General features: G+C 36.8%; 1 long non-coding RNA gene and 1 pseudogene across 1 annotated transcript; both read right to left on the minus strand.

Annotated features, from left to right (window-relative positions):
* Positions 1-44,110: 44,110 nt before the first annotated feature.
* Positions 44,111-45,912, minus strand: LOC125938627 (60S ribosomal protein L7a-like; annotated as a pseudogene).
* Positions 45,913-46,346: 434 nt separating this feature from the next.
* Positions 46,347-56,347, minus strand: LOC125938632 (uncharacterized). The gene is made up of 3 exons (XR_007462756.1): positions 56,254-56,347; positions 55,830-55,968; positions 46,347-46,466 (listed from the first exon to the last, which is right to left on the minus strand). It is a non-coding gene; the product is annotated as an uncharacterized LOC125938632 (long non-coding RNA).
* Positions 56,348-61,990: the final 5,643 nt, after the last annotated feature.

A 61,990-nucleotide genomic window follows, 5' to 3' on the forward strand; every position in this document is an offset into this window, starting at 1 on the left:
TATATATATATATATATATATATATATATATATGTGGTGTGTATATATATATATATATATATATATATATATGATCCTGGTAATTATTTCTCAATACATATATATATCAAATTATCACATTGTATGCTTTAAATATATATGATTCCATTTGTCAATTATTCCTCAATAAAATTCGAATAGAAACAAAATAAATACAATATATGTGCAAAAATGTTAAAGCAGCTTATGTTATTTGATGTTTGTAGTGGGATGGGTTTACATAATCAGAGAGGCAAACAAATATTTGTTTAAAGATTTTCATTATAGTATTCAAACTAGTGAGAAATAAGAAACTCTAAAGTCCCAAACATAGGGTATTAGTTTAATAAATAATGCAATATATGCATTATTTGTTAATTCTGCATAAAAATGTTCTGAAAAATATTTAGGAAACAGAAATGTTTACTCTAAAGGCTTAAAAGTGTTTAGAGCAGTACACAGAATTTTATGTGTTATGTATTATTCCAATCTTATATTTATAAAAATTATTGATCCTCAAAAAGTTTTGAAAAAGTAAAAGGAAATATAATAAAATTTTAACATCTGGAGTGAGTGGAATTAGGAGTGTTATTTCTTTACATGCTATTTAATTTTAATATTTTAAAAATCATATGCATTATTTGAATAATCAGGAACAAATAATAAATGTTACAAACACTATTCAGTTATAATAACAACACTCAGAAAAACCTGGTTGGCCTTATTAATACAGCATATCAGGAGCTATTACATTGCAGGTGTTTTTGGTTATGTCAATGTCAATACCTCACTATTATCATTCTTCCACTGTTTTTTTCTTTCTGCTGCTATCCTTCTACCCCCTATTTATTTGGTGGTCTTTTTTTTTTGGCATTTAAAAATATATATAACTCATTTCTTCAATTGTGTTATTTTGACAATACATAAATTGTCATTTTCTTCTTCTCTTGACTTTGTTGCCTTTGTTTTAAGCTTTTCATTTATTCACTTTAGAGCATGTGTCTTTTTTGTTTGTTTGTTTTGGGGGGGAGGATGTGGAAGAGCTCTGGCTTCATATAGTAATTCAGAAATCTAAGAATAGAGAATATAAGCCCAAGCTATTTACTGTATACTTTATGTTTAAGTAATTCTTTTAAGTTTTGTAACTAGGAGACATTTTGGATCTAACTAATTTATTCTTGTTTTTGTGTCTTGCATTCAAAAATGAATAAGTTTGGGTTTGGAGGGGCTAAGTAATTAATTAGCCTGGAGTCTGAGACTTTGTTAACTGCTAAGATGATTACTATTACAGTGTACTATATAACATGCTCCTGGTCTTCCTTCATCTGCAACTTCCCTTCTTAACCAATAAAAATGGTGTTAATTTTTAGTTCCCTAATAGAAAACACGTTATGATGCCATGAAGTCTCTTTGCAAGATGAGAGGATTATCATTCAACAGGCAAAATCTGAAAACAGACATATGTAATATCAGAACCAAATGCTAGAATGTAGGTTATATTTAGCATCAGCAACAAATTTATTGATGCTGATTATTTTAAAGCCAAACAAATTATATAAGGGTTTCTACTGTGATTGTGTCTATTTGAATATGACAAAAACTGAACCCCTCCTTTTCCTACCCACCTCTCAAAGCTGCCCCATCTAGCCTGTTGAACAAGCCAGAAATCGGATATTCTTCCCCTCCCTCTCCTTCACCCTTTTTATCCAGTCCACCACAAGGCACTAACAGTGTTGACTCCCAGTGATCTCTTGAATCCACTCACTTCTCTGCCTCCACCATCACTGCCCATCCTCCTACCAGTTCCAGCCGTGTCATCTCCTAGGGGCTCCTGCAGAACCTCCAGACATCCACCTTCACACCCAAGATGGTTTTTGGGAAATGCAGATCCCATCACTAGACTCTCCTGCCAACAAATTCAGTGGCTTCCTTTGCTCTAAGGGTAAGGGGAAAATATTTAACATGGTCCTCAAGGCCTGCTCTGTTCATTTTTGTCTCATTCTGTCCTTGCTCTTGCCAGCGTTCAGGTTTCCAGTCCCTGGTACTCACTGTGTCCCCCTCGCCTCCGGGGTTGGGCATATGTTGTTTTCTCTCCCCAGGGTACATTTTCTGCACCCTTTTCCTCTAAGGGACTCCTACTCAGTCTTCAGATCTTTGTGTAATCTTTGCTTCCATCCTGCCATGGGAAAAAATATCACTATTATATGCTGTTATAGTTCTTTGCCCCTTGCCTTCCCAGTGGGCTCACTATTGCCATTTTCCATGTATTTGTGAGCTAATTTGATTAATGTCTTGTTTCTATTCAACTGCAGGCCCTAGTTTTGCTCCTAGCATATGGAAGATGCTCAGTAACCTTTGGTGGAATGAATAAATCAATGAATGTGTATCTAGTATGCCACAAGAAGTACATTTATATTAGCCACATTTGCTTCTCCTGTTGCTTCATTTTTAGGAAGGGGTGACTTCCATATAAGCAGATATTTATCCTTTAACTTCAGGGAGAAAATCACACAACCATGTGGTCTCTTGAATCCCAAGATATGCACTATCCAAGCTCAGTTGGGTACTGAGTGACATTTAGCGATCCTTAGCACACGCTTGTGCAGCATCCTCTCCTGTTCCCCACAGCTGCTCATCCACCTTGTTCTCTTTAGCTTGACAACTATGCCCACATGGCTTTCATCATTCTCAGCTGCAGGTATCTCCCTGGAGAAAAGTGACTCTATCAAGTTTTAAATCCCTCCCTAGACACACATATGCACTTGTTCCTCTCTTTATGTCCTTCCTTCCTGTCCAATACTAGTCTGTGCACTTGTGTTCTAAAGCCCACACCCTCTCATTCCCTGAGGGCCTCCCTGGATCAATTTATTAGTCTTCTTCTATTATTTTCATCTCCTCTTCCACTGGCTTTAATCCTCCAATATACACATTTTATAAATGCAGATGTCACAAACAAAACGTAATACATAAATATATCATAACAAAACCAGAAACTCCTTTTTGTAAAATGTGAGAAAATTAGATGCACCTTATTTTAAAAGTCTGAATATTTGAATTTTGCTAAGAGCATCTACACCAGTAGTGCCAGTAATATTTTCTCTCTCCTTAACCCTCCAGCTTCTCTTCCCCACTCTGTATTCTTAGCCATTACCTTTATTTACTATTTCACAAAGAAAAATAGAAGCCAACAAAAGAAAACTTAAGAGAAATTCTGCACTGTTGACCTATCAGTCTATATACTCTGCCTACTTCCCAGTAAAGAACTTCCCTGCTCCTATTTAAGGCCAGTGCCCCTAACTTGTGCAAAAGATCCTATCTTTGCTTTCTTCAAGGACATAATTATTTTCTGAATAATCAATTTTTTTCATTTTTTGTTTATTCATATATTTGGCAGTATCTCCCATCTTAAAGAAAACAACAGTAAACTCTCTTAATTGCCTGGAACTAGCTCTTGCTGAGGGCATTGCTGACCTATGCATTGCTAAATTCAATGTTCACTTCTCAGCCATTCACATCATTGAATTATGAGTAGCATTTGACAGAGTTGATCACTTCCTCCTCCTTAAAAATATCTTCTTCACTTTCTTTCCAACACACTGCTTTTTGAGTTTCTCTCTTACCTCTATTCATAGACTCCAGTGTGGATTCCTTCTCATCCCCCCAAACTCTCAATACCGTGGTGCCCTGTGGCTCCATTCGTGTATTTCTTTTCTTTACCACCTACCCTTGCACTAGTTGGCCTCATCTAGCACTCTGGCTGAGGATAGCATCTGTATGCCAGTGACTTCTAATTTTACATCTCCCCTGAAGTTCAGGTTTGGGCATTCTATGACATACATAATTAGTAACTACACTTGGATGTCTAAGAGCAATCCCAAACTGTATATAGTAAAAGCCAAATCCTTGATTCCAGACCTCCCTTCTTAAACCTGTTTCTCCTCCAGTACTCATTTTTGCAAAAAGCAATTCCGTTCTTCTCGTTGTTCAGGCCTAAAGCCTTAGAGCTTTTCTTGACTATTTTTTTTTTTATCACATCTCACATATGTTCCATCAATAAATCTTTTTAGCTAAATCTTTAAAACATATTGACAATCTGACCACTCTGGCCACTTTCACTATTACTACCCATCATCTGAATTATTATAATAACTTCATAAGTGGTCTCCTGCTTTTGCGCTTTCTCTCCTCACCCCAACACACACACACACACACACACACACACACACACACACACACACCAGCTAATCTTCACAAAGCAACCAGACGTATTTTTGAAATACTTATAAATATTACTGATACAAAGATGTATGCAGCACAATTTGCAGGTAATAATAACATACACACAGAATTCTTTTGATTTTTTCCAAAACCTATAATGCTTAGTATTTCCACACTGGTAAAACAAGTTAGTTGTCAAAGTACAGGTAAGTTATAGTAGTGATAAAGGTGATAGAGTCATTTAGTGTGATGTCTTATGGTACTGGGAGTTCACAAATTACAGGCCACAGACCAATTTCATCAGAATCACTTTAGGGGCCTAAGAAAAAGGTAGGTTCCTGTGACCCACTCCAGACTACTGAGCCAGAATCTCTAGGGTTTAGGAACTAAGAATGTATTTATTTATTAAAGTATACAGAGTTTAAAAACCACAGCCCCATACCATGCCCCAATGACTGTTATCTCACCTTTATTTGAAATACTATAGTGATAAGCAACTTGATCAGAGAGATCTTTTTATTTTATTTTTATTTTTTTTTAATTTTTTGAATGTTTATTTATTTTTGAGAGAGAGACAGAATGTGAGTGGGTGAGGGGCAGAGAGAAAGGGAGACAAGAGAATTTGAAGAAGGCTCCAGGCTCCGAGCTGCCCACACAGAGCCCAATGTGGGGCTCGAACTCACAAACTATGAGATCATGACCTGAGCTGAAGTGGGACAATTAACCGACTGAGCCACCGAGGCGCCTCAACCAGAGAGATCTTCTTAAAACATAAGTTAGATACTGTCACTCCTATACTGCAACCCTCTCAAATGGGTTTCTGTAAAGTAAAAGCCTAAGTTCTGACTTTAGATGCTTTAGGTCCCTGCTACTTCTCTGGTCTCATTTCCTTACACTTTCCCCCTCCTCCATTCTGTTCCAGCCACACTAGTCTGTTTGCTGTATCTTGAACACCCAGAGCACAGCCTTGGCTAAGGGCCTTTGTACTTGCTGATTTCCTTTCCCTGGAACACTCTTCCTCCAGATAACTTCATGTCTTTACCTTTATTCTGCTATTTTTTTCAAATGTCAGTTCATCAGTGATGCCTTCATGACCAACAGATAGAAAACAGCCTCCCTCCCACTCTACCCTCAGGGTACCCTGATTTCTCTTTTGCTGCTTTGTTTTTCTTTGCAGTATAGTGTTTGTCCTCAGCTGTTCTCCTCTAGAAAGATTTAATTTTTTCTTTTTTTTAATGTTTATTTATTTCTTTTGAGGGAGAGAGAGAGCATGAGAAGGGAAGGGACAGAGAGAAAGAGGGAGACAGAGAATTGCAAGCAGGCTCCGTGCCATCAGCACAGAGTCCAATGTGGGGCTTGAACTCATGAACTGTGAGACCATGACCTGAGCTGAAATCAAGAGTCAGATGCTCAATGACTGAGCCACCCAGGCACCGCAGATTCACTTTTCTAAAAAAAAGAAAAAACAAGACTCACTTCTACTTGCTACTTGATGAGTACCTTCTTATCCTTAAACTACTCCAGGTCAAATCCTGAAATTTGGAAATTCCCTTGTGTACCCACACCCTTCCATCTGTTTGCTAATCATGCCTTTTCATAGTTCTTGTGGTGATGCCTCCTATTTCCACATTACGTTTTCTCTCTTGGTTGGACTTAGCTACTTGACTGACTCCCACATATAACCCCACTCTTGCGTGCACCGCTCCCTCACTATTTGTTTTCCCAGTGCAGGGCTCATGAACATTCCTATAAGAAGGCCCAGTGCTAATTGTGCCCAGTGGCTCTCTGCTTGCTAATCAGTGTTTGCCTTGAGGCCACCCTTCTCAGTGCTGGTCAGTTCATCTTCCTGTCTTTCTGTAGTATCCTTTTCTTACATCCTTTTCTTCTCAAGCCTTCCCACTCCCCTTAAGGATCTAGTTCTACTAGGGGTGCCTGTGTGGCTCATTCAGTTAAGTGTCCCACTATTGATTTCGGTTCAGGTCATGATCTCACCATTCATGAGATGGGAGCCTTGCGTCGGGCTCTGTGCTGACAGTACACAACCTGCTTGGGATTTTCTCTCTCCCTCTCTCTGACCCTCCCTCACTCTCTAGCTTTTTCCTCTCGAAATAAATAAACTTTTAAAAAAAGGATATAGTTCTACTCCACTGTTTATGAAAAGGTCCCTTCTGCTTTACCTCATGGGTGGATAAAGATCACCAATTCCTTGATTTATTTGTTCTACACAAAATAAGATAACAAACACTGAACAAAAACAACAACAGAAATCTCTGGATACTTGCTGCTCTCTGTTGACTCATACCTCAGCAGAAGTCGTTTGCTGTGGTGCCTGGGTGGCTCAGTCAGTTAAGCATCTGACTCTTGATGAAAGCTCAGGTCACGATCTCACAAAGCTCTGTGCTAACAACTTGGAGTTTGCTTGGGATTCTCTCTCCCTGTATCTCTGCCCCTTGCCTGCACACACACATGCACTCTTTATCTCAAAATAAATAAATAAACTTAAAAAAAAGAAGTCATTTCCTGTGATTTGTCTTTGATTATCTTGTCTTCTTTGTTTTATTCTACTCTCAATCACTTTCTTACCACACTGATTCCTCTTGACAACGTTTGGAAGGATGTTTTTCAAAATTAATAAATACACCAAACCAAAGACCAAAACCAAACAAAATTCCAATATGTTCTCTCTGGTATGGCCAAGAGGATTTTCCCAAACACAATGTGGCTGTGTATCAGCTTGCCCTTCCATGCACCTCATTTTACTTCTCAAGGCTTAGGATGCATGTGAAACTCTCACAGGATTGGTCTCCATGGCCTCTCTTTCCCCAGCTACCCTCCTTTGTTGATTCTACACCTTTGTCTTCCTCCTATGATAGTACAACTTCTTAAAAGAAAAAGTTCCGCTTCCTAACTAACCTCAATTCCCACCCCTTCCTTCCTCCTTCCTGCCTCCCTTTCTTCTTCAGCATTCCACAAAGCCTGCTCTCAGAAAGGTCACTAGCAATCCCAAAGAATGAGTCATTACCAAATCTAGCGGTCTGTGCTCTATTCTCACCATTCACCCTGGGGTTTGGTGACACTGTCCAACTTTCTTCTTAAAATTTTTCTTTTCTGTTGATTTTCAAAGAATGAAGTACTTTTTGTGATTTCTCCTATCTCTGAGTTTACTCTATTTATGTCTTCTTTCTGGGTCATCTTTCTTTTTCTATCCCCTAAATATAGATTTTTTCTCAGTTTTCTCCTATGTACAGTTGACCCTTGAACCATGTGGCAGTTAGGGACACCAACCCCCGTGTGGTCAAAAATCCACATATAACTTTTGACTCCCCAAAAACTTAACTACTAAGAGCCTACTCTTGACTGGAAGCCTTACTAATAACATGAACACTCAACACACATTTACATGTTGTATGTATTATATACTGTATTCTTACAATAAAGTAATCTAGAGAAAATAAAATTTTATTAAGAAAACAAGGGTTCTAAACCCATGTTGTTTAAGGGTCAACTGTATTTTACTCTCTATACACATACCTGGATCTTTATTGCCTTTTTGCACTTCCAAAGACCTTTGTTCTAAAAAAAAGATTGCATTTGATCAAGTCAAGTCTGCCTTTGGTAGTTCTAGACAGCTTATTCCCTTTATTTCACTCCAAGACTCTTTGCAGAAGGAGCTGAAAATTAATAACATTTATATCATCTTTCATGGCTACCAGTGTGCATACTTACGCTAGATGCTTAGCATTGTTCAAATTGAATTAATGGATCCTGAGAAAGACAAAGTAATGGACTACTGAGAACCATCCTGTTTTGTGATCATAGGCGAGATCAGAGCTGAATTCTGGAATGGTTAATTTATTCTGAATAAATTAACAAAACTTAATCGTAGACCTTGGACAAATAAATCAGAATCATGTATCCAAAGATAAATCAAATGTACAGCCTATAGTCATCAGTCAAATTTCATTAGCATTTTACTTGCAAAAACTGTATATCATTTTTCTAATACATAGAGTAGAGCTCCATTATCACTTGATCAATCAACCAGTAAAATCACAAGGTTATTTTTTGTGTGTGTTTGTTTTTGCTTTTAATATTATTTTATCTTTCTGACTCTCTTAGTGCTGCTCATTAATCAAGAGTTGGGAGATATAAAAGAATACTATTATATCCTAGCTACTACAACTCTATGCCAGGCATGGGCAGAGCAATTCCATTTAATCTTCATAATGCAGAATGTAAGATATTATAATTTCCATTTTACAAATGAATAAAATGAGGCTAAAAAGGTTAGAATAACTCGCTCAAGGTGAAACAGCTAGAAAAGGCAGATCTCCAACACCATTGGGAGCTACCTGACTGCAATGCTCATGATAGAGTATGGTAGGAGTCAGAAACTTAGGGGATGAATCTTCTTTGCAGAAGCATTCTGTTTGGTTGTCAGACTGTTTACAATGTATTTCCACTTAATTGGAATACGTTTGGCCTAGGACTCCAGGCCTCCTCCAGGACTCCTAGGACTCACTCACTGTTGTCAACTACTGATTCATACATTTGTGTTACTTGCCTGACACCTTTAATCATTGAACTCTCCCCTTCTATGATGAGGCATCCTCCCTGACCTTACTGAATTTATTTTATTTAAAAAAAAAATTTTTTTTTTATTTTTTTAAGTTTATTTATTTTTGAGGCAGAGAGAGACAGAGCATGAACGGGGGAGGGTCAGAGAGAGAGGAAGACACAGAATCGGAAGCAGGCTCCAGGCTCTGAGCCATCAGCCCAGAGCCCGACGCGGGGCTTGAACTCACAGACCACGAGATCGTGACCTGAGCCGAAGTCGGATGCTCAACCGACTGAGCCACCCAGGCGCCCCATTACTGAATTTATTTTAGTGTTGGGAAGGAAGGTTCAGAATAGAAACCAAGAAAAGATATGCAATATTACAATTGTAGTAGATGTTTAGAACTGTTTTAAGGTTCCCTGTAAGCGCAAGAAATATACAAATGAGCTGTGGCTCACATTTATCAAGCCATGTGCTGCAACCTGCACTGTTTTTCAATCATCATTTGATTTATGCTTCCCAATAACTCTCTGATGTGGGACTTTTATAACCCCCAATTTACCAGTGAGGCACCTGGGATCTGGAGAGATTGGGTCACTTCCCAAGGCCACACAGCGGGTAACTGATAGAGGTAGGGCTCCAATACAGGCCACTGAATTCCAAATCCAAAATGCTTAGCCGCTCTTCCATACTGCTTCTGGTTTAACTCATTATGGTGAAAATAGGCCTGTGGGGGACTTCTAGGAGGATTTTTTAAAATTACATTTTCTTGATGTGTAATATACATACAGAAAGATACCACCTATCAGAAGTATGTACCACAGTGAATTTTCACAAATGACCATACCCGGATAATCAGGACCCAGGTCAAGGAACCACCTGAATTCCCCACTTGTTCCCACTCTCAAGGCTAAACACTATCCTGATGTTTAATAGCATAAAGAAGTGGTGCCTGTTTTTTCTGATAAATGGACTCATACAATATGCCTTCTTTTATGTTTGACTTCTCTCATTTATTATGTTTGTGAAATTCATCCATATTGTGTGTCCTTGTAGATCATTTCTTTTATTGTGTTATAATTTAATGGAATTTTATTATTGGATTTGTTTTTGTATTAAATAAAGATACTGCTGATTTTTCTCCCTGACAAGAAACAAAATGATATTCAACCAGAGATTCCCAAAATACTATCATTTAAATAGATGCAAGAAAGTATTAAAAGGTGTAGGCAGACCATGCCAAGATAGTGCCCATATGTAAATTTATAGCAGTTTTGATGGGGGAATGCCATGTTCTATTTTGGAAAACTGGAAGTTAACATTTAATTTTCATAACCTGCTATGCATACTTATTGTACTTAAGAGGAATTGTTTATTCATGTATTTTTTGAAAGAGGCTTTGTATTCTGACTGAGTCATATATAATAGGATGCAAAATACCCAAAGCAAAATTAATTATAAATATTTAAATATTAAAGTAAATCTCACATCCATGTTTTAAAATAAATTCTTTAAAAATAGGAATGATAAATACGAGTGAGTGATATGTTTTTGTTTTAATTTTTTAGATTGTATAATCATTTAAATTATTTTGCATTTTCCTAATTCAAAAGTTTCCTTAAATAGTCCTTAAACTATCCAAATATGAATCTAGAGTAAATGAAAGCCATATTTCATCAACAATGAGATTTTTTTTTCTTTTGTTAATATGCTCTGTCCTCTAGATGTGTCTGTGACTGTAGCCTTCCACCCCTCCACACAGAGGTCTATTTTAAACCAAAACAATAGAAACGAATAGATCTTCGGGTTGTAGACATTTTTTAGCAACAAGTCATTGAGTCACAGAAAATGCATAGCACACATTAATTCTCATTTTCAAGTAGTATCTCCACCGATTGCCCTGTTTTTAATCTCTGGTGCACGCCCATGACCCCACATGAACCTCTCTCCTAGTTCTGACCCACAGCTCTGTTCTAGTTCCTGGTTTCCAGAGAGCACGTAGGCCAGGGTTGCTCCGACATTGCTTCGGTCTTGCTTTGCTTGTTCTGGGTCAGATCCTCCACCACAGCTCTGGCCTTCTCTGCCTGACCCTGGTACTTTGAACATGATGTTGAACCTCCTGGCTGTATCAGCCCTCTTCCTGTCCACAGTTCGAAGGCAGCTGATTGGTTGACAGCCTAGGAATTTGGTTTCCTTCAGAGATGACACAGGATGTTTGTTCTGCTTGCTTGTCACACTAGAGCAGTCATTCTCAACCCCAGCTTGTGATTATAATCACATAGGATGTTTTTTAAACGTTCTGAAGCCCAATCCCAGATATTCTGAATTAATTGATACAGGGTGTGGACTGGATATTGGGATGTTTTTCTTTTAGAGAGAGAGATAGCTCCTTGGTAACAGAGAGAGGGAGGGAGGGAAGGAGAGAGAGAGAGAGAGAGAGAGAGAGAGAGAAGGAGAATCCCAAGCAGGCTGCACACTGTCAGCTCTGAGCCCAATGCAGGACTCAATCCCATGACCCTGGGATCAACAGTCAGAGGCTCAACTGACTGAGCCACCTAGGTGCCCCCAGATATTGAGATTTTTAAAATGTATGTAGCTGTCAAAGTCAAACAAGTTGGACACTAAAGTAAGGTCAGATTTTATTCAGTAATATACTATTGCAATAGTATATTCCTGCTGTGACAAAGCCTTTGGGGCAGTATTACCCTGTCTTCTTTTTGCTTGGTTTCTTTTTCCTCTCCATGTCTATAATTTTTTTTGCCCAATTCTGATGAAGAATGCACTTGCCTTGTCACCTAAGTTTCTAATCCTGTTACCTATTGGATTTTCCTCCCACTACCTTGTTCCACTTTAGGATTGCACTTTATTCTTCATACTTGGACCCTCCCAAGGAGCAACCATTCCCTGCTGTCACCATAGACCAAACCCTGATCCCATACTTGTGGCTCTTTGTGAGCACTGGCCTCCAGCAATTTGCCTATATCTCTTCTATACTTTGTTTGACTCGCTTCACTTCTCCTAGGTTCTTCCCTCTTACACTGAACTTTCTTTCTATACTATGTTTTAATGACATGGGGAGGCCTTACAGTCCACTGTAGAACAGTGAAAGTAGAGCTTCTCATTGAGGCTTCTATAGGACTATTGGGGTTACCTTCTGGTCACCTTTCCTCCTAATGTTTCACTCTACATTGCCAGAGTTCTTAAAAACATCAATTAATTCATTCATTAATAAACATTCATTGAATGTCTGATGAGTATATTCTTAGTTTTATAAAGTAATCAAAAGTTGATAGTTATTACAAGATTTTCACCTAGAAGCGAAGAAGTCCATCATGGATAAACATCTTTTCTGAACCAATTGGCCTACTACCAATTAAAAAATACAACAGAAGTGGTCCTCAATATCCTTGGTACTATCAAAACATATTCTAGAATCTGGACTGCTTAGGCAGGGCAAAGGTTAATAGTAGTACAAAAAGAATATAACCTTTTTGTTATTGAGCGTAGATCATTTGGCAGGTGTTGTTTCTGCCCTTAAAAACATAGTTGATTGGGACACCTGGGTGACTCAGTTAAACATCCAACTCTTGATTTTGGCTCAGGTCATGATCTGATGGTCATGAGATTAAACCCCACGTTGGGTTCCAAGCTGTGAGTCTGCTTAAAATTCTCTCCCTCCCACTCCCTCTGCCCCTCCCTCACTTGTGTGTATGCTCTCTCTCTCTCTCCTTCCCTCTCTCTCTCTGTATCTCTCTCTCTCAAAAAAAACCACATTATATGTATACTGTTGAGTGTGATATGCCTGCACATAAAAAAATAATAAGAATATATGACACATGCACACATATATGAGAGAGGGAGATAACAGGTAATGTAGAAACACAGAATCCCACAAAAAGTAACTTAGGTGAGGAGTGAGGTATTTAGAAAGTCTTATTGGGGCACCTGGGTGGCTCACTTGGTTAAGCGTCCACCTTTGGCTCAGGTCATGATCTCATGGTTTGTGGGTTAGAGCCCTGCATCGGGCTCTGTTCTGACAGCTCAGAGCCTGGAACCTGCTTTGGATTCTGTGTCTCCCTCTCTGTCTGCTCCTTCCCCACTCATGCTCTGTCTCTCTCTCAAAAATAAATAAACATTAAAAAAAATAAAAGTATTATTGAGGAGGCACCATTTAAACTGTGCCATGAAGAGTGTGTAGAATTTTAGCAGGTGTGAAAGTGTGGCATAGACATTCTAGACATGGAACACCAAGTTTAAGGTCAAAGGACAATAGAAAGGCTGATGGAGGAATTTCAATGAACTAAAATATTGACATGAGTGGCTTGAGAGAAATGTGTACTCAGTACATAACATAGAGTAGGTGTCCCATAAAAGGCTGTCAAATGAATTGAATTGACTGGGAGGAAGGATTCCTTAAGGAATTCACTAGGTGGCACTCTTTCTTCTTTGGCAGCATCTTTATGGTAAGTGGCAGAATATTTGGCATTATTGCTGACTTTTTGTGTTTGCTCCAGGTATATTATGTAAATAGATATAACCTGAGGCAAGGTAGCATTTTTGTCTCTGTGGATGACTCACAGAATGCTAGGAATGAGGATTTTCAAGTAACATGGAAAACACTAACAGAATAATTGAGATTCTTAATGTGTGTGTGTTATGGTCTGGAATTCTTTCTGCCTTGATAAATTTTTGTCTCTATGCAAAAAACTCCATTTCAGTTCTTTACTCAAAGACTTCTACTCCTGGGGAATTATTGTAAAAATTTTTTTGTGTACTTTTCATTTGTTTGAAACTCAGCTACTGAATCTGTTAGAATTAAAATGTATATCAACTTCCATTTTGGAAACAGGAATATTAAAATATAAGTTACTATAATCACAAAGCCATACAGTAAAAAATATAATAGAAAAGGATTTTGAAAATACTTGGCTAATAACTTATAGTCACAATCAATTTGATGTGTTCTAGAAAGAGCTGAAATATATAAAATCCATAAATAAAATTACACATATACTGGGTTACATGTTAATTTTGAAATATACAACTTCTCAAATCAATTCATCAGGCATTAGTTTTGCCATTGATTTTGACATCCTTGGGGAAAGATTGGCAGGTATTTTAATAACATATGCAGTGAAGTGACAACTTAAATCCAAATTCTCTGAAATAATTACACTTCTAATTATCTCTATTAGTACTACTGAGCACATTTTGTTGTTGCTTCTTAACGAAACAAGAAACATTGTCCTTATGTGCCCTTTTCGGGTCCTTCACTTACTTAAATTTTAACATAATATTCAGGAAAAATATTTTTAATTATGTATAATAGAAGTTTTCATTTCAGTAAGGTCATATTTTTATGGAATTCTGATAAGAAAGTGGCAACAAATCTTCATAAGATTCACAGATGAATTTTCAAAGATTCTCCTTATTGAGGATTAAAAAACAAACTTGTGGGGGTAGGAAGGACAAAGATAAAAAACAAAATAAGCAAGTAAACAAAACATAAAGAATAAGTCTATGAGTAGTATTTCTATGTATTAGGTGCAGGGTTATGCATATGGTTATGGTAAATTCATTACATGGAGTGTAGTAAGCATTGGTGAAAGAACAAAATAAAGTATGTAAAATTTCCCCCCTATCTCTTTATTGTTTACATCTAGAACAGATGTTAAAGATTGATTGCTAACTTGTCTGGAAATACCCTTAAGATGATGTACTGATAACTATTCTGAAAAGTAGTTTTTCTTCATATTTGGGCTAACTTCCTCACTTCTGACATACAGCCTCTCAATGCATCTCCCTCATGATCCCCAATAGATGTATGCTAAGACGTATTCTCTTCTTGATGCCTGGAATGTTGTCCATGATTTCCTAGTGAATTCTTCTTCAAGGCTCAAGTTGAATATTGACTTCTTTTAAAACGTCCTAAAAATCAGCTCCAGCTTCCCCTTTCTGCTCCCATACCACCAAAGTGGATACCTTGTAGTGCCAGCAGATGCTAATGCTCATCAAGCTTCTCTCCTTCTACCTCAGTGCCCACTAAAGTATTTCCTAGCTTCTTGCAGTTGAGGGAGACTATTTCGATTTGCTGGCCAATAGTATATGGATGGAGGAGTAAATGATACTTCCATGTTTGCTGCATGAAATGCTCTCACCCACAATGCTTCACTCTCTTGCCCTTCTGACCCTGGAGATCATTTATTGAAGATCATGGTGTCACAACATGGGAGAGGCCTGTCCTCATGTCCACTTGACCTCATTTGAGCTGGAAAACTCACGTTCTCTCCTATGTCTTTCATCTAATCAATTTTGAGTACTATTCATTCTATCTCCTAAATCTCTCTCTGTACATTGATTTTCTCCCATCTTGATAGCTATCACCCAGTCTACACTACCAGCCTCTCTCCCTGGACCAGTGAAGTCACCACTGTACCAGTGCCTCAGCATTCAAAGTAGTCTTGGCCCATCCTGATTCAAAATGATGAAATTCCAAAATTGAAAATCTGATCTATTTAAAACTCTTCAGTAATTTCCCTCTCCCCTTAGGGGAAAGCTCAACATTTTGCTGGCCTCCCGTGGCCTGTGCCTGCATACGTCTCCAGTCTGCCCCTCTTCCTGCTCTCAGTGTAGGCTGGGATGATAAACTTTTCTTAGCTCTTGCTACCTGCCAACTCTATTTAGCCTCTAGGCCTCTGCACTTGCCAATTTCTTTACTCCAGATCTGGCAAAAGCCTAGTAATTCTTCAGATAAAACCTTAAAGATAATTTCTTCAGGGATGGCTGCCTCCCTGGTCTCCTAGACTATGTCTCTCCCCAACATGTTTCTTGTGTTAAGTTTATATCTTTTTTTTTAACATTTATTTATTTTTGAGAAACAGAGTGAGACAAAGTGTGAGTGGGGGAGGGGCAGAGAGAGAAGGAGACACAGAATCCGAAGCAGTCTCCAGGCTCTGAGCAAGTGGTCAGCACAGAGCCTGATGCGGGGCTCGAACGCACAAACTGTGAGATCATGACCTGAGCCGAAGTTGGACGCTCAACCGACTGAGCCACCCAGGCGCCCCAAGTTTATATCTTTAGTATCTATACTCTCCACTATTATTCCCAGAGCTTTGCACAGTGCCTAACACCTTTGAAAAATGAAGGTTAATTAAATGAATTATTTTACTTATCAGACAGTAACAGAAACATTATCTTCATGTATCTTCCACTATATTTTGAAGTCTTAGAAATCATAGGCCAGGATTTCCATTGCTAACATGGTGCATGGTATGGATTTGGTGTCTAAATGCATTGGGTGAATGAATGAATGAATGAATGAACGAATGCATTAGGAAGAATGGTGCTTATGCTTAGTCCTTTTACTAAGAGCTGAAATATGACAGTTAAGTGTGATCAGGATTCTGATGGTACAAGCACAGAGAATCTTGATAGCTATAATCTCTGTGTGGGCATGAATGCACATCTTCTCTAGAGCTCTAAGCATCACATATATACAACAGGAACATAAACCACGTATATATGAGTATTCATGGGCTGGGTTTATTTCTACTCCTTTGAAAAAAGATACTGGTGGAGAAAGCAGGAGTGAAGAGAAAGCCAGAACTGGCTGGGTAAGTGGAGAGCCCGGAATAAAGTGTGAGGAGGGAAGGTTTAGGACAGATATGAGATAACAGACAAGTGCAGGAAGAATGTGGGTAGAAGAGGGAATTTTAAGAAGTTGTGGATTACACATTCACATTCATTGAGGAACATGAATAATGGTTTTAATAAATATTTAATTATTTTAGTTGTTAGACTGTTTCTTTAAACACAACTCCATACTGACACAGGGCCACATAGAACCAAGAGATTTATTTAGGAAAGAAAAAAAAAGTCCTTTTTGTTGATACTCTCATGTAGCTATCTCATTTGATCTGCAATGAAATCTCATGAGTAGTTTGGAAAAGTATTATTATAACCATTTTACACATACACTGAGATTTTGAGTAGTTAGAGGTCTAACCAAATTCACAGCTAGTAAGTGAAAAGATGAGACATCAGCCAGATCCTCCAACATTAGTCCCACACACCACATGCTCCCTAATACCCTGCCATGTTACTGCTGAAAAAAAAGCAGACAGAATGTTTTAGTCATTATTTTATAATTAATCTTTTAAAAACAAAAAAATGGATAACACTAGAGAAATGATTAAGAAAATAATCTTATTAAGTTTTTACAGGACAACAATAAATAAATAAATCTTGTCTTTATATACGTTCGATATCAAGTTTATGTGCTTATTTGCCAACAGAGGAACCTATATTTAAGTATGTTTCCTATAATAGGCGACAACATTAACTGACTAATTTTTGATTGATTGATTGATTGATTCGTTCGTTCATTCATTCAACAAACATTTTTGAGAATCTATTGATTCTAGCCAGGAGCCTGTAAGGTAAATAATGCACAGTCCCTGTCTGTTCTCAAGGAGTTCACTCACAGTGGGCAAGAATATGTATTAATAGAAAATGAGAAGACAATGAAATTAAATTCACTGATAGAAAATAGACACAGTATTATGAGAGCACCAAAATAATAATAAAATAATGTAGTCAGTAGGTAGGATTAAGACAGGCTTTCTAGAACTTGACCTGAACTGAGTCTTATAGGTTGAGCAAGCATTTCAGAAGTGGAGCCAATATAGCTGTAGACTGTAAATGGAGAGGCAGGACACTTTGTGTGTGTGTGTGTGTGTGTGTGTGTGTGTGTGTTTTATATGACTATAATCAAGCACATGTCTTGTGGAAGCATAATTACATGGTAAGAAGTGAAAACAAGTATGACCAAGAATGAAGGGTCAAAGTGTTCAGATTGTATGGTACAGATACACAATGAAGCACTCATTCAAGAGAATCTGCACTCAGATAGGTGACCCTAGGGAATGGGTGAAGAATGAGCAGAAGACCAGAGGTATTTTATTTCATTATCTTTAGGCCAATGTATCCTAGGAAGCAAAGACCAATCTAATTCATATATTCATGAATGAAGCAATGGCAAAACAAATGAAAAACAATAACAAACTGCAAGAATAGAACACAATTAAATTTTCTTATGTTATAAAACTATAAAGTTTTGTTTACATAAATAGTGTCTGAAGATTTTGAGACTTCAGATTTTTGACACACATTTCAAGTTCCCAGAGTAGGGGTGAGGAAGCCATCAAATGGTGAAAGAAAAAATTCAACAATAAAATCACTATAAAGACAAATTAACTGCCCAATACAGAAAAAGGGTTTAAAAAAAAGGTGTTTCTAAAAATAAACAGCAAAGAGGAATTCACCAAAAAGATGCTGAGAACCCATGATAGGAGGCAGTGAGAGATCAAGGCTAACAGATGGGAGTACACTAAGTTGACGTAGCATCTGGACATTTGGACCACATGATCAAAGGCTTTTATTTGACCAGATTTCTGTTCATGAAAGAGAGTCCTACAATCCCCAAACAATAAAGGATGAAGAATCCAGCCACTGCTTTAAAACCAGAGGATCAAAGCGGTTAATATTCTGGACAAAGATCTATTTTTCTTATATTTCTCATGCATAAAATGATGGATGTAGATACACCTTGGATTTAAAATCATACAAGGAAATCATACTACTATATTTGGGATAGCAATTTGTTTTCTATTGATCAGTGTTTCTGAAACTTAGAGAAGTAAGACAGAGATGAGATCAATCTCCAGCTTTAAGGGCTAAGACTGAATTTCTGCAGATGGTTTTAAGTATCTTTCCAAATGATAATAGTTACTCTATTATAAAAAGTTATATTTTTAAAAAATAGTCCAAAAGAAGAAAAATTTGGTGAACTATTTCTCCAACTTGCACCCCAAGGGTAATTTTAGCTCTGCATTGCCCATCAGGCTGCCATAAATGCTAGAATCTTAGGATATAGCAGTTTCTAGGGAGCTCTTCCTTAGCTTGTTCTATGGATAGAGTCTGAGGCCTCAAACAACTTTTCTTTTAAGATGCTGCTGAAAGGACAAAGCAGGTACAAGATTTTTAAGGAAAAGACATATCCATTAAAAAATGATGTTTTAAAACGTCTGCTATATCCAGACATTATGACTACTTTAATTGTTCTTAAACTGTAGGAATCCAAATCACTTGAGCTTTTTTAATAAATATCTTTGGGCTCCACTCTGAAACTACTGAGTTAGATATTAAGGGGTGTCTCAAAGTTCATTTCTGCTTTGTGAAGTGTACAATGAGAAAAGTTCTTTTTGACAACTGAGTTATGGGTACAGTGCAGTAAAGTGGGTTTTTAAAACTGATAACTACTCTCTCCTGCTTTCTCCCCACTAATACATATCTACATCTTCAGTTTTATTGGTGTATTCCAGGAAAAGGAGAGATCAGTATGAATTGGTATAGTCAAAAGACTTTATTAATTATAGCACTTCTAGTTAGTTAAATTCAAGAATTGAATTTTTTTTCCAAAAAAGAAAAAAAAAAGAGAAATAATCATGGCCATATTTAGATCTTTGCAATGATTGTTGCTCTTTGTAGAGAACTGGTCTTTGTTGAAATCCAGATCTGAAGTGGGAGGAGTGGTCTTAAATCTGTAGCTCTGGATTGGTATTACAACAAGGCAGAAGAAAAATTTAAGAGATTTGTTTAGTAAATAAAATTAGAAACTATTGGCACAGACATTTGGGAGTTAGGATAGAGAAATGTCCAAGATTATGAAGTTTTTTGGTCACCACTGCCCTCTGTGGTGAAGGGAACCTTCAGGAGCTCCCAAATACAACAAACTTTTGGGACTCTAGGAATTATCACAGTTTTCTTTTTTTTTAATATATGAAATTTATTGTCAAATTGGTTTCCATACAACACCCAGTGCTCATCCCAACAGGTGCCCTCCTCAATACCCATCACCCTCCCTTCCCCCCCTCCCACCCCCCATCAGCCCTCAGTTTGTTCTCAGTTTTTAAGAGTCTCTTATGCTTTGGCTCTCTCCCACTCTAACCCCTTTTGTTTTTGTCTTCCCCTCCCCCAAGGGTTCCTGTTAAGTTTCTCAGGATCCACACAAGAGTGAGCACATATGGTATCTGTCTTTCTCTGTATGGCTTATTTCACTTAGCATGACACTCTCCAGTTCCATCCACGTTGCTACAAAGGGCCATATTTCATTCTTTCTCATTGCCACATAGTACTCCATTGTGTATATAAACCACAATTTCTTTATCCATTCATCAGTTACAGTTTTCTTTTTTTTTTTTTTTTTTAGTTTTTTTTTGATGTTTATTTATTTTTGAAAGAGAGACGAGTGAGAGGCAGAGGGGCAGAGAGAGGAGTCACAGAATCCGAAGCAGGCTCCAGGCTCCGAGCTGTCAGCACAGAGCCCGACGTGGGGCTTGAACTCACGGAGTATAAGATCATGACCTGAGCTGAAGTCGGACACCTAACCGACTGAGCCACCCAGGCGCCCCAGTTACAGTTTTCTAATGATAGTCAGGTTTCTCTATTTAGGAAAGCTCAAGAATTGTCTTACAGTTTCTTCAGTCTTTCAGATTTTGAATTCCACATTAATTACATGAAAGTTGATTCATATATTAGTTTCTTTCTAAAATTTGTCTTTATTTCTACTTAGCACAGAAAATGAGATGAGTTATAGATTGTTATTGATTATGTAGTCATTCTTTCTTAGGATTGATGTCGTTGGTATTTTAGAGTTCCTCCCCCAAATAATGAGTAAATGCAAATCAAAAGTAAAAACCTCAAAAATTTACAGAATTGAGAATTCTGGACTGCCTTTATTTACTGTACACATTTGAACATAAAAATGAATTTTATACAAAATTTGTTCTTCTCAGTGTATATTCTTTAACCAACATTATAGTTGAATATTTGTAAGATAGAGGAAATTGATTAACTACCAAAAACAGCTTACAAAGGGAAAAGATACACTTTCTAGAACACTCTGTCATGTCCTGTGGGTTGTAGAACATGAAGCTTGCTTTTACAAAGGAAACTTTCATTTTCCGGATCAAAAAAATTACACCACAGTAAAGTGACTCCAGGGAAAGGCTTATAAAGAACAAAAGTGTCTTCCTAAGTGACTTTTAGTGATCATGTAAGAAAATCTAATATAAAATAAGAAATGTAAACTTTTTAATCACAAATGCATTTTTATTTTCATCTATTTTACTAATAAATTATTCCAGCATATGTAGGAATTTAACACTCATGTATTTGTATTTCTCCATACAGCTTACACAGAGGGTAAATAAGGAAATGGATTGATTGAACAACCAGATAACATCCATCTACGTTAAAAGTGTGGTACATCTCATAATCTCACTGAGTGATTTCCACTTTCTTAATCCCTTAAATAAAGAACAGGATCATTTCACTTTAGTGTATTCTGGAGTACTCTGGTTCACCCAGTTGCTTTCCATGGTGTCCATTTGTCACTCATTTGACTCACCTAATCACATAATCAGTGACCATCAAGCACATATCTCCTTGCAGGTATAGTGGGGGGATTAAAATTTGCAGTAGTTCAGGCATCCTGACAATACAGACACCAGGGTAACAGCATTAACAGCATGGAGGTAAGATATTGTGGGAAAATGTGGAGAGTCAGAGACAGGGAGCAAATGTCTATGTTGAAAGAGTAGATGAATTTAGAGGACTTAGTCAAAGGGACAACATTTGAAGGACTAAGAAGATGCATGGAGGTGAAAGCTTAGAGTCTTTTAGCCCCATGAAGCCAATAAACATATTTGACACAACAGAATCAATTTGTCCTCAGCAATAGCCTCACCTTTGGCACTTGGTATTCTTTATTATACCCATGAGTTGTCTGAAGGCACATCCCTTTTCTGGAGTAAGTAGCCAGATAAAGGGTCCCTAAAGTTAAATTTCATCAGACTTGTCTCACCAAATTCCATCCCTCTTTGGCTTTCACATTTTCCAACCAGATTTCAAAATGAGAGTATTACAGGGATAGGCCCTGCAAACTGAGGTTCATACGCCTCCTGAGTTGTTGAGGTTTCAGGGGGATATCTAGAAGAGCGTCAATTTTACTTTAAGAAGAAGTTAAACATTAATTAAATGACATATTTGTTAATTTATAGAATAAATATGTATGTTACTACATAATATTGTATAACAAATCAAATACAACTATGCTATAATGTAGGATACATGTTTGTATAAATTTTAAGACAAAACAGAAAACTTTAAAACATTTTAGAACATATAATTTAAGTTGAAAGTTTAAAGGCTAAAACTAAGGAAAGAAAGAGTTGGAAGAAGAATAACACACTATGAAGTAAAAACTGAATAAGAAGGCAATAGAGGCTAAAAAATATTTTAAAATATGTTAAAAGCAAGCAAATGGTATTAGTCCTTAGCAGAACTGTTTTGCTATTATTTAATTTTTCTTTTTTCCCTGACAGTGTATCTATTTTGTTACAGATAGTTTGTATCTTCATTTTCTCTCTGTATGATACTTTTGTTTTCAGGTTACATTTTCCCCATTTTTCTCAGTATCTAATTAAAGATTTATACTTTTATATCTTCCTTTTTATCAATTAATTTTGTAAACATTACAAACACTATCCTGTTTATTTAATTTCATTTTTGAAATGTTGAAGTGCAAATGACTTTGTATCTAGCTGTTTTGCTAAATTTACTTATTAATTATAGTAGTTTGAAGATTCGTTTTGAATTTTCTACATATATAAAATTGCCTTTGAATAATAAAAGGTTTTTTTCCAAAATTTTTAGGGTTTAATTTTTTTTCCAAAGCTTATTAGACCGACCAAGACCACAGGTGTAATTTTGGAAAAAAATGGCAAGAGCAAGCATACTTTGTATGACAGCAATTTTTTGACATTTTTTTTAAAACTTGTTCTGTGGTTCAAACATAGTGTTGGTTTTGGAGTCAATATACTATGCATGTTAGAGAAAAATGCGAGTATTGAGGGCAGTGTTCTGAATACCGTAAGACAAATTTCCTAATTTTGTTGTTCAAGTTTTCTGTATCTTTATCACTTTTGTATTTGCTTGTTTTATCAGTTTCTGAGAGAGAGAGATGTGTTGAATCTTCCAACTATAATTTACCCATTTTTTCTTTCAGTATTTAGTCATTTCCTCATTATTTGTATTGAGGCTAGATTAGAATATACATACAAATTTATGCTTATCCTATCTTCCATTTTTTTAATGTTTATTTATTTTTGAAGGAGAGAGAGGCAGAGCATGAGCAGGGTGGGGAGAGCAGAGAGAGAGGGAGACACAGAATCCAAAACAGGCTCCAGGCTCTGAGCTGTCAGCACAGAACCCGACATGGGACTTGAACTCACAAACTGTGAGATCATGACCTGAGCCGAAGTCAGATGCCCAACCGACTGAGCCACCCAGATGCCCCTCTCCTAAATTCCTTATAGATTGGATCTTTTACCATCATGAAATATACTTCTTTATATTTACTAAAAATTCTTGCCTTAAAGCTTACTTTGTCTGAAGTTAATATAGATAGGCCAGTTTTCTTTTGCTTAGGGTTTGTATTTTTTCTTTCAAAATTTGATTATCATCATGTTAATATATGCTTTATTTTAAAAATTAGGTTGGCATACTTTGTATTTTATTTAGGACACTTAGTCTCTTAATGTAATCACAGTTATATATATACATATTTTTTTTAATTGTTTTTTAACGTTTATTTATTTTTGAGACCGAGAGAGACACAGCATGAACGGGGGAGGGGCAGAGAGAGAGGGAGACACAGAATCGGAAGCAGGCTCCAGGCTCTGAGCCATCAGCCCAGAGCCCGACGCGGGGCTCTAACTCGCGGACCGCGAGATCCTGACCTGAGCTGAAGTCGGACGCTTAACCGACTGAGCCACCCAGGCGCCCCAGTTATATATATTTTTAAGTTTGTTTGTTTATTTATTTATTTAGAGGAAGGGCAGAGAGTGAGGGAGAGACAGAATCCCAAGCAGTCTCCATACTGTCAGTACAGAACCTGACATGGGGCTCTAACCCATGAACCATGAGATTATGACCTGAGCAGAAACCAAGAGTCGGACTCTTAACCAACTGAGCCACCCAGGCACCCTGTATTCACACTTATATTTGAGTTTAGATTTACTATTTTACTATTTGTTTTCCACCACTGGTTCTATTTCTTTTTCCTTTCGTTTTCTTCTTGTTCTCCATTTAATTCTTCTCTTTCTCTTCTATCTTCTTGTTCTCCTTCTCTGAGTCAAATATTTGCATTTTTTTCCAATTCATTAGCTTGTTAGTCATACATTCTTTTATTTCCCTTTAGTAGTCACTTAGAGACTATTTAAATTGCTTTCTACACAATGCAAAAATCTTAGATCATTTTAACTATTTTTAACTCCCTCCCACCTTTTGGGCTGTCATGCATTTTCATTCTATATATAATTTAAATCACACAGATATGTGTAGACAATATTTGATTTAGATTTACCCACACATTGCGCCTGGATGGCCCAGTCGGTTGAGTGCCCGACTTCGGCTTAGGTCATGATCTTGCAGTTCACAAGTTCAAGCCCCACACCGGGCTTTGTGCTGACAGCTCATAGTCTGGAGCTTGCTTTGGATTCTGTGTCTCCCTCTCTCTCTGCCCCTCCCCCCATTCGTGCTCTGTCTTTGTCTCTTTCTCTCAAAAATAAACATTAAAAAATTAAAAAGAAAAAAAAGATTTACCCACACAGTTAATGTTTCCATTGCTTTTAGTTCCCTTCTACATCGAACCCAACTTTCACTTGGGTACATTTTCCTTTTGCATAGACAGTTGGCTTTCATCTCTCTCTTAGAGGAGTTCCATTATAGAGAGTTTTCTTAGTTGTTTTTTGGTTTTGTTTTTATTTTTTCAGAATTTTTTTTGCAGCATATAGAATTCTAAATAGTCATTTATTTTCTTTATTGCCTTAATGATATAATTTTATTTTTTTCTAGCTGATATGTCTGTTGAGAAGTTAGCTTTTAATATTATTGTTGATCATTTGAAGATAATATGCCATTTTTCTCTGGCTGCTTTAAAGATTCTTTTTTAGTCTTTGGTTTCAGAAGTTCAGTTATGGTGCACATATTGTGATCTATCCATCCATCCATCCATCTTGGGATTTGTAGAGATTCTTAAATCTGCAGTTTGACATAGTTCATCATTTTGAAAATTTTTGGATCACTGTCTCTTTATATATTGCTTCTGCCATTATTCTCTGTCTACTTTCCTTCTGGGACTTCAGTTGTTCACATGCTAAAACTATGGATCTTGTTTCTCAAGCTGTTTTTTATATGTTCCATATTTTCATTTTGCTTTAATCTGGACGTTTTCTATTGACCTAACTAATGGTTTGTTATTCCTCTCTTCTACTGTATGTAGTCTGTCATTAAATCTATATGTTTCTAAGAAATCAGCTATTGCATTTGATTAATTTTTAAAATTTTTTATAGATTTGATTCCGTTTTGTAATAGATGCCAATGTTAGGGTGAAATTCTCCATCTTTTCATCTATTTTTCTAAACATTTTACTTATACTGACTTTAAAGTCCTTCTCTGATAACTTCAATATCTTGATCACCTGTGCATCTATTTTTATTGCCTTTCTTTTATCTTGGCTTTTTATCATTTTGTCTAGTCTCTTTGCGTTCCTGGAAGTATTTATTTTATTGAAGGTTGAATAATATGTATGAGATATGTTAGAGCTTTGGCTGCTGTTTAATCCTTCCAGAGAGAATTTACTTTACTATCTCACAGGCAGTTAGAATGCAGCAACCTGGACTGGAATTAATGCAGGTTTGTGAGTACTACCCTAATTTCTTCTTACTCCTATGATACTGTTGTGAGTCTCACCTGGAAATCTTGGCTGTTTGTCAGGAGGAGACTCCCCTCCTCTTTGGGGGGCTCGGAACTCCAATTTTTGTGTCTCTTGTTTTATGATTTTTGCAAGAGCTCTGCACATCTTTCCAGCCTCCTAGACAGGACTCCCTTCATGTGTTTTGTTTTCTGTGGAATAATTTCCCTGCGGGTCCTGCCTGCCTTGATGGTCCTGAACTCTTAAGTTTTGCCTCCCCAGCCTTGGGCCACTGCCAACAATCCTCTTAGGTTCCTATGTTAGAAGCCTCTTTCTACTTTCCTGTTTTCAATTTAAAAAATCATCAAATGTCTCAAGTGGAAAAGTGCTACAGAACATAATGTTTACTTCAGTGTGTTTTCTCTTCTCTCTGTAATTCTAGTTATCAGGTCCTGTCTCCTTTGATATCTCACTGATGCCTTCCAAAAGATGTTTCTGTGTTTTTGTCTGACTTTTCTAATTGTTCTGGGTGGGAGTTTTGGTCAACCACAGCTATTGCACCAAATTGGAAGTGGATATCTTTATTATATATTTTCTTTTCATTAGTATATTTTCAGATATAAAATTTCCATTCGGTTCTTATTTATATCTTACATTTCTTTTCCAAAAATTTTTTTTTCATTTTTTTTCTGAGAATATTTACAATTGTTCATTGAAACTTCTTTTTGTTAATGATAGCTGCTTTAAAATCCCGGTCAAATAATTCCAATATCTATACCATCTTGATGTTGTGTCTGTTGGATGTCTCCTCTCATTAACTTGATATTTTCCTGGTCCTTGATGTAAGAAGTTATTTTTTTATTGTATTTAGATTATGTTGATCAATCAGACCAGAGTAGGCCCTGCACACGCAAGCACACAGTCTCTGCAGACACCTACCCTCCACGAGGGGGAGCCATGTCATTACTGCTGGGTTATGGTGGTAATCCTATCTCTGCTCACATCGCCCTGATGCCAGTGCCTTAAGTGACAGGCCAAGGAAGGAACAATTTTTTCTGGAAGATTATGCCCTACATGGCCACTCCCTTATAGGTCCTTTGGCTGAAGAGAACAGGCTTTTTTTATTTGGTTGTATTTGTTTGTTTGTTCATGCTTTTTTCTTGTACTTACTGTTCTTTCCAGCCTGTGAAATTCTCCAGTGCCTAGGATGGGATATATAAGAGGCAGAAAAAAAACAAAAACAAAAACAAAAACTTTCCAGGTCATTCCTTAAATCCTAAGGCCCCTAGAAAAGCTGCCTTCTTTTTTTCACCTTTTAGAATCTTCTGATGTTTGTTTCATATATTTTATCCAGGGCTTTTAGGTATAAGAGGCAGAGAAGAATAAGGTGAAATGTCTACTCCATCTTATCTAGAGCTGGAAATCCTCATAGACAACGAGGATAAATTTATCTCCCATTCAAACATTATTTTATGGCCTTTTAGCTTTCTAGATTTATGAAGTATGAAGTTCTTACAATAATCGTGCTCCTGAACAGAAGGAGCACTTAAGACAGGGTGCTACACTAATGACTTAGATTCTAGCATCTCAGCTCATGCCCAGAGAATTGCACTCTGGTGGCCACAATTCTTTTGTTTCTTTTATACAACGAAGCTCGCTGTCCTATTTTTCTGAATATAGAATAAATCTTTGTTCACTAGAATAAATTTTTTAGATTCCTATTTTATATAAGGCTATAAAATTGCTCCAGATCCCAACTCGCAGGCATAAAAAATATTTTTTTTTGTTTTGGTATGTTTCGTTACATTATTTTTAAAATTATTTAAGAATTTTCTTTTAATTCTAACATTTAATGTCTTGATAGCTTTCTCATTTAAACAGCCACAACAAATTTCTGGACTTCACATTTTTTCTTTACCTACCTCCTATCACTTACTTTACCTTCCAACAAAGTTGTCAAAACACTTCAGTCTCCACCTTATCATGTGACACTTGCAAGCTGTTGCTGTCTGGTGCTTTCCATACAACCTGACTTGGACCTCCACAAGGTCACTGATGACCTCCCATTTTCTAAATGTAGTGGGAACTTACCTTGCTTGACCTCTGACCAACATTTGATTACCACTTCACATTTCCTCTTCCCCTTCCTTTTATTTGAAACAAAAACAACATCTCTATTTTTCCCCCAATGACTTTTTTTAATCTTTCTTTTTCTCTTCTTACTATAGCAAAAATACAAAGTCATAGAAATCATTCCGATCGTGTTTAAGGAAAACTAAAATTTGCTGTCCTTATCAATTCTGTGTATTTCTTCAGAGGACAGCATGGTTAGATTACTGCTTATAGTTTCACCAAGTAAAAGCATTATATTTGACATGATAACATTTTCATATATTTACAAATATATTTATAATTCATAGTAATTCTTTTACTGCCCTTTAATAATTCCCCTTTGGACAATGTTAGCCCATGTCTTAAAAAAGTAAAAGAGGGGGCCCGGGGTGACTCAGTTGCGTAAGCGTTGAATTTCAGCTCAGGTCATGATCTCATGGTTCGTGAGTTCGAGCTCTTCATGGCACTTTCTGCTGTCAGCGCAGAGCCTGCTTCAGATCTTCTCTTCCCTCTCTCTCTCTTCCCCTCCCCTGCTCATTCTCTCTCCCCAAAATAAATAAACATTTAAAAAAAAGAAAAGAAAAAAGAATTAAAAAATCATTCCCCAGTTTTCTGAGTTTCAAAATAGACTTAAAACTTATGTTAGAAAAATAGTTTTGAGAAGAAAAGATTTGAGTTTTGAATTCAAGCTCTTTAAGTGATACATTTTTTCAGTGTTTTCTACCTCACCCAAATGGTGTCCCATCTATACAGCTGTGCAGTTCAGAAACCCAGAAATCACCTGAGCACCTCATGCCCACATTCCACTCATTAAAGTCCTATCAATCGTATTTCCTAAACATCACTAGGTTATTCTAGTTTTTCTTGTGCACACTACCATCACCATCTTCTTTTTTTTTTTTTTTTTTTTTTTTTTTTACCATCACCATCTTCTAAACTACTAACATCTCTCCTCTGGATTTCTTTCTGTTGTAGATACTATTCTCATATATCTCCACCCAAAACTTACCACTCCCCCATCTATGTGTCTCATCTCAAAATGGCTTCCACATTTGCAGCTAGGATATCCTTGTAGAGTGTACATATTATATTATGGTCTCCTTTAAAACTCTTCAGAAATTTTTCATTGCTCTCATGGAGGAAAAAAAAATGTGAATCATGGTTTACAAAGCCCTACATGTTATGCCCCCATTTTAAGTCTCCAGCTTTCTTTTTCATTTCCAACCACTCATGCTCAGCTTAAGCCAGACTGGCTTCTCAGCTCACTCCCTTCTGGTATGGACAGGACCCCATTAACACTCACTGAATCTTCTTCCTGTGCTTTCTTCAAATGTTTATTCTTAGTTTACCTTTTCTGATTTTTATCATATGATAATTTTTTAAAGTTTTAATTTCCCAAATTCTTATTGCTTTCCTAATTTGTATAAGGATTTCTTATAATTAACAAATATAAAATCATATCGTTCTTAAATAATAATAATTATGTTACCTACTTTACAATATTTATTCTACTTACTTTCCCCCCTCTTGTTAAATTGCATTGGTTAATACTCCTAACAATACTCTGTTCTAGTGGGGAGAGCAGGAATCTCTTCTGATTTTCTAGTGTTGTGTCATCAGCCATCATTCTGACTTTTGATTTTCTCTCCTTTCCAAAAGTGACCCCAGATCCTATTAGCTTTTTTTTTCCCATGCTAGTTTTACTTCATATGTATCACAAGTAAGTGGGGGTAGAATGCCCCCTTTCTTGAGTGGATCTCTTTTCTTTGATGTGATAAAAAGACAATATTTAAACAAGAAGTATTTTTCACTTAAAGTTCTATAAAATTCCTTTAATAGTTGACTATATTCAATATGGATAATGACAATAATGAACAGTTGATTGCTGTTTATTCAAAATGCTTTATTCTAATTAAAATCTCTCTATAATAAGCACTTTTATACTTAAAAATATATGTGTGCATTTTAAATGATTTATTCTTAGGGTATATTCTTAGAAATTATGTTCTGTATCAAACACAACATTAAAAAAAAAGACTATTGATAAATATGGCCAAATTCTCCAAATTGCTTCCCAGAAATTTTCTACTAATTAATAATCCCATTAAAATGGGCTTGATTTTCAAGCTTTTCCTGCAATGAAAGAGGTAAACAGTCCTAGGCTGCTAAGTCAAGCTGGCCGCTCATACTCAGTGATGGTTTTGCATCTCCTCCCCTGCGCCTCTCTTCACTCTCCCACTGCACACGCATAATGGTGTCCAGAGGTCGGGTATGACTAGGATACCGGCCTCGACTCAGGAAAGCTGTAGACACAGGAGAGTTAGCTGACTCCTGGTACACTAATAACAATATTGGTGTTACTATTTCTATTCCTATTTGCTTTTGGCACAAAAGACAGCCAGTTCTGGAAAAGCTGAACCTGTTTTTCACTGCCAACATGTTCTACTAATGATCACTGCAAAAATGCCAGCTGTAGCTACAAAGGGAAAGATTTCTCCGATTTTCTCGCCTTTAGGGACAGAAAGGGGGGAAAAAGTACTAAATGAATGTGAATTGGAAGCCAGTTACTGAGACATTCTTCTTTCTCTGGCTTCATATCTTCACCCATATCTCCTGTGTTGTACTGCTCAGGATAAAAGTTCCCTATATGCTCTCTAACCAGGTTTTTCTGTTTAAACTGTGGATTATAGCCTCATCACATTCAGCAATAGCGTGGGCTGTATCATTATATTCATATGAAAATAGGAGAGAAGTGCCAGCTTCCCTTCTCTTAAACTACCCTGCTTGCATGCATTCTTTGATATTTCTGAAAGGTTTGCTGGGAGAATCAGTGCTTCAGACAGTCTCCATTTCATTTTCTCTGTTCTCTGGAAGTGGTTCTGATCAAGACCACACTTAGGGAGCACAAATGCTGTTTGAAATTAATAGCCACGACAAAGCAACCACCTCTTTCTTGGAGCATTCTGTGAATGGCAGTGAGGAGGTTAATTCCACTCCAGAGTCCCCAAGGCCACCTGGCCACGATGTTCACATTTATTTCAGCTGTGGTCCTGTCAGGTTGATTACATAGTTAAAACCAAGACTCTTTTGTATAGGTTTCTAGAGCAGTTCAGCTGCTTAGCTGCCTGGAAGCATTAATAACCTAGAATCGGAGTGACAGGAGAGTTCCTGGCCCCAGTTCTCTACTGGGAGCTCCCGCCAATGTCTGTTTGTCTTTGAAAGAGCAGCTCAAAAATGTGAAATTTACTCATACCATTTCTTATTCAATAATAAATACATGTACTGCTCAGTGACGGCTTACTCTTTTCTAGAGGACTTACATAAATGATCTTCAGTTCTTGCAACCTTGCTAGATAGCTCTTTGTTTTTTTGTTTTTGAGGTGAGGAAAGCACGGCTCAGAGACTTTAAGGGGTTCTACAAGGCCACATAGCTAAAACTGACAAAGCCAAGATCTGATTTAGGATCACCTGGCACCATAAGGTGGGCTCTTCCTCCCAGGAAACACTCTCCCACAGTCTTCATTAGCGGCTTTGGTGAGAGCAGTGAGTGCATCCTGTCCAGTATTAATAATCAACAGGATAGAGGGAAGCACAGTGAGCCAGGGTTCAGAGAAAGGCAACTGAGTATGTTAGCGCTGGGAAAGAGACATGGTATTTAAATTTAAGTAGAGATTGTAACATGAGTTAAGGTAAGCCTACTATTAGTACTTCATAGCAAAGATCTAAACTGCTTGCTTCAGCTTCTGCATTGGCTCAGCAACTTTCACGCCTCTCTCATTCTGTTCCACACTGGGAATGATTTAGGGCCCTCAACAGACTGTGCCAACCAGATTATGTTATCCCTCCACTTACACACGTTTAATGATTTTTCATCACCTTAAGAATTAATTCCAAACTCTTCAAAGTGGCAAATCGAGTTCTTACCTTTCACTGCTCCCCATTTATTTCTCCATCCTATCTTTTTCTAGCCATATGAATCATTTGGAGTTCCCTTGAACAAACCTTCTTTGCCTATGTCTCTAAGACACTGTATCAGCTGTTGCTCCTGGCAGGAAAGTCCTCCCTCACCAAATTCTTCCTACACTCCCACTTCTGTTTTCCATAACACAGTAACTTAAGAATCATCAACTTTCAGAAGCCCTCCCTGACTGATCATCCTGACTGAGCAGCACACAGCATGCTGAGATGTGATTTGGTTTACTTGAATTCTCTTGGTCTAGACCTTGGACTCCTTGGGAATGTGTATTGCCTAGGAGCACATATTAAGCTGTTAATAAATACTGAACACAAGGAATCAGGCAAAGGTTGAGTGATCTAATACCTAGATTCTTATCTTCCTTGATTAGAAGAGTCAGGAAAGACTTCTGGATTACCACTTTTTCTGCAAAGGGATAATTAATTTTGAATCAGTTCAAACTCAAGTATTTATTGAGCTTTTATTGCAAAGTCTTCTTGGAGTCCTTTATCTCCAGTAAATAAAAATTATACTGTTTATCAAAAAAATAGGGCTTCGATAGACAAGGTTACAAGCTAAAATTTTTGAAATGAGAATTTGCTTCAAATAATGTGAAACATGTATTGTTACCAAATTGATGATATTCAGCAGTTTATAACATAAACTAAAGCCCTGATTCAGTTTGTAGGCTGATATTTGCTGTGACACCAGGTCCAAGGAGTGAATTCTCATGTCCTCTGGAGGACTTAAACAATGAAAGTCAAATTCTCCTTACAATATATCTTCATATGAGACACACCTTTGAAAATAATATAGTTTAGTTGGCTTCAGATATGTTCTTTTTAAAATATTTTTCATCTATATGAAGTTAGAGAAAGTAAAAAATAAGGTTGGTTTAATGAAAAAAATTTGGTAGAACCTGAAATTAGCATGTACATAATTCAAAAAGCCTTATCATGGGCAATACTCTTGTGTCCTGTCATAGGTTTAGTTTACGTGATTTAAAAATGTAGGTGTCACTGTATTATTTTATACATAAATATCAAATAGAAGTGGTTGAAGTACAGGATTGGACTCCAAGAAGAAGTCTGGATTTTCAGTGCAAATACTTCCACAGACTCTGTGATCCACAAATGGAATGAGGTATAGACTCCACAGGTAAAGATAATGGCAGGAATAGAGAGTGTTTCTTACACACTCATGGAGAATCTGTTCACTCTACCAATTCACAATGTCCTTTTCTTTAGGACAGTACTTTAACTCCTTGATGCAGAAAAGAATTAAGAGTATTATACACACATTTTTCATTTTCAGAATAAATTTTCAGATGTTAACCAACTAAACTAAATATGTATAGATTATTTTTACAGGTATTTCACATTTGCAAGTTAAAAAAAATGAATCTTGAGAAAGAGCAAAGCTGGAGGCATTATGATTCCAGCTTTTGAAATTACTACAAACCTGTAGTAATCAAAAGAGTATGGTACCAGCGCAAAAACAGACACATAGACCAATGGAACAGCATAGAGAGCCCAAAAATAAACCTACACTTGTAAGGTCAATTAATCTTTGACAAAGATGGTAAGAATGTCAATGGGAAAAAGTCGCTCCAACAAATGGTACTGAGGAAAATAGCTACATGCAAAATAATGAAACTGGACCACTTTCTTTCATCATACACAAAAATAAACTCAAAATAGATTAAGAATCTACATGTGAGACCTGAAAGCATAAAACTCCTGGAAGTTTTTTATGTTGGCTTTAGAAACTTTTTCTAGATGTATCTCCTCAGGCAAAGGAAATAAAAGCAAAAATAAACTGTTGTGACTATATCAAAATAAAAGGTTTTTGCACAGTGACAAAATGATAAAGCAACTTACTGAATGGGAGAAGATAATTTGCAAATGGTATATCTGATAAGGGGATAATATCCAAAATATATAAAGAACTTATACAACTCAACACAAAAAACCCACAAATAATCTGATTAAAAAATGGGCAGAACACTCAGACATTTTCCTAAGGAAGACATACAGATGACCAACAGACACATGAAAAAAATGCTCCACATCAATAATAATCAGGGAAATGTAAATCAAAACCACAATGAGATATCACCTAACACTTGTCAGAATGGCTGGAATCAAAGAGAGAAGAAATAACAGGTGTTAGCGAGGATGTAGAGAAAAAGGAACCTTCATGCACTGTTGGTGGGAAGGAAAATTTGTACAGCCACAAATTTCCAAAATTTGTACTGTGGAAAACAGTATGGAGTTTCTTCAAAAAATTAAAAATAGAATTAACATATGATCCAGTCATTCCACTACTGGGTATTTACCTGAAGAAAATGAAAACACTATTTTTTAAGTTTACTTATTTATTTTGAGAGACAGAGAGAGGCAGAGACAGAGGGAGAAAGCAAAAATCCCAAACAGGCTCCACACTGTCAGCACAGAGCCCCATGTGGGGCCCAAACTCACAAAAAATGTGTTCGTGACCTGAGCCAAACAATGAGATCATGACCTGAGCCAAAAACAAGAGTAGGACTCTTAACCAAATGAGCCACCCAGGTGCCTTAAAACACTAATTTGATAAGATATATGCACCCCTATATTTACTTCATCAGTATTTAAAATAACTAAGATGTGAAAGCACTTGAAGTGTCCATCAACAGATAAATGGGTAAAGAAGATGGGGTATTTACATACATACACACACACACACACACACACACACACACACACACCGGAGTGTTTCTCAACCAAAGAAAAGAATGAGATCTTGCCATTTACAAAGACATGGGTGCACCTAGAGAATATAACACTAAGTAAACTAAGTCAAAGACATATACCATATTATTTCATTCATATGTATAATTTAAGAAACAAAACAAATGAACAAACAGAAAAAAGAGACAAACAAAAAAAACAGTCTCTTAAATACAGAGTACAATCTGGTGGTTGCTGGAGGGGAAGCGGGTGGGAAGATGGGTGAAATAGGTGAAGGGGATTAAGAGTACACTTACCATGATGAGCACTAAGTAATATATAAATTGTTAAATCATTATATTGTATACCTGAAACTAATATAACACTATATGCTAATTATACTTACATTTTAAAAAATAGGGAAGAGTAAACTATAAAAAAATAAGAAGTAAAACAAACAACAATAATAAACTGAGTAGAGTTGATCAGTATAATCAAAGAATAAGCAAACTTTACTATAGGTAAAGAGCTTCTTTATCAATGGTTTAACCCATGTTTCTCAGTCTTTTGAAAAAAACCATTGGCCTACTTGACTAGCAAGACTTTATAGAGATTCACTTTCTACAGTTTGCACTGAGTTCAAACTCATATGATTTCTTTACCAATATAACAGTATATAATTATATATGCTTCTCAAGTTGCATAGCACCCTCCCTCTACTTCTTTGAAAATCACATGTCAGCTTTTGTAATACACAGAAATTTACCCACCACTTAGCCAATCACCAGACTTCAAAAGATATGTTTTAGATGAGAAATACTTTGATGAGGTCAGCTTCTACCCAGAGTCATGATGCAGTCCTGGTCAAATGGTTTATTTTTTCCAACGTTTTTTTTTTTTTTTTTTTTTTTTTTTTTTTTTTTTGGGACAGAGGGAGAAAGAGCATGAACGGGGGGGGGGCAGAGAGAGAGGGAGACACAGAATCGGAAACAGGCTCCAGGCTCCGAGCCATCAGCCCAGAGCCTGACGCGGGGCTCGAACTCACAGACCGCGAGATCGTGACCTGGCTGAAGTCGGACGCTTAACCGACTGCGCCACCCAGGCGCCCCTCAAATGGTTTATTAAGGGAGGGGCTGCATGGAGTGACTGACACTCAGGAAGGAACTCATGATGTATAAGTCCACTTACTCAAACGGAACAGAACATAAATGCAAAATTGGGAAAGCACCTGTTGTTCAATTTTAGTTTCATCTTTTTCCTTGAACTTCAAGAATTTTACTTTGTCTCTCTGCATGCATACATAAAAATATTGTCTCCATATAAACCTTCACTTCTAAATATCACAAAACTATCTATTGTTATGTTTTTTTGTTTTTTGGTTTTTTTTTTTATTTTTTTTTCAACGTTTTTTATTTATTATTATTTTTGGGACAGAGAGAGACAGAGCATGAACGGGGGAGGGGCAGAGAGAGAGGGAGAAACAGAATCGGAAACAGGCTCCAGGCTCCGAGCCATCAGCCCAGAGCCTGACGCGGGGCTCGAACTCACGGACCGCGAGATCGTGACCTGGCTGAAGTCGGACGCTTAACCGACTGCGCCACCCAGGCGCCCCACTATTGTTATGTTTTTAAAAATAAAGTATTAAAAAGCCTTCATGATATGTACTTGAATTTAGTTACATGACATTAAGCATTAGACAGCTAACAATCCTGATTAAATATTTGAAATTTGAAAAGATGAATATTCTAGCCTTTTTTACCCTTGGGGGTTTTTAATTTGGTTATCTGTTTACTGTTTCATTAGGTGAGCCATGTAATCAGAGACCCATAGTAGCTATAGAAATTACTAAGTTTAATGATTCAGGAATTCCCCTGAAGTGAAAATAATAACTAAACTGAACAATCTAAATTGATTAGTTTTACTTGTATCCTAACAGCTCTTGAGACCATAATATTAAACCTATCACTTCAGTATTTTCCATAAATTCATTTCATGTATATCCCAGGATCCAAAAGCAATTCTGCAAATGCAGTTTAGCATTTCATTTTTTAAAAAAGTGCTTTTGGCTTGTCCTTTTAGAGACTTTTATCTTTTATAATGTAAAATCATTAGGTCAGGGCCATCTCTCTGATTCCTGAATTATACACTGAAGCACTGTACACATTGTACAGATGTCTGTCAATGAGTCCATTCTGGCCATCTTATGAAGAATTAAGCTGTTAGGCATTATGAAGGATATAAATAGGTAAGGCAGAAAATCTGTCCTTGGGGAGCATACACTCTGTGATTTTTGAGAAGATAACATATCAAATAATTAGTTTTGAAAAATATGTGGCAGGTTGGGGTGATTAAAATATAAAATATAATTTATATATTCAAAAGAATATTGTCATTCAAAGGCCATTTTGGCAAACTATCCATTAAGTCTGTTGATACTGCCTCAGTATGATAATTTCAGAATGCTGTCATTTGGATTTGCTTCTTAGTGAGTTACAAAGCCACATAAGAATACCTGTTTCTTACTAGCCCCTTTTTTTTAAAACATGAAGATACTATTGGCCAGTTTGATTGATCTAACTTTTGATTAACTTAACTGTATTAAAATTACATTTCTCAGCCTGAAAATGTTAAAATTATACATATATGCTCAAGCATCTGAGAGCAATTCCAATAAAGCCATTACCAATATGGAGTTATCTTAATATAAATGTATGATTTTTAAGATAGAAATTTTGAAGGAAGGTATACTAATGTCTTCTAGTATATCTGTATAATATGTATTTATAATATTTACATTAAATGTGTGTATATATTTATATAATATACCTATACTTGTATGATAAAGTACAATACTATAGGATTTCATAGGAAGGGGATCTGGATAACAGAAGGAAGGGACAGGACATTTCTTATAGAGAAGAAGAAAAAAGAAAAAAAGAAAATAGTGGAAAGAACTAAATGACATATCCAACCACAGAGAGGAGACCAGTGAACTCTTCAAAAGATGATTGGAAATTGATGGTAACATATTTGATACAGAAGGTAAAAGGAGTGGGAAAAAAAATCAAACAACTGAAAGTTTTCTAGCTTGGGCTATTATGCCCATAACAGAATGAGAGGTATTGACTCCAAAATAAAGATAGTGATTTTGTATTTAGAAACATTGAATAACGTAATTTGAAAACTATAAAAGACTTTAATTATTACCTAGTTAGAGCATGTACGCTCTCTCTCTCTCTGTCTGTTTCCCTTTCCCTTTATTAGAAAACAGATAAAGAAGTTATTCAACCAAAATCTGAAGACAGCCAAGAGAGACAGAAGTCAACACTTGATATTTCCTCTTTGGAATAGTAGTATACCTTTCAGAAGAGAGTAAATATTCTAGTAGTGGGAGTGGTGATTTGAGATAAAAAGCCGGATGGGAGAAGTTTGCCTGTATTCATATGTGAAGGTAGAAACTCAGAATGTAGGACTTTCATAGGGTAGGAGATTGAATAACTAGGCAGAGCAGAAGCCCAGAACACTGCTACATCTACTAGAGAAGAAGGTGGAAGCCATGAAGTCAGATAAGGAAATTTATTATCTTAAAGTAAGAAAAAAGGTTAAAAATTAAAATGTATATACATTTATTTTATAATACTAAAAAATGAAAACACTAAAGCAATAATAAGTCTATAATATTAAGGAAACGTAATTTATGGTTTTAAAACTGGAAAAATCTCTGGGCCCAGATTGTTTGACTGGTGAATTCTATCAAATTTTTAAAAAGTAATTAGCACCAATTCTACACAATCTGTTTCAGGAAACAGAAGAGAAGAGAACACTTCTCAACTCAACTTATGATGCTAGCATTACCCTAACATCAAAAACAGACAAACAGTACAAAAAAAGAAAACTATAGATCCATGTCCCTTATGAATGGAGGTAAAAGTTCTTAAATTATTAACAAATAGAATCCAGCAACATATGGTATCTAATATTAATTTAAATTAATTTAAATTAATATTAAAATAAATTAAATTAATAAATTAATATTTAAATTAATATCAATTTATTATTCATTTATTTACTATCAATAAATTATTAATTATTTAAATATCAATAATTTAATATTAAATAATTTGTAATAAGAATTATTCAATGTAAACAAGAGGGGTTTATTCCAGGTATGTAAGACTGGTTCAATATTTAAGAATCAGCCAGTGTAATCTATCATATAAACAGGCTAAAGAAGAAAAGTCATATGATCATATCAATCAATGCAGTAAAAGCATTTGACAAAATTCACCACATATTCATGACAAAATTCTCAGTAAAAAAACAAAGAAAAGCAAAGCATAGAGGAGAATTTCTTCATCTTGATAAAGAATATCTATAAAAAAAATAAAACCCTACAGCTAAATTATACTTAATGGTGTGACGGGATGCTTTCCCTCTAAAAGCAGGAAGAAGGTAAGATGTTCATATTACCACACTCATTCAACATAATAATGGAAGCTCTGGTCAGTGCAATAAGGCAAGAAAATTAAATAAAGAACATACAAATCACAAAAGAAAAAAGAAACAAAACTATTCTTGTTTGCAGATGACATGATTATCTACATAGGAAACCCCAAAGAATGTACAAAAAGCTTCTAAATTGTGGTTGTAAGCTTTAAAATTCATATAGGTATATAAAGAACCCAGAATACTTGAAACAATCTTGAAAAAGACAGTGTTGGAGGACTCACAATTTCCATTTAAAAACTTATAAAGTAGGGGCACCTGGGTGGCTCAGTCAGTTAAGCATCCGACTTAGGTCATGAGTCGGGACTTTGAGCCCCACGTTCAGCTCTGTGCTGACAGAGCCTGGAACCTGCTTCAGATTCTGTGTCTCCCTCTCTGCCCCTTCCCTACTTATGCTCTGTCTCTCTCTAAAATAAAATAAAGCAAAACAAAAATTTTAAAAAACTTATTATAAAGCTAAAACAATCAAGCCAGTGTGGTACTAACATAAATACACAAATATAGTCAACAGAATAGAATTTAGAGTCAAGAAATAAACCTTTACATTTATAGCCAATTGATTTTCAACAAGAGTGTCAATATAATTGAATGGGAAAAGAATAGTCTTTTCAACAGTGGTGTTGGAACAATTGAATTACATATACCAAAGATTGAATTTGGACCCCTACCTTACCCTTACCTCATCATATACAAAAATGAACTCAAAATTGATCATAGTCCTAAATGTAGGAGATCAAACTATCTGTGGAAAGCATAGGAATAAATCTTTGTGACCTTGGATTAAGCAATGGTTTCATAGATATTATACCAATTTACAATGACAAAAAGTAGATATATTGGAATTCATCAAAATTAAAACATTTGTGATTCAAAGGATATTATCAAGTAATTGAAAAGATAACCCACAGAATGGGAGAAAATATTTGTATATATCTGGTAAGGAACTGGTATTCAGTATACATAAAGAATCCTCATGTTTCACCAATGAAATGTTAATAATCCAACTAAAACTGAGAAAGATGTTTGAATAGACATCTCTCCAAAGAAGGTACTATATAACTGGCCAAGAAACAAATTAAGTTTCTTAATATCATTAGTTTTTAGGGAAAAGCAAATAAAAGCCACAATGAGATACCACTTCACACTCACTAGGAAGACTGCAATTAAAAGGATGAACCATAACAATTATTGACAAATATCTGGAGAAATTGCAACCCCCATACATCATTTGTGGGAATGGAAAATGGTGGAGCCACTTTAGAAAATAATTTGGCAGTTCTTCAAAAAGTGAAACAAAGTTACTGTAGAACCAGCACTTTCACTTCTACGTATATCTCCAAGAGAATTAAAAACACATGCCCACACAAAAACTTGTACACAAATGTTCATAGTAACATTATTTATGATAGCCAAATGTGGAAGTAACCCAAATGTCCACCAATTAATGAATGGATAAACAAAATGTAATATATCCATACACTGGAATACTATTTGGGTATGAAAATGAAGTGCTAATACAAGCTACAATGTGGATTAATCATGAAATATTATGCTAAGTCAAAACAGTCACACACAAAAAGCCTCAAATTGTATATATATATTTTTTATTTTAAATGTCCAGAATTGGCAAATCTATAAGATGGAGAGTAGATTAGCAGTTGCTAGAGGCTGTAGGAAAGAAAAGATGTGAAGGGACTGCTAATTGAGGTGGGCTTTCATTTTGGGGTGATGAAATGTTCTAGAATTGCAGAGTTGTATTTAATGTACAACTGTATAAATATACTAAAAATCATTGAATTGGACAATTTAAAAGGGTGAAATTTATGACACGTGAATTATATATCTCGGTAAAAGTTTCATTAAAACAATAATAAACTTAGTCATAGCCTTTAAAGATTGTCAAATTAAAAATGTTTATGTAAAATCATACATTAATTAGAAGACTAACATGAGCTGCCTGTGATGTACACCCTTGTCCACAACTAATCTTTGCACATTGGAGAAAAAGCATGGGCTGTTGAATTAGATAAGTGAAAGCTTTATACAAAGAGACATTAAGGAATACCAAGGTCTATTTATATTTATCAAACAATTGCTGATTTTAGTTTCAAAAACCTTATAGTAAAATAAGCACATCATAAATTTGGAATACCTCATAATATAATAAGATTTCCAATTTTCAAATTAACAGTAAACTAATTATAAAACATCCTGAACAATATGAATATCCTATCTTTGTAAAATCAGTGGGAATCTGGTAAGTCAATACATACATACTTTCATTATATCAAATTTTCATTTAAGAACTTTGAATATCTTTTTGGCAAGGACAGACTCAGAGAGTTATGAAAGTTTGTTAACATATAAACAATGTACAGATGTTAGGAAAAATACATACGTCTTCTCCAAATTAGATAAATCAGTCTTGCTTCATGAAGGAGACTTGCGCTGTAGTGATTGTATTTCTCATGTTGATAATTGTATTGATAGTTTATAATAACGAGAACAAGCCTTCTGTGTTGTTCTTGATCTTTGCTTTTACTGTTGTTAATTTGTTTTATTGTCCATTATGTGGAAATGAAGAGGAAGGAAGGGACTAGAATAATTGAGTTGGTCAATACTTTGTTTTGTTGCCACAAGCTTCCTATTTTGGATGTCAAGAGAGATCCCTCTGCCTCCATCTTTGTTGGCCTCACCTATGTAACTAGGTCCTCATTTTGTTTATTCTTTTTAGTGTTGAAATCCTTCCTGGGTAGCAAGACCTGCTCCTCACATCTTGATTAACTCTCACAAAGTTGTTGTTCTGGGAGGGTGGACCTTTTTAGGAACTGGTCTCTTGCCCACCACTCCCAGTGAATTATCCATCTGCTAATTGCTTCCATCTGCTATTTGACCCCTGATAAACATGAATGAACCTTGAAAACATTATGCTGAGTGGAATAAGCCTGTTTTACAAGACCAAATAGTATGATTTTGTTTATATGAAATGTCTTTAATAGGCAAACCTATAGAACAGGAAGTAGATGAGTACTTGCTTAGGTCTGCAGGGATGAGGATACAAGAGAGTGGTGGCTACAAGATAAGGAGTTTCTTTTCTGAGATAATGAAAATGTCTTACAATCGACTATGGGAATGATTTTACATGCCTGTGAATATACAAAAAGCCATTAAATAATATACTTTAAATGTGGTGTGTGAATTTTCTATGTGAATTACATCTCAATAAGGCAGTAGTTAAAAAAGAACAAGCAAAACTGAAAAAAAAATATTGATCTCTGTTGGAAACAAGTCTAAATTTACAACATCGCTGAGTAACATTCCTGGTAGCTCCTTGCATCTTTGTTTTCCTTCCATGCCCGCCCCACCACACATGCACACACACACACACACACACACACACACACACACAACCTGAGCTACTTCAGTTTCTCTATTCTTCCTTATTCTCTATTCTTCCTTATTCTTCCAGTTTCCTCCCTTTCCTTCTGATCCACTATTTCACGGGTCCTAGTATACCTGGTAGTTGAGTTTTCCAAGTATTCCTTGGTTTGAGATGTTGTCCACACTCTTCCCAGTGTTCTCTATAAATTGCACAATGTCTAGTCACATTTAAGGCTGTCATAGCTGAGACTATTTTACTTCATGATAAAAGTAGTATGTTTATTGGACCTTAACAGGCTTACTCCATCCAGAGTTGTGGAGAAAGGTTTATACTACAGTAGCAAAAGACAAGATATGGGAACGCCTTTGCAGTTTTTAAGAAAATAAAGTAACTTTGCTCCAGCAGGGTTTGGGTGAATTGGACACTAGAAAAGCAAGAAGGGACAAAAGTGTGGGGGAAGACTTGTATCCCATGCTGAGAAATGTGGGAAGGGGATAACCATTAGGCAGCAGGGAATCTCTGAGTGTTTGATAATGGTCAAATACTAGAAGATTTTTTTGTATCTGTATTATTTCAGTGCTTTTTGATACTTTCTAAATCTATTCTCAATTTGTAGCATATGGTCACACAAAACTAATTTTCTTCCCTTGAAATGATCATTTCATGTTTTAAAACCATCATTAATTTAATTTTATACAACTCTAATGGTTATCATGAGTCACGTTCGTTATCATCATTATTATTATGTAATTTTGGGGTTAAATATTAACTAGGCTTTTAAATTTCTAGCTAAATATTTTATCGCAGACCCTTTGATTTCATGCTAGTTGTTTTGTATCCATGACTGAACAACATGAATGTTTTCAAATTTTTGGCACAAAGGCTGCATAATTTAGAGATAAAGAGCTTCTTTAAAAATTAAAAAAAAATGACAATCTATAAACATAAAATTGCTAAATGAAACTAATACAAAACTCTTAGGAATCACAGTGATCAAATTGTGAGATTGATTAATTTGCAAATCATAGAATATAAGCAAGGTAACTTTTAGTCATGGGCTCTCTGTCATATTTCTCCTGACACAATTTTAATAAGATTCAGACAGGATCCAGAGAATCAGTTTTGATCCCTGCCACTCTATTTTCCCTTCAGCCCATTTAGATAATTATTAATTTATCTATGCTAATCATCATCACTCTATTTATGAGCAGTCTCTAGAACATTCTCAGATGCAAGTGATTTCTACTTCTCCTTAAGTCCTAGATGTTTTCATTGTCACTCACTTTTTCTTCCTACTTAGTGTCTAGTACATATCATATGTACACCTTATATCCTTAATTATTGATAAGTATTATTGATACTTCAAGCCCTAATCATATTTTTCTCCATCCCCCCATTGTGCTTAGCAGAGCATCAGCAAAGAGTAGGCACTCAAGTGTCTTTGAACAAATGAATGATATATTTTTCTCATGATCTTCTTTTAAGCTTCTCTCTCATAGCAATTTCTCCTTTCAGCTGTGCACTGAGACCCCTTTAGCAATTATTAGCATCCATTATGTCTCAATGTAAATTATCAAATATCTATTTTGAAAAGGCACTCTATTAAGAGGCTAAGAGATGGACAGATAGAAAAGACCCTCAAGGAGACTATATATTGATGATATATATGTTGATAATAGTAGATTATATATAATCTTTCAAAAACCAAAGATGATGAAATTAGAGATTGCCATAGATATGTTTTACACATCTTTGTTACTAATTTTTAAAAATTGAACTAAAATAAATTTTCAAAGAATGACTGGAGCCCATCTATTTCAGATAAGCAATCTGGATTTGTCTGTTTTTATAAAAAGAATGTGTCTTTTTTGTGCTATTTTGACTTTTTTTGAAAGAGAACTTTTTGTAACTTTTATGTACAGAAAATTCAACAGCTTATGCTTAGCCCAATTTTGTGGCCAGTTCTTTAGCCTTTTCCAACTTGGCAATGTGAGCCACTGCCTGTGGACCTAGGATATTGCGTCCCCAGTGACAGCATATCTCATCATATCTGTCAGTGTAATTGGTCCTGATAGCTTCCACCTGCTTAGCCAGAACTACAGCTCTTTTGTCTTCCGAGTTAACCTGTGTGAAGGTGAGAGTAGTGCAGGTCTTCCTGTGGACCAGATGTCCTAGCTTGGCCTCCTTTCCCTTGATAATGCAGTAGGGAACCCCCATCTTACGACACAGGGCACACAGGAGACAACCACCTCAGTGGGATCCACATCATGTGCAATCACCGCCAGCCGAGCTTTCTTGTTTTCCACCAAGACGGTGACAGTATTAGCCCCAGTTGAAGGACAGGTGACCTCTTAGAGGGCCATCACCTTTGCTGGCAGCTTTCTACTCAGCCTGGAGCAACAATCTTTGCTTCTTATTTGTCTCTGGTCTGTATCTGTGGGCCAGCTTAAGCAGTTGAGTGGCTGCTTGGTGGTCCCAGGCCTGGGTGAACTGGTTAATTATGGGAGGCACTTTTAGACATTTATAGAGAATATCCCTTTGCCACTGCAGCCTGATTGGTGACAAAGCGGATGAGGTCCCTTTTGGGCTGGATATCCTGTCTAATACCAAAATTCTTGGGCCTTTTCTCAAATAGGGGATTGTCCACCTTCTTGGCCTCCTTCTTCCTCATGTCAGCAGGAACAGGGTTGACCATCTTGTTCTTAACCTTCTTTCCTTTCAGCATCTTGGATGACTGGAGCTGTGCTTTGATTTTTAAAAATTTTTCTTACTTGACTATAGTTAACATGCAGTGTTACACTAGTTTCAGGTGTATTACAACTTGGCGATTTGACAAATTCATACACCGTGCTATGTTCACCACAAGTATAGCTACCATCTGTCCCATTACATTGCTATTACAATATCATTGACTGTATTCCTTATGCTCTGCTTTTTATTCCTGTGACTTGCTCATTCTATAACCGGAAGCCTGTATCTCCCTTTCCCCTGTACCCATTTTGCCCCCACCCACCCCACACTCCTCCCCTCTGGCCACCATCAGTTTGTTCTCTGCATTTATAGTTCTGATTTTGTTTGTTTATTCTTTTTTTTTTTTTTAGATTCCATTTGTGAGTGGAATCATATGGTATTTGTGCCCCTTTCAACTGATACATTAACAGATGGGTTCCTTTCACTTAGGGTCACAGATCAAACTTATTCATCTTGTCTTTCTCTAATCAAAATTATGGTTTGGTTGACAATTTAAGAAACTATTTTTTAAAGTTGTTTAAAGGTTGGTTAACTTAACTGCTTTAAACTTTTGAAATTCTCAGTTTCTATATAAAGTGTATGGCTCATGATCTCAGGATATATACAGCTGTTGCAATTGTTTTTCGTGCCTCATTGTCAAGTGACATAAAGGAGGAATTTGGTGGCTGGCTTTGGAATTCTTTTTCTGTAAACTGATATGCAACACATCCCAAAATAAAATATCTAATATGCCCGTAATTGGTAATGAATGTGGAATTTGGGATACACAATATTATTGCTACATTTATAAGTTACCCAACAGAAGGAAGAAAATTCTAGATCTTGCTGAAGATTTAATAGGTAACTTGGTTGCCCCAAGGGTTTCTTGGCTGGTGAACAATCTTGGCTGATGGAAAAAGATTCCTTTGAAATGCTGTGGATTTGTTTCATAATTTAAATTATTCCAGGACAAGGAAGAATTGAGGACAGAGGATAACTCAGTGAAGAGATGGACCACTGCAAAGGAGGAAGAATCTTGCAGCATAACAATTCTGGGAAATAAGAAATTTGAGCAGGTCAGTCAGTATAAACCCAAGTATTTGAGGATTTGAGTGTAAAATAAAAATCTAAGAGCAAGGACAGACCCTTTCCGGATGGTTAATCATAAAGTACAAAAATTAGCTGAGTTCAAAGTCTTTGCTGAAAATAGGAATGTGTGATCTTTTAGAGGTTTAAAATCTGTGGTGGACTATCTGAAAAATACAGCAGTATTTTGGTGCTGCTAGGACAGGGAATATGGAGAGGGCACCTGATGGTGGGGAGTTCTCCTCTTACAGCCATGTGCAGCAGCCTCCACTAGATTAACAGTCCTGGCCTCCAGCCACACACTTTAGTCACTCTCCCCATGAAGAAGGCATGTGCTGTCGCTTTGCTGGATCACAGGTGTTGATTCATTTCTCCCCTGGGGCAGAATGGGGAGGGGTAATATATACAAAGGCATCATTTGGTGTTTGATTATTGCATTTCTCCCCTCTCCACTCCAGATGAATATGAGGTAAAGATCCTTTATATTTAGAACAAAAAAAATTGTTTTCACAGAAAAATTACAATAGTATAGGGTTCCCATATAGCCCACACCATTTTCCCTGTTAGTAACTTCTTACAGTATTAGTATGGTACATTTGATACAATTAGTGAACCAATATATTGATACATGATTATTAAATAAAGTCCATACTTGATTCAGATTTCCTTTTTACCAATTCCTTTTCTGTTCCACTGAGAACATCATGTGACATTAATCATTGTGTCTCCTTAGGCTCGTCTTGGCTCTCACAGTTTCTAAGACTTGTTTTTGATGACCTCAGTGGTTTTGAGGATTATTGGTCCTGTAATTTGTAGAATGTCTCTCAGTTGTGATTTATGGGTATTTTTCTCACAACTAGAATAGGATTATGTGTTTTGGAGATGAAGATCACAGAGGTAACATGCCATTCTTATCACATAATATAAAGGGACAAACTATCACCTTGATTTTCACTATTGATGTTGACTTTGATTACCTGGCTGAGGAAGTGTTGGTCAATTTTCTCCACTTAAAACTTGTCTCCTTTCCATAATGTATTATTTGGAAGGAAGTCATTATGCACAGCCCACAGTTAAGAACTAGGGAGCCCTGCTCCACTTCTTTGAGGATTGTTCAATGTTAACATTAAGCATTTGATACATGTGTTGTGCAACATTTTTACAAAGGAGTTGTGCTGTTCAGTTACTGGGGATATTTATGAACTTAAAAGGCAACTGACAGAATATTGTGGTTTGGGTAAATGTGCAGAAATGGGTAAGAAAGAAAATTTATTCTTTCATTTGCTGGACATTTTTGATCACTGACTCTGGTTTCAAACTTGATGCTGTATCAAAGACTTGCCCTCAGAGAGGTTATTACAGTTAAGCACAATAAATAATTTTTAAAAATCTAGGGGCTCCTGGGACTCGGTCAGTTGAGCAACCAACTCTTGATTTTGGCTCAGGTCATGATCTCATGGTTCATGAGTTAGAGCCCCCCACATCAGGCTCTGCAGTGGCAGTGTGGACCCTGCTTGGGATTCTCTCTCTTTGTGTCTCTCTGCCCCTCCCCCACTCACTCTCTCTATTAAAAATCAATAAATAAACATTTAAAAAAAAAACCAGCCAAGCTACAGTAAAACATGAGGGCAAAAATTTAACATAAAACTTTTTGTTGCCTGAAGGTACATTTCTACAGACTAGACCAGTGTTTCTCAGGGCTTAGTGGGAATTTAGTGCAAATTGACACAAAAAGGTGGATCTTTCAAATAGCCAGAATATGACCCTGTTGATGTCCTAGAGAAGAAGTATGGTACATAACTCTTATCTTTCACAGGTGTGTCCCCTGCAGGGCCTGAGGGCAACATGATTCCCTGTGAGATAAACAACTAACTGACTGGGCCAGTGAAAATAATTCTCTTATCTTATCCAAATGAATTTTTCACAGTCTGCCTGTTTATTCATACCATTTCCACTTGGATTAAAATAGTGCTTTTATTCACTTCTTTAATTATTATTTGGGCTTTAGAGCTTCACCTATATAACCTAGACAAGAAGTTCTCAAAGAATATTACAAATCACCAAGTCACAGGATATCGATAGATAGTACACACACATTGTTAATCTTGGAATTCATTGGGTTTGATGAAATCTGAGGTTTATTTTCACTCTTTTCTTTTATATTAATTAGAGCTAAAATAAGCATGACTAGAATCAGGAGTTTTGTGAGTGCCAAATTATTTGTTTTCTGCTACTTCCATGTTGAAAGAGCCCTGATACTGTAATGGTGTCCAGCTTTGCCCAAATTGGCTCCCGGCTAAGTTATGATTGTTATAAATCTACTACAATGCTCCTATTCTTCTAGCTAGTAGTTGGTTTAGGGTGAGTTCTACCCCATTTCTGATGGAGACTTGAGGGAGGTCAACTGAGAGTAGAGGGCTTTGGGAAAGAGTTTGTATCACTCCTTAAATTAGATGAACAAGGAAGAGACTTTGTATATTTTCCTGTATGATTGAGTCCCTGGTCTGTAGCCATTTGTGAGCACAAAGGATGTTAGCTTGGGAGAGTCAGACTTGCTAAGAATGGCAAAACAGGAAAATGAAGAGAACTTTGGTGCCATAATATCATTGAACAACTGAATTAACAAACACTGGACCATTTGTTTGTGAGATAACAAGTTTTCTTCCTTTTTGTTTAAGCCGATTGGGTCAAGCTTATTTTCTATTTGCAACCAAAGCATTCCATAAGAATGGTTATATACATAAAACCACACGTGTGAAAGAAGTTAGGGCTATTTAAGATATTTCAAAGATAATTTTGTCTTTAAGCGTTTTTTCAATGTATGCTGACTTTAGAACCTAATCCCTGCTAAGAGACAATTCCCCAGAATGTTCATTGATGAAGGATGGTAATATTACTTCTTAGTCTAGCATCTACCTTATTTTCTTTTACATATTTTAAGTTAATGTCCTAACTTCTGTTTCCCTAGTCTGGAAAGTCCACTCATTGGGTGGACTTCATTGTATCTCAATACTATCTTTTGGACAAGGATAAACATCCGGCCCAGTTCAGGCAACTTAGATGCTTTCTCCAGGCTATTTGGATTTGGGTCTCTGAGACATGGGTCAGTTTTTTTGTTTTTTGTTTTTTTAGCTCTTTCACTGAAAAGGAATGCAAATTAAGATCTGGACCGACCATGTTTGGCCTTACACATGACAAAATAGAGAAGGCAATTAGGCAAAAAAAGAAAAAAATTGAAGGGAGAGAAGCAGGAGTAAGAGACCACATAAATCCAGAGAGACAGAGAGAGTAATTTTAATGTCCATTTTCTGGATCTATTTGCTTCTGAGGGCTGGCCTCGGATTTCATGAAATAAATTTATATTTGCTAATGTTTCATACTTCTCATTAAAAGAAATCGAGGGAGTCTATGTTACTTGCAACCTTTTGATACTTGACTAAGGTACTTGTGAACTAAAAGAGACTTAATGGGATTTGATTTTCCTGTTTTGGTAATGCCACAGCAATCGGCATTCTCTTATGGCACTGATATCAATCTGTCTTGCATTAGAGCAACTTGGTGACTTACATAATCTACTTAGTAGTGTGTGAGTTTAAGAGAAAAGATTAGCCTTATTAATTTTTTAATCTATTAAATCATGAAGTATTATCCTTTATCTATAACAGAAATTTAAAATACTTGTTGAAAGAGAACTATTGCCTAATGAAGGAGTAAATAGGATTTTCATCCTTCCAAATTAAATGTTTATTTCAGGTATCTTAGGAATGCCCTGAACCACTGACTAAAGACATATCCAAATAATCATTTTGTTTATTCAAAGTTATTTAATACAATTAAATCATTTTCAGCACTAACCAGCATTGTTCCCTAGGAATATTTCAAAGCCACAACAAATGCCATTGTAAGTTTTAAAATATTGTTGGAGGTTAAGTAGTTCTTTTTAAAACAAACATGTTTGATTTTCTTAATGTGATTTTATTGACAATAATCTTAAAAATTTTTATTAAGAGGAGACATTGCTATAGGGTTGGGATTGCTCTAATGACCCTTCTTTCAAACAGTACATGAATTATCCTCTTTACAGAATGAGAATCAAAGAAATCCTCTAACTATTCTAAGATGGCTCAACTCTAGGCCCCTGACCTCTCTTTTCTTAGAGCATTTACCTTGGAAAACGAATTAGAAATTCTTTCTCTGCCCCATTTGAAATGTATATTATCTTTTCCCTGCCTTTTGCTATCACCAAGAATGTCTTTCTCAAGGACCTGGGGCCATCTCTTTGAAGTGTAATCATCACAGAAGATAGTGCCTATATCTTTGGCTATCAGATATCAAGTATTCTGGGAGGATAGGGGACAACTTCCTTGGGCACATTGCTCCAGATTGTAAAACTACCTCCTGACATGAAGATATGAGAAAGTTACTTTTCCTTTGGGTAAAGCCAATTAGCAAACACAGGTGCCTGCAGTTCCCCCAACCTAGTTCTTTGTGCCTCTTGGATTTCAATGCCTTTTTCCTTCCCCAGATCCAGGAAGTTCTCAGCTATTATTTCTTCAAGTACACCTTCAGCACCTTTCCCTCTCTCTTCCTCCTCTGGAATACCAATTATGCGTAGATCATTTCTCTTTAGTGCATCACTTAGTTCTCTAATTTTCCCATCATACTCCTGGGTTTTTTTTATCTTTTTCTCAGCTTCTTCTTTTTCCATAATTTTATCTTCTAGTTCACCTATTCTCTCCTCTGCCTCTTCAATCCGAGCCATGGTTGTCTCCATTTTATTTTGCAGCTCATTTATAGCATTTTCAGCTCCTCCTGGCTGTTCCTTCATCCCTTGATCTCTGTAGCAATAGATTCTCTGCTGTCCTTTATATTGTTTTCAAGCCCAGCGATTAATTTTATGACTATTATTCTAAGTTCACTTTCTGTTACATTGTTTAAATCGTTTTTGATCAGTTCGTTAGCTGTCGTTATTTCCTGGAGGTTTTTTTGAGGGGAATTCTTCTGTTTCATCATTTTGGATAGTCCCTGGAGGGGTACGGAACTGCCGGGCACTTCCCCTGTGCTGTCTTGAATAACTTGTGTTGGTGGGCGGGGCTGCAGTCAGACCTGATGTCTGCTTCCAGCCCACCGCTGGGGCCACAGTCAGACTGGTGTGTGCCTTCTCTTTCCCTCTCCTAGGAGCAGAATTCACTGTGGGGTGGCGTGGTCCATCTGGGCTACTTGCACACTGCCAGGCTTGTGGTGCTGGGGCTCTGGCGTACTAGCTGGGGTGGATGGGCAAGGTGCACAGGGGCGGGAGGGGCAGGCTCAGCTCGCTTTTCCTTCAGAGATCCACTTCAGGAGGGGCCCTGCAGCACCGGGAGGGAGTCAGACCCGCCAGAGGGATGGATCCACAGAAGCACAGCATTGGGTGTTTGCGAGGTGCAAGCAAGTTCCCTGACAGGAACTGGTTCCCTTTGGGATTTTGGCTGGGGGATGAGCGAGGGAGATGGCGCTGGTGAGTGCCTTTGTTCCCCGCCAAGCTGAGCTCTGTCGTCCAGGGCTCAACAACTCTCCCTCCCGTTGTCCTCCAGCCCTCCCATTGTCTGAGCAGAGCTGTTAGCTTATAACCTTCCAGATGTCAAGTCTCGCTTGCTGTCGGAACACACTCCATCCGGCCCCTCTGCTTTTGCAAGCCAGACTCGGGGGCTCTGCTTGGCCGTCTGGCCGCCCCTCCACCCTGGCTCCCTCCCACCAGTCCGTGTAGCGCACACCACCTCTCTGCCCTTCCTACCCTCCTCTGTGGGCCTCTTGTCTACACTTGGCTCCAGAGAATCCGTTCTGCTAGTCTTCTGGCGGTTTTCTGGGTTACTTAGGCAGGTGTGGGTAGAATCTAAGTGATCAGCAGGACACGCGGTGAGCCCAGCATCCTCCTATGCCGCCATCTTCCCAGGATCCTCCTCCCCCAACCTAGTTCTTAAAAACTCTCCAGCTGCTTTTTTTTTTCAAATTTTTATTTAAATACTAGTTAGTTAACATATAGTGTAATATTGGATTAACCACTTATGTATAACACCCAGCACTCATCATAAGTGCCCTCCTTAATATCCATCACCCATTTAGCCCATCCCCCACGTATCCCCCTCCATCAACCCTCAGTTTATTCTGAGGTAAGTGTTTTATTTATTCTGAGGTAAGGATTTTTCCCTTAAGGTTGCCATTCCATGCTTTCTGGTTTTTACTGCTTGTAACACTTACCTCCTAAGCCTTCCAGATCTGCTTACCTCAGCCGCTCAACTGACTGAGCCACCCAGGTGCCCGGAGGCTTGCCTTTGTAAGACTATACAGAACTCCTTCACCATGTACAAATGGAAGAACAAATCAACTGCTAGTGTTTAATGAGTGTCTACACTATGTAGATCCTGCACTAAAATGTTAGTTTTATATCTGATAAGAATTAGCATATGCTGTTGATATTGTCCATTTTCCACATTGAATAAGGTGATTTGTTTCATCATTTTTACACATCATTTTTATATAAACTTAAATATATAAGCATGGTTTTATTATTCCTTGGTCAAGAAATTACTCATTTACTTAGATAACATTTATTAGGCCATATTATGTTAGAAGTGATAATGCCAGAGATAACTTTTCTTAAGTTGCTCATGATTGAGGAGCTGAGACAGACATCTAAACAGATGATTATAATACAACACAACCTGCACAATAATAAAGGAATTTTTGAAAGTGTTACTTGAGCAGAGGAAAAGGAAATGAGTATGATTTGGATGCAAAGCAGTTTAGGAAAGATGCTACAGAGTATACCTGCAAATGCTATTATCCTCCATACCAGAATTTTCCTACAGACTTTTATAAAGGTTTTCCAATTATGATTTAGGGGCAGGAGCTGATCTAATAACGTGGGGTATAGTTTACTAGAATGTGATTTTTTTTTGTTTTCTGGTCAGTTAAAAAACAATGGTGTTAATGTACTAGCTATAGAGCCTGGCACCCACATTTTGGAATGGGTGAAAACAATTCAAAGCAATCTGCTCCAAAATGAAGCCAACAAGATATTTCTGCCAAGAAATGATGGCAGAGTTCTAAATAGAATCATTTTGTGATGGTAGAACTGTTTCTCATCTTCCTTCCTTTATAGCATATCTTGTTTACATTCGGTTAATAAATTAAAATGCAATTGTTACCACAAAGCAGGCCACTTGAACAAGTGTGTTTCCAGAAAATTTTCATTTAGGTTATGTTTGGCTCACATGTGTTTATGGAATGCCATCACTGTGTTACCCACTTTGAATGCATTTAGGTAGCACCAAGTAACAGGACCCATTGAACACATATTTGAGTTTCATATGAGGCATATGTTCATTTAGGCAGCTGCTGTAGTTTCTGTGCTATCAGTAGAATTCTACAAAGTAATTAGGACAGTGTGTGCAAGACCAAAGACCTGAAAACCAGTAACTGAGTAGCTCTCCTTTCAAAGTTGAAGCAAAAGAAATCTTAGATAAAGGGGGTATACAGGCATGCAAATATTTGAAATTGAATAGTAGCAGTAAAATTTTTATTTTAAAAAAAGATTTAGGGAAAACTGTGGTATAAGTAGAATATAGGATACCTACTACAGGAAAATACATTGGAATCTTGGATGGATGGAACATATCCTCTCAGTCAGATACCATATTCAGATGTGGTTGTTTGTTGTTGTTACTGTTGTTGTTGTGGTGGTGATTTTGCTTTCTGTAGATATGCTGATGCTTACTTTAGAGAAATTAAAGTTGGGCTTCCTGATTAAGATTATTTGTCATTCTACTTTAGTCAGATGAGTATCTCTGAACCAGTATACTTTCTTCAATACCAATGAGCCGCAACCCTTGGTAGCCTCTAGAAATATTTCATAATGCTTAACTAAAAATGCAGATTTCCAAGTTATCCTTCAAAATTTTGTATTTGTACACCAGGGTAGAACCTAGGAAGCTGTGTTCCTAATAATGTCCCTGGGTGATTTTATCTCTATTTATTTTAATTTTTTTGGTACACATTTTTTTGACAGAGAGAGAGCATGTGTGTGGTCGTGCATGCAATCAACAGAGGGGTGAAATGTGGGGAGAGAGAAAGAAAGAGAGAGAGAGAGAGAGAGAGAGAGAGAGAGAGAGAGAATCTTAAGCAGGTTTCACACCTAGCACTGAGCTCATCTCATGACTAAGGGATCATGACCTGAGCCAAAATCAAGAGTTGGATGCTTAGGGCTGATGGCTCGGAGCCTGGAGCCTGTTTCCGATTCTGTGTCTCCCTCTCTCTCTGCCCCTCCCCCGTTCATGCTCTGTCTCTCTCTGTCCCAAAAATAAATAAAAAATGTTGAAAAAAAAAAATTTAAAAAAAAGAGTTGGATGCTTAACCAACTGAGCACCAAGTGTCCCTTGATACACATTTATATATGCCACTTGTATTTTTTTCTTTTGTAGATTACTGTTTTGTGTCCTTTGCCATTGTCTTCCTTTCCTTTTCTTAAAACTGATTCATAACAAAACTTATGTATTTATATATCTAAATTTTTGGTATATATCTTGATATTTATGTGTCTTGATATAGACAGATAAACTTTGATCTCTTATGTATATGGCAAAAATGCTCCCCATGTGTTTTAACTGTATGTTTGAGTGTATTTGGGTGGGGGGGATTATATGTGTGCATAATAAACAGGTAGTAACTGACATTGATTCTTGGTCCCATGATCTATGGCATAGTCCATTGCTAAGAGAGGGATAATTTGAGTTATTGGTTTCAGTGGGATTATGTTTTTGCAATACACACCAAATTTTAACCAATATCTTCTGGCACTTGCTATTCCCCTTTGTTCCTCTATAGCCAATCAAGGCAAGAGGCTATTCTGAACTCACTGCTCTGGGGAGAAGATGTATTGGCAAAAAACAGAAGAGCAGCAGAGGAGGAGCTACTTCTGGCTTTTAGGTTTCAAGAGTTCAGGCCCTGCAAGTAGTAGAAAGGATTAAGGTAGCAAACAATAGATTTGAGAAGAAAATATGATGAATCAGGCCTAGTCTTTCTACCCCCAAACTTAGGGGGAAATTAATATTTGACTAGAGGGATGGGTCACTTGGGAGGGAATCTAAGGGTTCTTAGCTACCAGAGAGGCTGTGTGTGAGAAGCGGCCTTGTTCCCTTCCCGTGTGTAGGGGAGTGCATGTAGGGGCACAACCCTCTGAAGGATTAGTGGGCTCTGAGAGAAGAGGGAACCTATGGCCCCCTTTCTTCATTGATTGTTTAGTAGATCCATGGGTATATACAAGTCCCAAAAAACAGTTTCTATGATATATTTAGGACACAGACCCCAGATGGCCTCATAAAGTTTCTAGTTCTCCAACAGAGAGGGGAAACAGAATGTGTCTTTTATGGCTGAGAGTTGAGAAAAATAGTAGAGGTTGACATGGATATGTAGGGAATTTGCAGATAGAAATAAGAGATGAGTCAGTGGCTAATTGTGTATCTATAGTTGGGGATCTAGGTCTTTGTAGTCCCTTTACAGAGGCAATCTCTGGGAAAAGGCAGAGGGAGGTACGAAAATATGAATTAAATTGATTTCTGAAAAATATACTTTGATATACTTTGTATACACGCGCTTTGTGTACAGTCCTTGGCCTGTTAAGATGTCACCATGGAGCCCATGAACAGAGGCCCATTGCAATCATTGGAGAGGAAAAGCCAAAATATCCCCTGGATATACATACCAAACAGGCCAGGTGTAGATAAGAGTCACGTATTAAGAAGCACTCTGGATCCCAGGACACTTGATTTTTCTCCAGATCATCTCCAGTCTCAAGACAGCCTCATGTTAGTGGCATTCTGAAAGTCCTTTCTTTCTCCTAACTATCAGTGTGGAAGAGAACAGAATGAGGTTTTCAGAACAGGATGCTCCCACCTTTTTCAGTGAGGTTTTGTCCACTAGTCAGTCCACCATGTGACCCTGTGTGGTCGGTGGATATTCACAGGGTGAGCTATTCAATCTCCTACTTCATCTTTTAACTTGTTCTTTCTTGATTCCTCTTTTATTGGGTCTATAATTTTATGGAACAGGTTCAATTTAGTTACCCTGGCTTTTTTAACCAGGGGGACTAGCTTTCCATCATCTAACATCTGGGTACATTTACTGACCTTAGATCAGGAAATGTTGGGAAATGTTTTCTTCAAGGGGCCAGAGAGTAAATATTTTAAGGCTTTACAGGCTGTTTGGTCTCTGTTGCAACTACTTGACTCTGCCATTGTAGCACATAAGCAGCCATAGGCAATATGTAAATAATGGGCATGATTATGTTTTCATAAAGCTTTACAAAATAAGCATCTGACCAGATTTGGCCAGTGAAGTTAGTTTGCCAAACAAACTGCCTTAGACTGTGGCTCACCCCACTTTTTGTCTAAGAATTGGCTGGTGGAAAATCAGGATTTGGACTATGCTGAGAAGGATATTCAAGGTAAATATTTTATTTGCCTCTCCAAACAATGTATAAAAATAAGCTTGCACAGCATTGTGTGGACTGAACTGTTGGTGTTATTTAAAATTGAGTAATCCAAACTTTGAGAAATGGGCTGTGAACTCTGATTCTAGCTATATGAGTCAGACAGGCCACACTGGTAGAGAATAAGATTGCCAAAAATGCAAACAGATTTTCTCCCAATCAGCCTGGGGCATGAAGGATAACATATTCTCTCCTGGGATGTAAGCACATGGGTAATGGGCCTGGGTTATGCTTCACTTCTGAGGTATGAAGAGTCCTGTCATTAAGGACTAGGGTCCCTCAACATGTCAATCCTGTTGGGAGTCTGATAGGTCCTTAAAGCTCGGTTTGGAACACTCAGGTTGGCCACTCCCAGCAACAGTATTTGCCACCTTCTCTGCTACACTTCCTTGTCCCCAAGCTTTCAGAGAGTTAATAAATGTCACAGTTCTCCTCAATTATGTTGGAGGGACATAGGATGCAGTGTTTCTTCATAGGGCTGGCGGGGGCACTTCAGGGGTGATCACTAGTCAGCTGCAGCTGTGTAGACAGCCCAGGAAGAAGTGAAGGGTTTCACGTGCAAGCATGTGAGAGTTAGTGGCCTCAGAAACTCCCAGAACAGCTGCTAGAAATGTTGTGAGCAAGGCAGACTTTTGACAAATGCACCAATGGGGACTGGGGTTATGATAGTTGGAATGTACAAAGAAATATAAGCTTATTTCATATTTGGCACCTTGTAAGGCCACTGAGATAGGTTAAAACTGATTTCTAACCCACCCACATGCACTTATCTATATATATCTATATCTATATCCATATCTATATCTATATATTCTAAATTTGCTTGTTATATGCGCCTTATTTATGGTCACTTTTATTGTTGGGTTTCCTCCAAATACTTAGAAAGATTCAAACTTTCTACTGTTATAAATACTTTTTATAATTGTCTTTGTGAGTAAAATGTAGTCTGTGTTTTTCAAATGGTGTTCTTGAGATAGCTTCCTAGAAAGAGATTTGCTAAGTCAAATTACATGAGCATTTTTAAGGTCCCTGTTACATGCTGACATTTTGCTTCCAACAAAGTGTGAAAGTGCCTGTCTCACTTAGCTTTTAAAAGCACTGGATATGTGGGAGATCATTGCTAATTCAACAAATATTTTAATTTTATTTATTTGATTACTAATTAAATTGAATATTTTATGTGTTTGTTAGCCGTTTTGTGTTATTTTTTTTAAATTTTTTGAATTTTTTTAATGTTTATTTATTTTTGAGAGAGAGAGAGAAAGAGTGCAATCAGGGGAGGGGCAGAGAGAGCCGGAGACACAGAATACGAAGCAGGCTCCAGGCTGTGAGCTGTCAGCACAGAGCCTGATGTGGGACTTGAACTCAAAAACCACAAGATCATGATGTGGGCCGAAGTCGGACGCTTAACCAACTGAGCCACACAGGCGCCCCTATTATTTATTTTTTAATTGCCAAGCATCATTATCTTCATTCTCCAGTTGAGGAAGCTGAGATTCAGAAAGCTTAAGTGACTTGCCTGGGGTCAAAGAGAAAATTGCAGGCATGGGACTTCATTCTAAATCCCGGTTCTCTGTGCTTATTCCATTCATTGTATAGTAATGTCCTGAAAGAAGAGGAAATAGGGCTTTTTCAATTTCTGTTTATGACTCTATCAAAGTATATTTTTTAAAATTAATTTCTAGAAATTGCAACTGATATCAAAAATCTCAGGAGAAATTTATTGTAAGAGCTTGCAAAGCCTCATTCAAAGATGAAGGTCAACAGAGACAAAGTAGATACAATTTTAATCTGTCTTAATGAATTTAGCCTGATAAAATGAATTCCTTTTTGTAAAGATAAAAAAGACTATTGCTGTGGTTGGTTCTCAAAATATTTTATTTAGTTTTTGATTAGACTAACTGCTACATAATATAGTAGTCCCCCTTATGTGCAGTTTCACTTTCTACAGTCACATTACCTGTGTCATTCACTTCACTTCATTTCATCATAGAGGCATTTTACCTTCTCACATCATCACAAGAAGAAGGATGGTAAGTACAGTACAGAGATGACATTCACATAGCTTTTATTACAGTATATTATGATTATTCCATTTTACTATTAGTTATTGGTGCTATTACTGTGCCTATTTTATAAAGTAAATTTTATCATAAGTATGTATAGAAAAACAGTATTTAAAGGGTCCGGTACTATTTGCAATTTTAAGGCATCCACTGGGGGTCTTGGAATGTGTCCCCCATGGATAAAGGGGGGCTACTGTATTTCACGAAAAAAATTCACCCTTTTTCCAGTTGTAGAAATACCTTCTCATTTGGGATCCATACTTATTTTCTATTAAAAATTACATTTGTGGAGAGTAGGATTGAGTTATGTCAGAAAGACAGAAGAGAAGACTAAGAAAGTCCTTCAACAAAAAACCTACAGTTGATAGTTTCTGTGGGCCCTTTCTATTCTTAACTATCAAGTACTTTTTGATAGTTAAGACTTTGGTCTTGAGACTCTTGTCTCCTCATTCTCTGTTATCCCTGGAGTCTGTAACTTTTGCCTCTCACTTCTTAGTTGTCCCCTGTGCTCACATTTCCTCAAAGGCTTCAGGATTGAGGCTGCTGCTATTGACCCTTTCTGTTTCTTGGATAACTTTCCCATTTCTATACACATTTCCTTTTGATCATCTTTTTCTGAGGGCTATCCTTTTAGGGCAGGCATGTAGGCTCAGGGGTGTGTGGGTGGAATCGCTGTGTAGACATGACTTGGATTTGCATTACTTTGGGGTCTTAACAAGGAGAAGAAGTAATTAGAGTAGCACCCAAGGGGAAGGGGCAAGATAGCGTCACATCTAGTTTGAGTCTGGTACTAAAGCAGCCAAAGATTGCTGAGATTCATACGTGGGCTTTTTCAAAAGGCAGAAAACCAGATGGAGATTTAGAGCTAGGCCTAAGTTAGTGATAAACAATGACTCAAGACCCTAATAGATGGGGCTTTCCCAATAATAGGAAACTGTGGAAGACCTGTGTATTTGGAAGACAATTATCTCTTTCTCTTGAACTTAACTAACATTTGCTATAAGCATTATGTTAATTTTCCAGCCAGCTAACGTTAGGGACACTTTGCATTGAGTTTAAGGAGGGTATGACATGAATACACATATTAAGAGCAATACATATTTTGTGGAACAGATTATTTTCTATTATATTTTATTGAGGATTGCCCTTAAGTATCACTAGAACAGAAGGTCTTCAAAAGACATTGTGAATAAAAATAAATTTAAGTCCTAAATAAATTTAAACCCTAAATTATTACCTTGTAGATTTAGTTAATATTTTCACTATTTTATGCTTTCTTGATTTGTAAACTGAAACTCTAAATTCTTAGTCAGAATTATCTAACCCTTTTTTGCTTTAAAATATTGTAAATAATTTCCAAACCCTAATTATGATATGTATTAGTTTTCTTTTTTTAATTTCTTAACTGTTTCCCTTGTCTCTGTAATGTATGTACGTAGTCAAAATTTATTTTAAAGCAAAATTTTCAGTGGTCTATCTAAACAGATCAAATTATTTCCTTGAATTTATTTCTTTTTTAATAGCAGAATTTTAATAGTATATACATCAAATATATATACATCTAAGTGTATAAAAATAAAGATTGCATTCAGAGTAAGAAATGACTTCATAGTTAAAACTAGAATTAGTGCTCCCCTGAATCTAACTCTTAGTTATTTAGAAACAAAGGACAAATAAGATATTACTTATATTTACTATTATCTCTGTGTTCATTCCAGCAAGAAAAATAACAATTCCAAATACTTTTGAAAACATAACTTTCTTTTAATTTAAACATTATATTGAAAATTGTTTGATGTGGTTTGATTTGTGAGATCTTTACGATTACATGTTAATATAAGATCAATGTTCTTTAACTGAAAATAATAATAAATGTGTGTATTTTAAACACTTGGGAAGAAAAACTGAGAACTTGCAATTGCATGAATTATAAACATGTATAGTTAAAAGGTTATTCAAACGTAATGTTCTAAATGAGAAAAAGCTGTTGGGAATATATTTTTCATTGCTGCTATTAGTAGAACTATGTGATTTTGCTTTAATTGAAATTTTATTAACGAAGTCTCCTTGAATGATGAGCTTTCTTAATTTAGCAACATCCAACATCAATTTAAGAACTTCCAATGAAACCATCAAAACCTTAGAGGAGAAAGCAGGAAAAGACCTCTCTGACCTCAGCCGTAGCAATCTCTTACTCGGCACATCCCCAAAGGCAAGGGAATTAAAAGCAAAAGTGAATTACTGGGACCTTATGAAGATAAAAAGCTTCTGCACAGCAAAGGAAACAACCAACAAAACTAAAAGGCAGCCAACGGAATGGGAAAAGATATTTGCAAATGACACATCGGACAAAGGGCTAGTATCCAAAATCTATAAAGAGCTCATCAAACTCCACACCCGAAAAACAAATAACCCAGTGAAGAAATGGGCAGAAAACATGAATAGACACTTCTCTAAAGAAGACATCCGGATGGCCAACAGGCACATGAAAAGATGTTCAACGTCGCTCCTTATCAGGGAAATACAAATCAAAACCACACTCAGATACCACCTCACGCCAGTCAGAGTGGCCAAAATGAAGAAATCAGGAGACTATAGATGCTGGAGAGGATGTGGAGAAACAGGAACCCTCTTGCACTGTTGGTGGGAATGCAAATTGGTGCAGCCGCTCTGGAAAGCAGTGTGGAGGTTCCTCAGAAAATTAAAAATAGACCTACCCTATGACCCAGCAATAGCACTGCTAGGAATTTATCCAAGGGATACAGGAGTACTGATGCATAGGGGCACCTGTACCCCAATGTTTATAGCGGCACTCTCAACAATAGCCAAATTATGGAAAGAGCCTAAATGTCCATCAACTGATGAATGGATAAAGAAATTGTGGTTTATATACACAATGGAATACTACGTGGCAATGAGAAAAAATGAAATATGGCCTTTTGTAGCAACATGGATGGAACTGGAGAGTGTGATGCTAAGTGAAATAAGCCATACAGAGAAAGACAGATACCATATGGTTTCACTCTTATGTGGATCCTGAGAAACATAACAGAAACCCATGGGGGAGGGGAAGGAAAAAAAAAAAAAAAAAAAAAAGAGGTTAGAGTGGGAGAGAGCCAAAGCATAAGAGACTGTTAAAAACTGAGAACAAACTGAGGGTTGATGGGGGGTGGGAGGGAGGGCAGGGTGGGTGATGGGTAGTGAGGAGGGCACCTTTTGGGATGAGCACTGGGTGTTGTATGGAAACCAATTTGACAGTAAATTTCATATATTAAAAAATAAATAAATAAAAAATATATATAAAAAAAA

The sequence above is a fragment of the Panthera uncia genome (assembly GCF_023721935.1).
Source record: "Panthera uncia isolate 11264 chromosome B2 unlocalized genomic scaffold, Puncia_PCG_1.0 HiC_scaffold_24, whole genome shotgun sequence".
Taxonomy (NCBI): domain Eukaryota; kingdom Metazoa; phylum Chordata; class Mammalia; order Carnivora; family Felidae; genus Panthera; species Panthera uncia.